Source organism: Ranitomeya imitator, chromosome 2 (genome assembly GCF_032444005.1).
Source record: "Ranitomeya imitator isolate aRanImi1 chromosome 2, aRanImi1.pri, whole genome shotgun sequence".
Taxonomy (NCBI): domain Eukaryota; kingdom Metazoa; phylum Chordata; class Amphibia; order Anura; family Dendrobatidae; genus Ranitomeya; species Ranitomeya imitator.
In genome coordinates this window covers 233,907,163-233,979,251 of record NC_091283.1, presented here as the reverse complement: position 1 = coordinate 233,979,251, position 72,089 = coordinate 233,907,163, and the positions used below count along the sequence as shown (strand labels likewise).

Here is a 72,089-nt window from a genome sequence, read left to right as displayed (position 1 = left end):
TAGCGGCCACCCAGGTCCATACATCCCCTATCCTGGCTGAACACACTGCTGTAGAGTGCTGTTAGTGGCCACCCACGTCCATACATCCCCTATCCTGGCTGCACACACTGCTGTAGAGTGCTGTTAGTGGCCACCCAGGTCCATACATCTTCTATCCTGGCTGCACACACTGCTGTAGAGTGCTGTTAGTGGCCACCCACGTCCATACATCCCCTATCCTGGCTGCACACACTGCTATAGAGTGCTGTTAGTGGTCACCCACATCCATACATCCCCTATCCTGGCTGCACACACTGCTGTAGAGTGCTGTTAGTGGCCACCCACATCCATACATCTCGTATCCTGGCTGCACACACTGCTGTAGAGTTCTGTTAGTGGCCACCCAGGTCCATCCATCCCCTGTCCTGGCTGCACACACTGCTGTAGAGTGCTGTTAGTGGCCACCCAGGTCCATACATCCCCTATCCCGGCTGCACACACTGCGGTAGAGTGCTGTTAGTGGCCACCCACGTCCATACATCCCCTATGCTGGCTGCACACACTGCTGTAGAGTGCTGTTAGTGGCCACCCAGGTCCATACATCCCTTTCCTGGCTGCACACACTGCTGTAGAGTGCTGTTACTGGCCACCCACGTCCATACATCCCCTATCCTGGCTGCACACACTGCTGTAGAGTACTGTTAGTGGCCACCCACGTCCATACATCCCCTATCCTGGCTGCACACACTGCTGTAGAGTGCAGTTAGTGGCCACCCAGGTCCATACATCCCCTATCCTGGCTGCACACACTGCTGTAGAGAGCTGTTAATGTCCACCCACGTCCATACATCCCCTATCCTGGCTGCACACACTGCTGTAGAGTGCTGTTAGCGGCCACCCAGGTCCATACATCCCCTATCCTGGCTGAACACACTGCTGTAGAGTGCTGTTAGTGGCCACCCACGTCCATACATCCCCTATCCTGGCTGCACACACTGCTGTAGAGTGCTGTTAGTGGCCACCCAGGTCCATACATCTTCTATCCTGGCTGCACACACTGCTGTAGAGTGCTGTTAGTGGCCACCCACGTCCATACATCCCCTATCCTGGCTGCACACACTGCTATAGAGTGCTGTTAGTGGTCACCCACATCCATACATCCCCTATCCTGGCTGCACACACTGCTGTAGAGTGCTGTTAGTGGCCACCCACATCCATACATCTCGTATCCTGGCTGCACACACTGCTGTAGAGTTCTGTTAGTGGCCACCCAGGTCCATCCATCCCCTGTCCTGGCTGCACACACTGCTGTAGAGTGCTGTTAGTGGCCACCCAGGTCCATACATCCCCTATCCCGGCTGCACACACTGCGGTAGAGTGCTGTTAGTGGCCACCCACGTCCATACATCCCCTATGCTGGCTGCACACACTGCTGTAGAGTGCTGTTAGTGGCCACCCAGGTCCATACATCCCTTTCCTGGCTGCACACACTGCTGTAGAGTGCTGTTACTGGCCACCCACGTCCATACATCCCCTATCCTGGCTGCACACACTGCTGTAGAGTACTGTTAGTGGCCACCCACGTCCATACATCCCCTATCCTGGCTGCACACACTGCTGTAGAGTGCAGTTAGTGGCCACCCAGGTCCATACATCCCCTATCCTGGCTGCACACACTGCTGTAGAGAGCTGTTAATGTCCACCCACGTCCATACATCCCCTATCCTGGCTGCACACACTGCTGTAGAGTGCTGTTAGCGGCCACCCAGGTCCATACATCCCCTATCCTGGCTGAACACACTGCTGTAGAGTGCTGTTAGTGGCCACCCACGTCCATACATCCCCTATCCTGGCTGCACACACTGCTGTAGAGTGCTGTTAGTGGCCACCCAGGTCCATACATCTTCTATCCTGGCTGCACACACTGCTGTAGAGTGCTGTTAGTGGCCACCCAGGTCCATACATCCCCTATCCTGGCTGAACACACTGATGTAGAGTGCTGTTAGTGGCCAACCAGGTCAATCCATCCCCTATCCTGGCTGCACACACTGCTGTAGAGTGCTGTTAGTGGCCACCCACGTCCATACATCCCATATCCTGGCTGCACACACTGCTGTAGAGTGCTGTTAGTGGCCACCCAGGTCCATACATCCCCTATCCTGGCTGCACACACTGCTGTAGAGTGCTGTTAGTGGCCAACCAGGTCCATCCATCCCCTATCCTGGCTGAACACACTGCGGTAGAGTGCTGTTAGTGGCCACCCAGGTCCAGCCATCCCCTATCCTGGCTGCACACACTGCTGTAGAGTGCTGTTAGTGGCCACCCACGTCCATACATCCCCTATCCTGGCTGCACACACTGCTGTAGAGTGCTGTTAGTGGCCACCCACATCCATACATCCCCTATCCTGGCTGCACACACTGCTGTAGAGTGCTGTTAGTGGCCACCCACTTCCATACATCCCCTATCCTGGCTGCACACACTGCTGTAGAGTGCTGTTATTGGCCACCCACATCCATACATCCCCTATCCTGGCTGCACACACTGCTGTAGAGTGCTGTTAGTGGCCACCCACATCCATACATCCCCTATCCTGGCTGCACACACTGCTGTAGAGTGCTGTTAGTGGCCACCCAGGTCCATACATCCCCTATGCTGGCTGCACACACTGCTGTAGAGTGCTGTTAGTGGCCACCCACGTCCATACATCCCCTATCCTGGCTGCACACATTGCTTTAGAGTGCTGTTAGTGGCCACCCACGTCCATACATCCCATTTCCTGGCTGCACACACTGCTGTAGAGTGCTGTTACTGGCCACCCACGTCCATACATCCCCTATCCTGGCTGCACACACTGCTGTAGAGTACTGTTAGTGGCCACCCATGTCCATACATCCCCTATCCTGGCTGCACACACTGCTGTAGAGTGCAGTTAGTGGCCACATAGGTCCATACATCCCCTATCCTGGCTGCACACACTGCTGTAGAGAGCTGTTAATGGCCACCCACGTCCATACATCCCCTATCCTGGCTGCACACACTGCTGTAGAGTGCTGTTAGTGGCCACCCACGTCCATACATCCCCTATCCTGGCTGCACACACTGCTGTAGAGTGCTGTTAGTGGCCACCCACGTCCATACATCCCCTATCCTGGCTGCACACACTGCTGTAGAGTGCTGTTAGTGGCCACCCAGGTCCATACATCCCCTATCCTGGCTGCACACACTGCTGTAGAGTGCAGTTAGTGGCCACCCAGGTCCATCCATCCCCTATCCTGGCTGCACACACTGCTGTAGAGTGCAGTTAGTGGCCACCCACGTCCATACATCCCCTATCCTGGCTGCACACACTGCTGTAGAGTGCTGTTAGTGGTCACCCACGTCCATACATTCCCAATAGTGGCTGTACACACTGCTGTAGAGAGCAGTTAGTGGCCACCCACGTCCATACATCCCCTATCCTGGCTGCACACACTGCTGTAGAGTGCTGTTAGTGGCCACCCACGTCCATACATTCCCTATACTGGCTGCACACACTGCTGTAGAGTGCTGTTAGTGGCCACCCAGGTCCATACATCCCCTACCCTGGCTGCACACACTGCTGTAGAGTGCTGTTATTGGCCACCCACGTCCATACATCCCCTATCCTGGCTGCACACACTGCTGTAGAGTGGTGTTAGTGGCCACCCACATCCATACATCCCCTATCCTGGCTGCACACACTGCTGTAGAGTGCTGTTAGTGGCCACCCACGTCCATACATCCCCTATCCTGGCTGAATACACTGATGTAGAGTGCTGTTAGTGGCCACCCAGGTCAATCCATCCCCTATCCTGGCTGCACACACTGCTGTAGAGTGCTGTTAGTGGCCACCCACGTCCATACATCCCATATCCTGGCTGCACACACTGCTGTAGAGTGCTGTTAGTGGCCACCCAGGTCCATACATCCCCTATCCTGGCTGCACACACTGCTGTAGAGTGCTGTTAGTGGCCAACCAGGTCCATCCATCCCCTATCCTGGCTGAACACACTGCTGTAGAGTGCTGTTAGTGGCCACCCAGGTCCATCCATCCCCTATCCTGGCTGCACACACTGCTGTAGAGTGCTGTTACTGGCCACCCACGTCCATACATCCCCTATCCTGGCTGCACACACTGCTGTAGAGTGCTGTTAGAGGCCACCCACATCCATACATCCCCTATCCTGGCTGCACACACTGCTGTAGAGTGCTGTTAGTGGCCACCCACGTCCATACATCCCCTATCCTGGCTGCACACACTGCTGTAGAGTGCTGTTATTGGCCACCCACATCCATACATCCCCTATCATGGCTGCACACACTGCTGTAGAGTGCTGTTAGTGGCCACCCACATTCATACATCCCCTATCCTGGCTGCACACACTGCTGTAGAGTGCTGTTAGTGGCCACCTGTCACGATATGGTATGAAATATCATATAAGTTTAGTTGCTCGTCAGCTCATGAGGTGGGCTAAACCCCCCCTTCACTAGCTGACTCTACTTGTTTCTCTCTGGGCTACGGACTGTATGCTAGAAGGGGGTTTTATTGCCCTGGGGTCGTAAATTCCAGGCTCAGAGGAAAGTCCCTCACCCCTCCCACCTTCACTAGTCAGAACTGGTAAAGTGGCTCCAAAATTCATGAAAGATCCTTTGTTTAGTTTTTGTTAGATATTAGGCAAACGATTTAAGCTAGAAATACGAAAATATATATTCGTAGTCTCACTCGGTGTAGCTACACATCTCATGAAACTCGGGTTTCTAACTCCGTCTGGTAAAGAAGTAGGGTTTTCTCTGTAAATATGTATCCCAGATAGGACATATTTGATCTCATTAGAATGCTCACGTTAATCCGAGATGAATGATAGGTTCGGTCTGACTCTGACATGTTTTGTAGTGAAGTTATAGAAATCAGAGAGAATAGTTTAAAGTTTAGGCAGAATGTAGAGAGAGGAGGGTCTGGATAAGCCAGCCCTTCTGTGATGTCAAAGCCTTAAGGTATTAAGTTTGTGGCAGGCTCCCCAGCTGTGTCTTCTGCTGATTTCTCCTCCTGGACTGCTTGTCTTCTGAAGCCAGCAGCACGTCCAAATGAGCTGGGACATATGGAAAACTGCCCTAGCCTGGTTGCCTGTCATGCTTTGAACATGTAAGTGTTGCTTTTTTCTCATTTATTCCCTTTATGTTATAATTACCCTTGTACATATTTGCAATTGTCTCATTTGTAACTTCTTTATAAAATATTTTTGATAAAGCACTGCCTAATTAATTTCAATGGGATATACTATTATATGTTAGTTCAGTTCTCCATGCTCTAAACTTACCCTGTCTTCTGAAGGGAAATACGCTACTGTTACTGTTGTGTTGGGTTAGCTTCGGACCCGTTTAATCGAAGCTGGTGGCAGTGATACCGATAGTGTGCAGACTTTTGGGTGATGCTGAAGCGGCTGCGGGGTTAATAATTATTGTTCCTGCCTGAGTGGGAGTAGTTATCGCGTCGCTGCAGCGTGCCCAATAGCCAGTACATAGCAGGCAGCCTTTCTGGCGACTAATTACCCAGGGTGCAGTACCTAATCTGACCTGAGAGTAAGGGGGCGCCAGAGAACTGCAAGTGTTAAGTGGAACTGTAAGCGGGATATACATAAATCCCTGCAGTTCGTGGTATATTGAAAGCAGTGGGATACCTAGAATAAGCCCCTGCTGTAAGCAAGAGATCAATAGCCTTGTGTGTGGTTTTTCATCACATTGTTAGCAGTGGAGGGATAACTAAGATAAGCCCCCTGCACGTGATAGCCGTCTGTTGGCCTAAAGTCACCTCAATCCGTGACGTAGGGGTGACGGTCACGGTGTGAATCCTGACCCATTGGTGACAGCGGTCAGGGGAATCGTGACAATTGGTGGCAGCGGTGGGATATCTTAGAGCATTAGTGATTGGGTTTGAGTAATCATTCCTCTCACTAAAAACTTGCAGAAAGTTCTTGCGAGGACTCTGCGCAAATAAGTTTGGAGAACGAACTCAGTGCTTTTTAGTTGTGAGACAATTGCGTACTGGTAATTATCCCTTCCCTTTCTCTTCGTTTTTCTATCCTATCTTTTATTTGGCAACCATGGCTGCGAAAGGGGAAGCCTGGTACAACCAGCAGAAGAAGGACTCTCTTGCTGGGATATGCACGTACCATGGCCTGAACCCCCAGGGCAAGACCAAGACTCAAATGGTCGTTGAACTGGTGCAATTTGAAGCAGACCAAGCCAGGTCACCGAGCCCAGAGGCCGCAGAAGCCAGCACAAGCGAACATGGTGCTGCAGCAGAGGTCCAACCACTGAATACGGGCCCTACTGGCAGCCAGGGGGGTGCAGACCTCCTCCTGCAGCTGGCTCTGCAACAATGCTCCGCAGATGACCTAGAGAGACGTCTGCAGCTGATCCAGCAATACCAGGAGCGAGCCGAGCGAGTGGCCCAGGCCCAGCGAGCCGAGAGAGAGGCCCGAGCCGAGCGGGAGGCTGAGAGAGCCGAGCGCCAAGCCCAGCGAGAACATGAACTGGGGATGCTCCGGCAGGGGGGGATGCCCTCCACCGCCCAGAGACGTGAGCCCAGCAGCGCTCAGATATCTAAGCCCCGGCCCGATCACTTTCCTGTTATGGAGAAGGACGGGGACTTGGACACTTTTCTGCGGGCCTTTGAGAAAGCCTGCAGACAGTACCGGCTGCCTACAGATGAATGGGCCCGATACCTGACACCAGGGCTGAGAGGTAAAGCTCTGGAGGCGTTTGCTGCCCTCCCTCCAGAACAAGATGGTGACTATGAGGCCATCAAGCAGGCCCTGATAGCCAAGTACCAGCTGACACCCGAGGTGTACCGTAGAAAGTTCCGGACCCTCCAACGTGGCCCACACGACAGTTACAGTGATGTGGTGCATGGACTGGGGACCCACTTTGACCAGTGGACCCAAGGACTGTCAGTGACCACCTTTGCACAGCTGCGAGACCTGATGATTAAAGACCAGTTCTTTCATCTTTGCCCAGCTGAGGTGCGACAGTTCGTGATGGACAGAGAACCCAAAGACGTGACGAAAGCAGCGCAGATTGCCGATGCCTATGAGGCCAACCGTAGATCGGAAGTGCGGAAGCCAGTCACCACCAGCTGGAGAGGGGGTAAGCCTGCAACCAACGCCCGTACCCCTGCCAGCCAACACACCAGAGGTCCTGGCCCTATGGCCAACAACACCAGACCTACCACCGAACCTCGCACGTGTTACCACTGCAATCAGACTGGTCATATCAGTACCTACTGCCCAGCCAAGCAGAAGAACACCCAAGCCAAGGCCCCAGGGCCTAATGCAGCAGTTCTTTTGGTGGGTGGTGTGGTTGGGAGGGTGTGTGACAACGTACAGCCCGTCACTGTGGGAGGCCATGTTGCTACAGGCCTCAAGGACACCGGGGCTGAACGAACCCTCATCCGACCCGAACTGGCGGCCCCTGAAGAAATCATTCCGGGGAAAACCCTAACTGTCACTGGGATTGGGGGCATCAGCTGTCCCTTACCGATGGCCCGGGTTTTTATTGATTGGGGTGCTGGGAGCGGGGTGAAGGAACTGGGGCTGTCTGATAATTTGCCCACTGATGTTTTGTTGGGGACTGATTTGGGGAGGATGGTTGCATACTACGTCCCTGACACCCCTCCCCAATCTACTAATAAGGGTAAAGTTAACCCTGATGATGATGATGATGGGAAATCGCATGTGTTACCTGACCATGCTTTATCTTGTAATGATGCATCTAATAACCATTTTTCCCTAGGATTGATGGTGAAAATGTTGTACCTGTGCCAGCGGAACCTGATAATGATTTTTCTGTGAAGGTTAATGTGTCCATAGGTACAGGCGTGCCCAGCCACGTCGCTCTGCGGAGTGAGACGGCTGAGGAACCCCTAACAGGGGCAAGTGTCGGTGCTACAGGAAATGGGGAGATGCATGGGAACCGTGAGGAAGGTGACGCCATGAAAGTGACCAGTGCCACCGAGGAAGGTAACTGGCCCATAAGTAGCACTGCCCCTGGAGTGTTGGGGGTGGATGGGGAGGTAGAGCCCATAGCAGCGCCGGCTGATGGGCCTGTAGAAACCCCCGGGGAGACAGCCTACGTAGCTGCTGTCACCCGCAGTCAGAGTGCCCGGAACGCAGATAACTGTCAGCCTTCCGGACCCTCCTCAGTCATCACTGTGACTGAACCAGAGGTGGACCCAGAGCAGGTTCAAGAGGGTTCCCGTGGGGAAGGGACCCTGACGTCGCTTTTGGCTTCCCCTAGCCAGGAGTTTCAGGCCGCTCTGCACACAGATGCGAGCCTAGAGAGTTTGAGACAACTCGCCGGGACGCGCTTCTCCGAGACCGATAAGGAGAAGGTGTTCTGGGAACAAGGTAGGTTGTACCGGGAGACAGTACCCGGAGAATCACAAAAGGAGTGGTTGAGGGAAAGACAGCTGGTCGTCCCACAGCAATTCCGGGGTGAGTTGTTGCGGATTGCCCATGAGATCCCGCTAGCTGGACACTTGGGGATCAGCAAAACTAAGGCCCGGCTGTCTCAACACTTCTATTGGCCTAAGATGGGGACAGATGTGTCAAACTACTGCCGCTCTTGTATCACTTGTCAAAGAGTGGGGAAAGCGGGGCCTGCTCTTAAGGCTCCCCTGATCCCTTTGCCAGTGATAGAGGAGCCTTTCCAGAGGATCGCGGTGGACATTGTGGGCCCGCTGGCCGTCCCCAGCAGCTCTGGAAAGCAATACATCCTTACTGTGGTAGACTATGCTACCCGGTACCCAGAGGCAGTAGCTCTGTCGTCAACTAGGGCAGATAAGGTGGCGGATGCCATGTTGGCCATCTTTTCACGTGTAGGATTTCCCAGGGAAATGCTTACTGATCAAGGGACCCAATTTATGTCTCGCCTAATGGAGGCTCTCTGTAAGAGAATGCAGGTGAAGCACCTGGTATCGAGTGCGTATCACCCACAGACCAATGGCTTGTGTGAACGCTTCAATGGTACCCTCAAACAGATGCTACGCATGCTGGTTGAGACTCAAGGGCGCGACTGGGAGCGGTACCTCCCACACCTGCTGTTCGCTTACCGAGAAGTTCCGCAGGCCTCGACGGGGTTCTCCCCCTTCGAGCTCCTGTACGGCAGGCGAGTCCGGGGACCCCTTGGGTTGGTAAGAGAATCCTGGGAAGAGGAGCCTAACCCTTCTGAAGTGTCCATAGTGGAGTATGTCATGCGCTTCCGTGACAAGATGCAGACCTTGACGCAGTTGGTGCATGACAACATGACGCAGGCTCAGGCTGATCAGAAGCACTGGTACGACCAGAACGCCCGGGAGCGGACCTACCACGTGGGTCAAAAGGTGTGGGTGCTGGTCCCCGTACCAACGGATAAGCTTCAGGCAGCCTGGAAGGGCCCGTACGTCGTCCACCAACAGCTCAACCCGGTCACTTACGTGGTCACGCTTGACCACGCTCGGGGTAGGCGAAAGGCCTTTCACGTCAACATGATGAAGGCTCATCACGAACGTGAACCTTTTGTCCTACCGGTCTGCAGCTTGCCCGAAGACGGTGAGGAAGACACCCTCCTGGACATGCTGGCCCAAGCCAAGGCCAATGGGTCCATTGAGGACGTGGAGGTAAGCGCCTCGTTAACTGAACCCCAGCGGGTGCAGTTGCAAACCACACTGGAACCCTTCCGGGTCGTATTCTCCAACCGACCTGGGAGGACTGAGTTAGCAGTCCACGAGGTGGACACCGGGAATCACGCCCCACTACGGCGAACACCCTATCGAATCTCTGACCAGGTGCAGCAGACTATGCGCCAAGAGATCGATGAGATGTTACAGCTGGGGGTGATTCGACGGTCAAAGAGCGCGTGGGCATCGCCTGTAGTCCTCGTGCCAAAGAAGGACCGGACCACCCGGTTCTGCGTGGACTACAGGGGACTCAATGCCATCACAGCCTCTGACGCGCACCCCATGCCGCGCATCGAGGAGCTGCTTGAGAAGTTAGCTGGCGCAAAATATCTGACAATAATGGATTTGAGTAGAGGATACTGGCAGATTCCCCGGAGCCCCGAGGCGCAGGAGAAGTCCGCCTTTATCACGCCCTTCGGACTGTATGAGTGCACGGTCATGCCCTTCGGCATGAAGAATGCCCCTGCCACTTTCCAGCGGATGGTCAACCTCCTGCTTCAGGGACTGGAGACGTACGCCGTGGCGCACTTGGATGACATTGCCATCTTCAGTCCCTCCTGGAAGGAACACCTGCAGCATCTCGAGGAGGTGCTCAGGCGAATTCACCAAGCAGGACTGACTATCAAGCCGGGAAAGTGCCAGATGGGCATGAGGGGGGATCACTACCTGGGGCACCGGGTAGGCGGGAACACCCTGAAGCCAGAGCCTGACAAAGTGGGAGTGATCGTGAACTGGCCCACTCCCGTGACCAAGAAACAGGTGATGTCCTTCTTGGGCACTGCAGAGTACTATAGGCGCTTCGTAAAGCACTATAGTAGCCTGGCAAAACCTTTGACGGACCTCACCAGGAAGAAGCTACCTCACATTGTCAACTGGACAGATGGCTGTGAGGGGGCCTTCCAGGCGTTGAAAACCGCACTGTGCAACGCCCCTGTGTTGAAAGCAGTCGACAGCAGTCGACCGTTCTTGGTGCAGACCGAAGCCAGCGAGTTTGGCCTTGGTGCTGTGCTCAGCCAGGTTGACTCGGAGGACCAAGAGCACCCCGTGTTATACCTGAGCCGGAAACTTTTCCCGAGGGAAGTGGCCTACTCCACAATTGAGAAGGAGTGCCTGGCCATAGTCTGGGCCCTGCAGCGCTTGCAGCCCTACTTGTATGGTCACACTTTCACTGTGGTGACCGACCACAACCCTCTGCGCTGGCTAAATGCCATGTGTGGAACCAACGGCAGGTTGCTACGCTGGAGCCTTGCCCTTCAGCAGTTTGACTTCACCATTGAACATAAAACGGGCAAAGAGCATGGGAATGCAGATGGACTCTCCCGCCAGGGTGAACCTACTGAGGTGCCCATGGAGGCATACCGTGGGGTACTGCCTCCCTAGCGCACACCAAAAGGGGGAGGTGTCACGATATGGTATGAAATATCATATAAGTTTAGTTGCTCGTCAGCTCATGAGGTGGGCTAAACCCCCCTTCACTAGCTGACTCTACTTGTTTCTCTCTGGGCTACGGACTGTATGCTAGAAGGGGGTTTTATTGCCCTGGGGTCGTAAATTCCAGGCTCAGAGGAAAGTCCCTCACCCCTCCCACCTTCACTAGTCAGAACTGGTAAAGTGGCTCCAAAATTCATGAAAGATCCTTTGTTTAGTTTTTGTTAGATATTAGGCAAACGATTTAAGCTAGAAATACGAAAATATATATTCGTAGTCTCACTCGGTGTAGCTACACATTTCATGAAACTCGGGTTTCTAACTCCGTCTGGTAAAGAAGTAGGGTTTTCTCTGTAAATATGTATCCCAGATAGGACATATTTGATCTCATTAGAATGCTCACGTTAATCCGAGATGAATGATAGGTTCGGTCTGACTCTGACATGTTTTGTAGTGAAGTTATAGAAATCAGAGAGAATAGTTTAAAGTTTAGGCAGAATGTAGAGAGAGGAGGGTCTGGATAAGCCAGCCCTTCTGTGATGTCAAAGCCTTAAGGTATTAAGTTTGTGGCAGGCTCCCCAGCTGTGTCTTCTGCTGATTTCTCCTCCTGGACTGCTTGTCTTCTGAAGCCAGCAGCACGTCCAAATGAGCTGGGACATATGGAAAACTGCCCTAGCCTGGTTGCCTGTCATGCTTTGAACATGTAAGTGTTGCTTTTTTCTCATTTATTCCCTTTATGTTATAATTACCCTTGTACATATTTGCAATTGTCTCATTTGTAACTTCTTTATAAAATATTTTTGATAAAGCACTGCCTAATTAATTTCAATGGGATATACTATTATATGTTAGTTCAGTTCTCCATGCTCTAAACTTACCCTGTCTTCTGAAGGGAAATACGCTACTGTTAGTTTGTAAGCTTGCGAGCAGGGCCCTCACTCCTCCTGGTATCTGTTTTGAACTGTATTTCTGTTATGCTGTAATGTCTATTGTCTGTACAAGTCCCCTCTATAATTTGTAAAGCGCTGCGGAATATGTTGGCGCTATATAAATAAAATTATTATTTATTATTACTGTTACTGTTGTGTTGGGTTAGCTTCGGACCCGTTTAATCGAAGCTGGTGGCAGTGATACCGATAGTGTGCAGACTTTTGGGTGATGCTGAAGCGGCTGCGGGGTTAATAATTATTGTTCCTGCCTGAGTGGGAGTAGTTATCGCGTCGCTGCAGCGTGCCCAATAGCCAGTACATAGCAGGCAGCCTTTCTGGCGACTAATTACCCAGGGTGCAGTACCTAATCTGACCTGAGAGTAAGGGGGCGCCAGAGAACTGCAAGTGTTAAGTGGAACTGTAAGCGGGATATACATAAATCCCTGCAGTTCGTGGTATATTGAAAGCAGTGGGATACCTAGAATAAGCCACTGCTGTAAGCAAGAGATCAATAGCCTTGTGTGTGGTTTTTCATCACATTGTTAGCAGTGGAGGGATAACTAAGATAAGCCCCCTGCACATGTGATAGCCGTCTGTTGGCCTAAAGTCACCTCAATCCGTGACGTAGGGGTGACGGTCACGGTGTGAATCCTGACCCATTGGTGACAGCGGTCAGGGGAATCGTGACACCACCCAGGTCCATACATCCCGTATCCTGGATGCACACACTGCTGTAGAGTGCTGTTATTGGCCACACACGTCCATACATCCCCTATCCTGGCTGCACACAGTGCTGTAAAGTGGTGTTAGTGACCACCCATATCCATACATCCCCTATCCTGGCTGCACACACTGCTGTACAGTGCTGTTAGTGGCCACCCACGTCCATACATCCCCTATCCTGGCTGCACACACTGCTATAGAGTGCTGTTAGTGGCCACCCACATCCATACATCCCCTATCCTGGCTGCACACACTGCTGTAGAGTGCTGTTAGTGGCCACCCACATCCATACATCCCGTATCCTGGCTGCACACACTGCTGTAGTGTGCTGTTAGTGGCCACCCAGGTCCATACATCCCCTATCCCGGCTGCACACACTGCGGTAGAGTGCTGTTAGTGGCCACCCACTTCCATACATCCCCTATGCTGGCTGCACACACTACTGTAGTGTGCTGTTAGTGGCCACCCAGGTCCATACATCCCTTTCCTGGCTGCACACACTGCTGTAGAGTGCTGTTAGTGGCCACCAACGTCCATACATCCCCTATCCTGGCTGCACACACTGCTGTAGAGTACTGTTAGTGGCCACCCACGTCCATACATCCCCTATCCTGGCTGCACACACTGCTGTAGAGTGCAGTTGGTGGCCACCCAGGTCCATACATACCCTATCCTGGCTGTACACACTGCTGTAGAGAGCTGTTAATGGCCACCCACGTCCATACATCCCCTATCCTGGCTGCACACACTGCTGTAGAGTGCTGTTTGTGGCCACCCAGGTCCATATATCCCGTATCCTGGCTGCACACACTGCTGTAGAGTGCTATTATTGGTCACCCACGTCCATACATCCCCTATCCTGGCTGCACACAGTGCTGTAAAGTGGTGTTAGTGACCACCCACATCCATACATCCCCTATCCTGGCTGCACACACTGCTGTAGAGTGCTGTTAGTGGCCACCCACGTCCATACATCCCCTATCCTGGCTGCACACACTGCTGTAGAGTGCTGTTAGTGGCCACCCACATCCATACATCCCCTATCCTGGTTGCACACACTGCTGTAGAGTGCTGTTAGTGGCCACCCACATCCATACATCCCGTATCCTGGCTGCACACACTGCTGTAGAGTGCTGTTAGTGGCCACCCAGGTCCATACATCCCCCATCCCGGCTGCACACACTGCGGTAGAGTGCTGTTAGTGGCCACCCATGTCCATACATCCCCTATGCTGGCTGCACACACTGCTGTAGAGTGCTGTTAGTGGCCACCCAGGTCCATACATCCCTTTCCTGGCTGCACATACTGCTGTAGAGTGCTGTTAGTGGCCACCAACGTCCATACATCCCCTATCCTGGCTGCACACACTGCTGTAGAGTGCTGTTAGTGGCCACCCACGTCCATACATCCCCTATCCTGGCTGCACACACTGCTGTAGAGTGCTGTTAGTGGCCACCCACGTCCATACATCCCCTATCCTGGCTGCACACACTGCTGTAGAGTGCTGTTAGTGGCCACCCACGTCCATACATCCCCTATCCTGGCTGCACACACTGCTGTAGAGTGCTGTTATTGCCCACCCACATCCATACATCCCCTATCCTGGCTGCACACACTGCTGTAGAGTGCTGTTAGTGGCCACCCACATCCATACATCCCTTATCCTGGCTGCACACACTGCTGTAGAGTGCTGTTAGTGGCCACCAGGTCCATATATCCCGTATCCTGGCTGCACACACTGCTGTAGAGTGCTGTTATTGGTCACCCACGTCCATACATCCCCTATCCTGGCTGCACACAGTGCTGTGAAGTGGTGTTAGTGACCACCCACATCCATACATCCCCTATCCTGGCTGCACACACTGCTGTAGAGTGCTGTTAGTGGCCACCCAGGTCCATACATCCCCTATCCCGGCTGCACACACTGCGGTAGAGTGCTGTCAGTGGCCACCCACGTCCATACATCCCCTATGCTGGCTGCACACACTACTGTAGAGTGCTGTTAGTGGCCACCCAGGTCCATACATCCCTTTCCTGGCTGCACACACTGCTGTAGAGTGCTGTTAGTGGCCACCAACGTCCATACATCCCCTATCCTGGCTGCACACACTGCTGTAGAGTACTGTTAGTGGCCACCAACGTCCATACATCCCCTATCCTGGCTGCACACACTGCTGTAGAGTGCAGTTAGTGGCCACCCAGGTCCATACATACTCTATCCTGGCTGTACACACTGCTGTAGAGAGCTGTTAATGGCCACCCACGTCCATACATCCCCTATCCTGGCTGCACACACTGCTGTAGAGTGCTGTTTGTGGCCACCCAGGTCCATACATCCCCTATCCTGGCTGCACACACTGCTGTAGAGTGCTGTTAGTGGCTACCCACGTCCATACATCCCCTATCCTGGCTGCACACACTGCTGTAGAGTGCTGTTAGTGGCCACCCAGGTCCATACATCCCCTATCCTGGCTGCACACACTGCTGTAGAGTGCAGTTAGTGGCCACCCAGGTCCATCCATCCCCTATCCTGGCTGCACACACTGCTGTAGAGTGCAGTTAGTGGCCACCCACGTCGATACATCCCCTATCTTGGCTGCACACACTGCTGTAGAGTGCTGTTAGTGGTCACCCACGTCCATACATTCCCTATACTGGCTGCACACACTGCTATAGAGAGCAGTTAGTGGCCACCCACGTCCATACATCCCCTATCCTGGCTGCACACACTGCTGTAGAGTGCTGTTAGTGGCCACCCACGTCCATACATTCCCTATACTGGCTGCACACACTGCTGTAGAGTGCTGTTAGTGGCCACCCACGTCCATACATCCCCTATGCTGGCTGCACACACTACTGTAGAGTGCTGTTAGTGGCCACCCAGGTCCATACATCCCTTTCCTGGCTGCACACACTGCTGTAGACTGCTGTTAGTGGCCACCAACGTCCATACATCCCCTATCCTGGCTGCACACACTGCTGTAGAGTACTGTTAGTGGCCACCAACGTCCATACATCCCCTATCCTGGCTGCACACACTGCTGTAGAGTGCAGTTAGTGGCCACCCAGGTCCATACATACTCTATCCTGGCTGTACACACTGCTGTAGAGAGCTGTTAATGGCCACCCGCGTCCATACATCCCCTATCCTGGCTGCACACACTGCTGTAGAGTGCTGTTTGTGGCCACCCAGGTCCATACATCCCCTATCCTGGCTGCACACACTGCTGTAGAGTGATGTTAGTGGCCACCCACGTCCATACATCCCCTATCCTGGCTGCACACACTGCTGTAGAGTGCTGTTAGTGGCCAACCAGGTCCATACATCCCCTATCCTGGCTGCACACACTGCTGTAGAGTGCAGTTAGTGGCCACCCAGGTCCATCCATCCCCTATCCTGGCTGCACACACTGCTGTAGAGTGCAGTTAGTGGCCACCCACGTCGATACATCCCCTATCTTGGCTGCACACACTGCTGTAGAGTGCTGTTAGTGGTCACCCACGTCCATACATTCCCTATACTGGCTGCACACACTGCTATAGAGAGCAGTTAGTGGCCACCCACGTCCATACATCCCCTATCCTGGCTGCACACACTGCTGTAGAGTGCTGTTAGTGGCCACCCACGTCCATACATTCCCTATACTGGCTGCACACACTGCTGTAGAGTGCTGTTAGTGGCCACCCAGGTCCATACATCCCCTACCCTGGCTGCACACACTGCTGTAGAGTGCTGTTATTGGCCACCCACGTCCATACATCCCCTATCCTGGCTGCACACACTGCTGTAAAGTGTTGTTAGTGGCCACCCACGTCCATACATTCCCTATACTGGCTGCACACACTGCTGTAGAAAGCAGTAAGTGGCCACCCACGTCCATACATCCCCTATCCTGGCTGCACACACTGCTGTAGAGTGCAGTTAGTGGCCACCCACGTCGATACATCCCCTATCTTGGCTGTACACACTGCTGTAGAGTGCTGTTAGTGGTCACCCACGTCCATACATTCCCTATACTGGCTGCACACACTGCTATAGAGAGCAGTTAGTGGCCACCCACGTCCATACATTCCCTATCCTGGCTGCACACACTGCTGTAGAGTGCTGTTAGTGGCCACCCACGTCCATACATTCCCTATACTGGCTGCACACACTGCTGTAGAGTGCTGTTAGTGGCCACCCAGGTCCATACATCCCCTACCCTGGCTGCACACACTGCTGTAGAGTGCTGTTATTGGCCACCCACGTCCATACATCCCCTATCCTGGCTGCACACACTGCTGTAAAGTGGTGTTAGTGGCCACCCACGTCCATACATTCCCTATACTGGCTGCACACACTGCTGTAGAAAGCAGTAAGTGGCCACCCACGTCCATACATCCCCTATCCTGGCTGCACACACTGCTGTAGAGTGCTGTTAGTGGCCACCCACGTCCATACATTCCCTATACTGGCTGCACACACTGCTGTAGAGTGCTGTTAGTGGCCACCCACGTCCATACATCCCCTATCCTGGCTGCACACACTGCTGTAGAGTGCCGTTAGTGGCCACCCACATCCATACATCCCGTATCCTGGCTGCACACACTGCTGTAGAGTGCTGTTAGTGGCCACCCAGGTCCATCCATCCCCTGTCGTGGCTGCACACACTGCTGTAGAGTGCTGTTAGTGGCCACCCAGGTCCATACATCCCTTATCCCGGCTGCACACACTGCGGTAGAGTGCTGTTAGTGGCTCCCACGTCCATACATCCCCTATGCTGGCTGCACACACTGCTGTAGAGTACTGTTAGTGGCCACCCACGTCCATACATCCCCTATCCTGGCTGCACACACTGCTGTAGAGTGCTGTTAGTGGCCACCCAGGTCCATCCATCCCCTGTCGTGGCTGCACACACTGCTGTAGAGTGCTGTTAGTGGCCACCCAGGTCCATACATCCTTTTCCTGGCTGCACACACTGCTGTAGAGTGCTGTTAGTGGCCACCCACGTCCATACATCCCCTATCCTGGCTGCACACACTGCTGTAGAGTACTGTTAGTGGCCACCCACGTCCATACATCCCCTATCCTGGCTGCACACACTGCTGTAGAGTGCAGTTAGTGGCCACCCAGGTCCATACATCCCCTATCCTGGCTGCACACACTGCTGTAGAGAGCTGTTAATGGCCACCCACGTCCATACTTCCCCTATCCTGGCTGCACACACTGCTGTAGAGTGCTGTTAGTGGCCACCCAGGTCCATACATCCCCTATCCTGGCTGCACACACTGCTGTAGAGTGCTGTTAGTGGCCACCCACGTCCATATATCCCCTATCCTGGCTGCACACACTGTTGTAGAGTGCTCTTAGTGGCCACCCAGCTCCATACATCCCCTATCCTGGCTGCACACACTGCTGTAGAGTGCAGTTAGTGGCCACCCAGGTCCATCCATCCCCTATCCTGGCTGCACACACTGCTGTAGAGTGCAGTTAGTGGCCACCCACGTCCATACATCCCCTATCCTGGCTGCACACACTGCTGTAGAGTGCTGTTAGTGGTCACCCACGTCCATACATTCCCTATCCTGGCTGCACACACTGCTGTAGAGTGCTGTTAGTGGCCACCCACATCCATACATCCCCTATCCTGGCTGCACACACTGCTGTAGAGTGCTGTTAGTGGCCACCCAGGTCCATACATCCACTATCCTGGCTGCACACACTGCTGTAGAGTGCTGTTAGTGGCCACCCACGTCCATACATCCCCTATCCTGGCTGCACACACTGCTGTAGAGTGCTGTTAGTGGCCACCCAGTTCCATACATCCAGTATCCTGGCTGCACACACTGCTGTAGAGTGCTGTTAGTGGCCACCCACGTCCATACATTCCCTATACTGGCTGCACACACTGCTGTAGAGTGCTGTTAGTGGCCACCCACGTCCATACATCCCCTATCCTGGCTGCACACACTGCTGTAGAGTGCTGTTAGTGGCCACCCACATCCATACATCCCCTATCCTGGCTGCACACACTGCTGTAGAGTGCTGTTAGTGGCCACCCAGGTCCATACATCCCCTATCCTGGCTGCACACACTACTGTAGAGTGCTGTTAGTGGTCACCCACGTCCATACATCCCCTATCCTGGCTGCACACACTGCTGTAGAGTGCTGTTAGTGGCCACCCACATCCATACATCTCCTATCCTTGCTGCACACACTGCTGTAGAGTGCTGTTAGTGGCCACCCACGTCCATACATCCCCTATCCTGGCTGCACACACTGCTGTAGAGTGCTGTTAGTGGCCACCCAGGTCCATACATCCCCTATTCTGGCTGCACACACTGCTGTAGAGTGCCGTTAGTGGCCACCCACGTCCATACATTCCCTATACTGGCTGCACACACTGTTGTAGAGAGCAGTTAGTGGCCACCCACGTCCATACATCCCCTATCCTGGCTGCACACACTGCTGTAGAGTGCTGTTAGTGGCCACCCACGTCCATACATTCCCTATACTGGCTGCACACACTGCTGTAGAGTGCTGTTAGTGGCCACCCAGGTCCATACATCCCCTATACAGGCTGCACACACTGCTGTAGAGTGCTGTTAGTGGCCACCCACATCCATACATCCCCTATCCTGGCTGCACACACTGCTGTAGAGTGCTGTTAGTGGCCACCCAGGTCCATACATCCCCTATCCTGGCTGCACACACTGCTGTAGAGTGCTGTTAGTGGCCACCCACGTCCATACATCACCTATCCTGGCTGCACACACTGCTGTATAGTGCTGTTAGTGGCCACCCACATCCATACATCTCCTATCCTGGCTGCACACACTGCTGTAGAGAGCTGTTAATGGCCACCCAGGTCCATACATCCAGTATCCTGGCTGCACACACTGCTGTAGAGTGCTGTTAGTGGCCACCCACGTCCATACATTCCCTATACTGGCTGCACACACTGCTGTAGAAAGCAGTTAGTGGCCACCCACGTCCATACATCCCCTATCCTGGCTGCACACACTGCTGTAGAGTACTGTTAGTGGCCACCCAGGTCCATACATCCCTTTCCTGGCTGCACACACTGATGTAGAGTGCTGTTAGTGGCCACCCACGTCCATACATCCCCTATCCTGGCTGCACACACTGCTGTAGAGTACTGTTAGTGGCCACCCACGTCCATACATCCCCTATCCTGGCTGCACACACTGCTGTAGAGTGCAGTTAGTGGCCACCCAGGTCCATACATCCCCTATCCTGGCTGCACACACAGCTGTAGAGAGCTGTTAATGGCCACCCACGTCCATACATCCCCTATCCTGGCTGCACACACTGCTGTAGAGTGCTGTTAGTGGCCACCCACGTCCATACATCCCCTATCCTGGCTGCACACACTGCTGTAGAGTGCTGTTAGTGGCCACCCACGTCAATACATCCCCTATCCTGGCTGCACACACTGCTGTAGAGTGCTGTTAGTGGCCACCCAGGTCCATACATCCCCTATCCTGGCTGCACACACTGCTGTAGAGTGCAGTTAGTGGCCACCCAGGTCCATCCATCCCCTATCCTGGCTGCACACACTGCTGTAGAGTGCTGTTAGTGGCCACCCACATCCATACATTCCCTATACTGGCTGTACACACTGCTGTAGAGTGCTGTTAGTGGCCACCCAGGCCCATACATCCCCTACCCTGGCTGCATACACTGCTGTAGAGTGCTGTTAGTGGCCACCCACGTCCATACATCCCATATCCTGGCTGCACACACTGCTGTAAAGTGCTGTTAGTGGCCACCCACGTCCATACATCCCCTATCCTGGCTGCACACACTGCTGTAGAGTGCTGTTAGTGGCCACCCACGTCAATACATCCCCTATCCTGGCTGCACACACTGCTGTAGAGTGCTGTTAGTGGCCACCCAGGTCCATACATCCCCTATCCTGGCTGCACACACTGCTGTAGAGTGCAGTTAGTGGCCACCCAGGTCCATCCATCCCCTATCCTGGCTGCACACACTGCTGTAGAGTGCTGTTAGTGGCCACCCACATCCATACATTCCCTATACTGGCTGTACACACTGCTGTAGAGTGCTGTTAGTGGCCACCCAGGCCCATACATCCCCTACCCTGGCTGCATACACTGCTGTAGAGTACTGTTAGTGGCCACCCACGTCCATACATCCCCTATCCTGGCTGCACACACTGCTGTAGAGTGCAGTTAGTGGCCACCCAGGTCCATACATCCCCTATCCTGGCTGCACACACAGCTGTAGAGAGCTGTTAATGGCCACCCACGTCCATACATCCCCTATCCTGGCTGCACACACTGCTGTAGAGTGCTGTTAGTGGCCACCCACGTCCATACATCCCCTATCCTGGCTGCACACACTGCTGTAGAGTGCTGTTAGTGGCCACCCACGTCAATACATCCCCTATCCTGGCTGCACACACTGCTGTAGAGTGCTGTTAGTGGCCACCCAGGTCCATACATCCCCTATCCTGGCTGCACACACTGCTGTAGAGTGCAGTTAGTGGCCACCCAGGTCCATCCATCCCCTATCCTGGCTGCACACACTGCTGTAGAGTGCAGTTAGTGGCCACCCAGGTCCATACATCCCCTATCCTGGCTGCACACACAGCTGTAGAGAGCTGTTAATGGCCACCCACGTCCATACATCCCCTATCCTGGCTGCACACACTGCTGTAGAGTGCTGTTAGTGGCCACCCACGTCCATACATCCCCTATCCTGGCTGCACACACTGCTGTAGAGTGCTGTTAGTGGCCACCCACGTCAATACATCCCCTATCCTGGCTGCACACACTGCTGTAGAGTGCTGTTAGTGGCCACCCAGGTCCATACATCCCCTATCCTGGCTGCACACACTGCTGTAGAGTGCAGTTAGTGGCCACCCAGGTCCATCCATCCCCTATCCTGGCTGCACACACTGCTGTAGAGTGCTGTTAGTGGCCACCCACATCCATACATTCCCTATACTGGCTGTACACACTGCTGTAGAGTGCTGTTAGTGGCCACCCAGGCCCATACATCCCCTACCCTGGCTGCATACACTGCTGTAGAGTGCTGTTAGTGGCCACCCACGTCCATACATCCCATATCCTGGCTGCACACACTGCTGTAGAGTGCTGTTAGTGGCCACCCACGTCCATACATTCCCTATACTGGCTGCACACACTGCTGTAGAGTGCTGTTAGTGGCCACCCAGGTCCATACATCCCCTATACAGGCTGCACACACTGCTGTAGAGTGCTGTTAGTGGCCACCCACATCCATACATCCCCTATCCTGGCTGCACACACTGCTGTAGAGTGCTGTTAGTGGCCACCCAGGTCCATACATCCCCTATCCTGGCTGCACACACTGCTGTAGAGTGCTGTTAGTGGCCACCCACGTCCATACATCACCTATCCTGGCTGCACACACTGCTGTATAGTGCTGTTAGTGGCCACCCACATCCATACATCTCCTATCCTGGCTGCACACACTGCTGTAGAGAGCTGTTAATGGCCACCCAGGTCCATACATCCAGTATCCTGGCTGCACACACTGCTGTAGAGTGCTGTTAGTGGCCACCCACGTCCATACATTCCCTATACTGGCTGCACACACTGCTGTAGAAAGCAGTTAGTGGCCACCCACGTCCATACATCCCCTATCCTGGCTGCACACACTGCTGTAGAGTACTGTTAGTGGCCACCCAGGTCCATACATCCCTTTCCTGGCTGCACACACTGATGTAGAGTGCTGTTAGTGGCCACCCACGTCCATACATCCCCTATCCTGGCTGCACACACTGCTGTAGAGTACTGTTAGTGGCCACCCACGTCCATACATCCCCTATCCTGGCTGCACACACTGCTGTAGAGTGCAGTTAGTGGCCACCCAGGTCCATACATCCCCTATCCTGGCTGCACACACAGCTGTAGAGAGCTGTTAATGGCCACCCACGTCCATACATCCCCTATCCTGGCTGCACACACTGCTGTAGAGTGCTGTTAGTGGCCACCCACGTCCATACATCCCCTATCCTGGCTGCACACACTGCTGTAGAGTGCTGTTAGTGGCCACCCACGTCAATACATCCCCTATCCTGGCTGCACACACTGCTGTAGAGTGCTGTTAGTGGCCACCCAGGTCCATACATCCCCTATCCTGGCTGCACACACTGCTGTAGAGTGCAGTTAGTGGCCACCCAGGTCCATCCATCCCCTATCCTGGCTGCACACACTGCTGTAGAGTGCTGTTAGTGGCCACCCACATCCATACATTCCCTATACTGGCTGTACACACTGCTGTAGAGTGCTGTTAGTGGCCACCCAGGCCCATACATCCCCTACCCTGGCTGCATACACTGCTGTAGAGTGCTGTTAGTGGCCACCCACGTCCATACATCCCATATCCTGGCTGCACACACTGCTGTAAAGTGCTGTTAGTGGCCACCCACGTCCATACATCCCCTATCCTGGCTGCACACACTGCTGTAGAGTGCTGTTAGTGGCCACCCACGTCAATACATCCCCTATCCTGGCTGCACACACTGCTGTAGAGTGCTGTTAGTGGCCACCCAGGTCCATACATCCCCTATCCTGGCTGCACACACTGCTGTAGAGTGCAGTTAGTGGCCACCCAGGTCCATCCATCCCCTATCCTGGCTGCACACACTGCTGTAGAGTGCTGTTAGTGGCCACCCACATCCATACATTCCCTATACTGGCTGTACACACTGCTGTAGAGTGCTGTTAGTGGCCACCCAGGCCCATACATCCCCTACCCTGGCTGCATACACTGCTGTAGAGTACTGTTAGTGGCCACCCACGTCCATACATCCCCTATCCTGGCTGCACACACTGCTGTAGAGTGCAGTTAGTGGCCACCCAGGTCCATACATCCCCTATCCTGGCTGCACACACAGCTGTAGAGAGCTGTTAATGGCCACCCACGTCCATACATCCCCTATCCTGGCTGCACACACTGCTGTAGAGTGCTGTTAGTGGCCACCCACGTCCATACATCCCCTATCCTGGCTGCACACACTGCTGTAGAGTGCTGTTAGTGGCCACCCACGTCAATACATCCCCTATCCTGGCTGCACACACTGCTGTAGAGTGCTGTTAGTGGCCACCCAGGTCCATACATCCCCTATCCTGGCTGCACACACTGCTGTAGAGTGCAGTTAGTGGCCACCCAGGTCCATCCATCCCCTATCCTGGCTGCACACACTGCTGTAGAGTGCTGTTAGTGGCCACCCACATCCATACATTCCCTATACTGGCTGTACACACTGCTGTAGAGTGCTGTTAGTGGCCACCCAGGCCCATACATCCCCTACCCTGGCTGCATACACTGCTGTAGAGTGCTGTTAGTGGCCACCCACGTCCATACATCCCATATCCTGGCTGCACACACTGCTGTAAAGTGCTGTTAGTGGCCACCCAGGTCCATACATCCCCTATCCTGGCTGCACACACTGCTGTAGAGTGCTGTTAGTGGCCAACCAGGTCCATCCATCCCCTATCCTGGCTGAACACACTGCTGTAGAGTGCTGTTAGTGGCCACCCAGGTCCATCCATCCCCTATCCTGGCTGCACACACTGCTGTAGAGTGCTGTTACTGGCCACCCACGTCCATACATCCCCTATCCTGGCTGCACACACTGCTGTAGAGTGGTGTTAGTGGCCACCCACATCCATACATCCCCTATCCTGGCTGCACACACTGCTGAAGAGTGCTGTTATTGGCACCCACGTCCATACATCCCCTATCCTGGCTGAACACACTGATGTAGAGTGCTGTTAGTGGCCACCCAGGTTAATCCATCCCCTATCCTGGCTGCACACACTGCTGTAGAGTGCTGTTAGTGGCCACCCACGTCCATACATCCCTTATCCTGGCTGCACACACTGCTGTAGAGTGCTGTTAGTGGCCACCCAGGTCCATACATCCCCTATCCTGGCTGCACACACTGCTGTAGAGTGCTGTTAGTGGCCAACCAGGTCCATCCATCCCCTATCCTGGCTGAACACACTGCTGTAGAGTGCTGTTAGTGGCCACCCAGGTCCATCCATCCCCTATCCTGGCTGCACACACTGCTGTAGAGTGCTGTTACTGGCCACCCACGTCCATACATCCCCTATCCTGGCTGCACACACTGCTGTAGAGTGCTGTTAGTGGCCACCCACGTCCATACATCCCCTATCCTGGCTGCACACACTGCTGTAGAGTGCTGTTATTGGCCACCCACATCCATACATCCCCTATCCTGGCTGCACACACTGCTGTAGAGTGCTGTTAGTGGCCACCCACATCCATACATCCCCTATCCTGGCTGCACACACTGCTGTAGAGTGCTGTTAGTGGCCACCCACGTCCATACATCCCCTATCCTGGCTGCACACACTGCTGTAGAGTGCTGTTACTGGCCACCCACGTCCATACATCCCCTATCCTGGCTGCACACACTGCTGTAGAGTGCTGTTAGTGGCCACCCACGTCCATACATCCCCTATCCTGGCTGCACACACTGCTGTAGAGTGCTGTTACTGGCCACTCACGTCCATACATCCCCTATCCTGGCTGCACACACTGCTGTAGAGTGCTGTTATTGGCCACCCACATCCATACATCCCCTATCCTGGCTGCACACACTGCTGTAGAGTGCTGTTAGTGGCCACCCACATCCATACATCCCCTATCCTGGCTGCACACACTGCTGTAGAGTGCTGTTAGTGGCCACCCACGTCCATACATCCCCTATCCTGGCTGCACACACTGCTGTACAGTGCTGTTAGTGGCCACCCACATCCATACATCCCCTATCCTGGCTGCACACACTGCTGTAGAGTGCTGTTAGTGGCCACCCACATCCATACATCCCCTATCCTGGCTGCACACACTGCTGTAGAGTGCTGTTAGTGGCCACCCAGGTCCATACATACTCTATCCTGGCTGTACACACTGCTGTAGAGAGCTGTTAATGGCCACCCACGTTCATACATCCCCTATCCTGGCTGCACACACTGCTGTAGAGAGCTGTTAATGGCCACCCACGTCCATACATCCCCTATCCTGGCTGCACACACTGCTGTACAGTGCTGTTTGTGGCCACCCAGGTCCATACATCCCCTATCCTGGCTGCACACACTGCTGTAGAGTGCTGTTAGTGGCCACCCACGTCCATACATCCCCTATCCTGGCTGCACACACTGCTGTAAAGTGCTGTTAGTGGCCACCCAGGTCCATACATCCCCTATCCTGGCTGCACACACTGCTGTAGAGTGCTGTTAGTGGCCACCCAGGTCCATCCATCCCCTATCCTGGCTGCACACACTGCTGTAGAGTGCAGTTAGTGGCCACCCACGTCCATACATCCCCTATCTTGGCTGCACACACTGCTGTAGAGTGCTGTTAGTGGTCACCCACGTCCATACATTCCCTATCCTGGCTGCACACACTGCTGTAGAGTGCTGTTAGTGGCCACCCACGTCCATACATCCCCTATCCTGGCTGCACACACTGCTGTAGAGTGCTGTTAGTGGCCACCCACGTCCATACATCCCCTATCCTGGCTGCACACACTGCTGTAGAGTGCTGTTAGTGGCCACCCACGTCCATACATCCCTGTTATGTAGGCAATCCAGTGACACAGTGTGCCAGCAATCAGAGCACATACAGTGATCCGACAATAACCCAAAAACAATAGAACGAGCTCTGAGACGTGGAATCTCTGTAGATCGCAATACCTGAACCTATCCTAAACACAACTAAAGGCAGCTGTGGATTGCGCCTGACACTAACTATGCAACTCGGCACAGCCTGAGGAGCTGACTAGCCTGAAGATAGAAAAACAAGCCTGACTTGCCTCAGAGAAATACCCCAAAGGAAAAGGCAGCCCCCCACATATAATGACTGTTAGCAAGATGAAAAGACAAACGTAGGGATGAAATAGATTCAGCAAAGTGAGGCCCGATATTCTAGATAGAGCGAGGATAGCAAAGAGAACTTTGCAGTCTACAAAAAACCCTAAAGCAAAAAACCATGCAAAGGGGGCAAAAAGACCCACCCTGCCGAACTAACGGCACGGCGGTACACCCTTTGCGTCTCAGAGCTTCCAGCAAAAACGAATAGACAAGCTGGACAGAAAAAGTAGCAAAAAAAACAAAGAAGCACTTATCTAAGCAGAGCAGCAGGCCACAGAAAAGATCCAGAAGCTCAGATCCAACACTGGAACATTGACAAGGAGCAAGGAAGACAGAATCAGGTGGAGTTAAATAATAAAGCAACCAACGAGCTCACCAGAACACCTGAGGGAGGAAGCTCAGAAGCTGCAGTACCACTTGTGACCAAAGGAGTGAATTCAGCCACAGAATTCACAACACATCCCCTATCCTGGCTGCACACACTGCTGTAGAGTGCTGTTAGTGGCCACCCACGTCCATACATCCCCTATCCTGGCTGCACACACTGCTGTAGAGTGCTGTTAGTGGCCACCCACATCCATACAACCCCTATCCTGGCTGCCCACACTGCTGTACAGTGGTGTTAGTGACCACCCACATCCATACATCCCCTATCCTGGCTGCACACACTGCTGTAGAGTGCTGTTAGTGGCCACCCACGTCCATACATCCCCTATCCTGGCTGCACACACTGCTGTAGAGTGCTGTTAGTGGCCACCCACATCCATTCATCCCCTATCCTGGCTGCACACACTGCTGTAGAGTGCTGCTAGTGGCCACCCACATCCATACATCCCGTATCCTGGCTGCACACACTGCTGTAGAGTGCTGTTAGTGGCCACCCAGGTCCATACATCCCCTATCCCGGCTGCACACACTGCGGTAGAGTGCTGTTAGTGGCCACCCACGTCCATACATCCCCTATGCTGGCTGCACACACTACTGTAGAGTGCTGTTAGTGGCCACCCAGGTCCATACATCCCTTTCCTGGCTGCACACACTGCTGTAGAGTGCTGTTAGTGGCCACCAACGTCCATACATCCCCTATCCTGGCTGCACACACTGCTGTAGAGTACTGTTAGTGGCCACCAACGTCCATACATCCCCTATCCTGGCTGCACACACTGCTGTAGAGTGCAGTTAGTGGCCACCCAGGTCCATACATACTCTATTCTGGCTGTACACACTGCTGTAGAGAGCTGTTAATGGCCACCCACGTCCATACATCCCCTATCCTGGCTGCACACACTGCTGTAGAGTGCTGTTTGTGGCCACCCAGGTCCATACATCCCCTATCCTGGCTGCACACACTGCTGTAGAGTGCTGTTAGTGGCCACCCACGTCCATACATCCCCTATCCTGGCTGCACACACTGCTGTAGAGTGCTGTTAGTGGCCACCCAGGTCCATACATCCCCTATCCTGGCTGCACACACTGCTGTAGAGTGCAGTTAGTGGCCACCCAGGTCCATCCATCCCCTATCCTGGCTGCACACACTGCTGTAGAGTGCAGTTAGTGGCCACCCACATCCATACATCCCCTATCTTGGCTGCACACACTGCTGTAGAGTGCTGTTAGTGGTCACCCACGTCCATACATTCTCTATACTGGCTGCACACACTGCTGTAGAGAGCAGTTAGTGGCCACCCACGTCCATACATCCCCTATCTTGGCTGCACACACTGCTGTAGAGTGCTGTTAGTGGTCACCCACGTCCATACATTCCCTATCCTGGCTGCACACACTGCTGTAGAGTGCTGTTAGTGGCCACCCACGTCCATACATCCCCTATCCTGGCTGCACACACTGCTGTAGAGTGCTGTTAGTGGCCACCCACGTCCATACATCCCCTATCCTGGCTGCACACACTGCTGTAGAGTGCTGTTAGTGGCCACCCACGTCCATACATCCCTGTTATGTAGGCAATCCAGTGACACAGTGTGCCAGCAATCAGAGCACATACAGTGATCCGACAATAACCCAAAAACAATAGAACGAGCTCTGAGACGTGGAATCTCTGTAGATCGCAATACCTGAACCTATCCTAAACACAACTAAAGGCAGCTGTGGATTGCGCCTGACACTAACTATGCAACTCGGCACAGCCTGAGGAGCTGACTAGCCTGAAGATAGAAAAACAAGCCTGACTTGCCTCAGAGAAATACCCCAAAGGAAAAGGCAGCCCCCCACATATAATGACTGTTAGCAAGATGAAAAGACAAACGTAGGGATGAAATAGATTCAGCAAAGTGAGGCCCGATATTCTAGATAGAGCGAGGATAGCAAAGAGAACTTTGCAGTCTACAAAAAACCCTAAAGCAAAAAACCATGCAAAGGGGGCAAAAAGACCCACCCTGCCGAACTAACGGCACGGCGGTACACCCTTTGCGTCTCAGAGCTTCCAGCAAAAACGAATAGACAAGCTGGACAGAAAAAGTAGCAAAAAAAACAAAGAAGCACTTATCTAAGCAGAGCAGCAGGCCACAGGAAAGATCCAGAAGCTCAGATCCAACACTGGAACATTGACAAGGAGCAAGGAAGACAGAATCAGGTGGAGTTAAATAATAAAGCAACCAACGAGCTCACCAGAACACCTGAGGGAGGAAGCTCAGAAGCTGCAGTACCACTTGTGACCAAAGGAGTGAATTCAGCCACAGAATTCACAACACATCCCCTATCCTGGCTGCACACACTGCTGTAGAGTGCTGTTAGTGGCCACCCACGTCCATACATCCCCTATCCTGGCTGCACACACTGCTGTAGAGTGCTGTTAGTGGCCACCCACATCCATACAACCCCTATCCTGGCTGCCCACACTGCTGTACAGTGGTGTTAGTGACCACCCACATCCATACATCCCCTATCCTGGCTGCACACACTGCTGTAGAGTGCTGTTAGTGGCCACCCACGTCCATACATCCCCTATCCTGGCTGCACACACTGCTGTAGAGTGCTGTTAGTGGCCACCCACATCCATTCATTCCCTATCCTGGCTGCACACACTGCTGTAGAGTGCTGCTAGTGGCCACCCACATCCATACATCCCGTATCCTGGCTGCACACACTGCTGTAGAGTGCTGTTAGTGGCCACCCAGGTCCATACATCCCCTATCCCGGCTGCACACACTGCGGTAGAGTGCTGTTAGTGGCCACCCACGTCCATACATCCCCTATGCTGGCTGCACACACTACTGTAGAGTGCTGTTAGTGGCCACCCAGGTCCATACATCCCTTTCCTGGCTGCACACACTGCTGTAGAGTGCTGTTAGTGGCCACCAACGTCCATACATCCCCTATCCTGGCTGCACACACTGCTGTAGAGTACTGTTAGTGGCCACCAACGTCCATACATCCCCTATCCTGGCTGCACACACTGCTGTAGAGTGCAGTTAGTGGCCACCCAGGTCCATACATACTCTATTCTGGCTGTACACACTGCTGTAGAGAGCTGTTAATGGCCACCCACGTCCATACATCCCCTATCCTGGCTGCACACACTGCTGTAGAGTGCTGTTTGTGGCCACCCAGGTCCATACATCCCCTATCCTGGCTGCACACACTGCTGTAGAGTGCTGTTAGTGGCCACCCACGTCCATACATCCCCTATCCTGGCTGCACACACTGCTGTAGAGTGCTGTTAGTGGCCACCCAGGTCCATACATCCCCTATCCTGGCTGCACACACTGCTGTAGAGTGCAGTTAGTGGCCACCCAGGTCCATCCATCCCCTATCCTGGCTGCACACACTGCTGTAGAGTGCAGTTAGTGGCCACCCACATCCATACATCCCCTATCTTGGCTGCACACACTGCTGTAGAGTGCTGTTAGTGGTCACCCACGTCCATACATTCTCTATACTGGCTGCACACACTGCTGTAGAGTGCTGTTAGTGGCCACCCAGGTCCATACATCCCCTACCCTGGCTGCACACACTGCTGTAGAGTGCTGTTATTGGCCACCCACGTCCATACATCCCCTATCCTGGCTGCACACACTGCTGTAGAGTGGTGTTAGTGGCCACCCACATCCATACATCCCCTATCCTGGCTGCACACACTGCTGTAGAGTGCTGTTAGTGGCCACCCACGTCCATACATCCCCTATCCTGGCTGCACACACTGCTGTAGAGTGCCGTTAGTGGCCACCCACATCCATACATCCCGTATCCTGGCTGCACACACTGCTGTAGAGTGCTGTTAGTGGCCACCCAGGTCCATCCATCCCCTGTCGTGGCTGCACACACTGCTGTAGAGTGCTGTTAGTGGCCACCCAGGTCCATACATCCCCTATCCCGGCTGCACACACTGCGGTATAGCGCTGTTAGTGGCTCCCACGTCCATACATCCCCTATCCTGGCTGCACACACTGCTGTAGAGTGCTGTTAGTGGCCACCCAGGTCCATACATCCCCTATCCTGGCTGCACACACTGCTGTAGAGTGCCGTTTGTGGCCACCCACGTCCATACATTTCCTATACTGGCTGCACACACTGCTGTAGAGAGCAGTTAGTGGCCACCCACGTCCATACATCCCCTATCCTGGCTGCACACACTGCTGTAGAGTGCTGTTAGTGGCCACCCACGTCCATACATTCCCTATACTGGCTGCACACACTGCTGTAGAGTGCTGTTAGTGGCCACCCAGGTCCATACATCCCCTATCCAGGCTGCACACACTGCTGTAGAGTGCTGTTAGTGGCCACCCACATCCATACATCCCCTATCCTGGCTGCACACACTGCTGTAGAGTGCTGTTAGTGGCCATCCAGGTCCATACATCCCCTATCCTGGCTGCACACACTGCTGTAGAGTGCTGTTAGTGGCCACCCACGTCCATACATCCCCCATCCTGGCTGCACACACCGCTGTAGAGTGCTGTTAGTGGCCACCCACATCCATACATCTCCTATCCTGGCTGCACACACTGCTGTAGAGTGCTGTTAGTGGCCACCCACGTCCATACATCCCCTATCCTGGCTGCACACACTGCTGTAGAGTGTTGTTAGTGGCCACCCAGGTCCATACATCCCCTATCCTGGCTGCACACACTGCTGTAGAGTGCAGTTAGTGGCCACCCAGGTTCATCCATCCCCTATCCTGGCTGCACACACTGCTGTAGAGTGCAGTTAGTGGCCACCCACGTCCATACACCCACTATCCTGGCTGCACACACTGCTGTAGAGTGCTGTTAGTGGCCACCCACGTCCATACATCCCCTATCCTGGCTGCACACACTGCTGTAGAGTGCTGTTAGTGGCCACCCACGTCCATACATTCCTTATACTGGCTGCACACACTGCTGTAGAGAGCAGTTAGTGGCCACCCACGTCCATACATCCCCTATCCTGGCTGCACACACTGCTGTAGAGTGCTGTTAGTGGCCATCCACGTCCATACATTCCCTATACTGGCTGCACACACTGCTGTAGAGTGCTGTTAGTGGCCACCCAGGTCCATACATCCCCTATCCTGGCTGCACACACTGCTGTAGAGTGCTGTTAGTGGCCACCCACATCCATACATCCCCTATCCTGGCTGCACACACTGCTGTAGAGTGCTGTTAGTGGCCACCCAGGTCCATACATCCCCTATCCTGGCTGCACACACTGATGTAGAGTGCTGTTAGTGGCCACCCACGTCCATACATCCCCTATCCTGGCTGCACACACTGCTGTAGAGTGCTGTTAGTGGCCACCCACATCCATACATCTCCTATCCTGGCTGCACACACTGCTGTAGAGTGCTGTTAGTGGCCACCCACGTCCATACATCCCCTATCCTGGCTGCACACACTGCAGTAGAGTGCTGTTAGTGGCCATCTGCTCCTGTGACAATGAATACATCATAGTTTCTCATCCAGAGAAAGATCCAATATGTGATGTCCTCATGGAGTGTAATGAAATACCGGAGTGCCACTGCCGTGTGTTAGGCTATGTGCACATTTGGCGTATTTGCTGCGGATTGGACGCTGCGTACAGATAGATATCATATATTCACTTATATTTGTTTTGTGTGCGCACGGTATGTGATATTATGGTCTTCAATGAAGTATGTAAAAGAAAAGGTTGGAGAAGGAACGGACATCACAATTATGTAATTTTTTGTTAAATAATATATCTTTAGCTTACAAAAACACATAGAAATCTGCAGAGAAAGCCGCATGAAAATACGCATCACATCCACGCGGATTCTTACATGTGTTTTCGGGCAAGAGAAGAAGAATTCACGTGTGTGAATCCACAACGTGTGCACATAGCCTCATAGTGCCACTGTCTGGACTCTGCAGCCTCCAGCCCTGATCAGGAGTCAGATATGTAAGTACACCCCATGTGGACAGAACATAGCCTCATAGTGCCGCTGTCTGGACTCTGCAGCCTCCCGCCCCGATCAGGAGTCAGATATGTAAGTACACCCCATGTGGACAGCACATCATAGCCTCATAGTGCCGCTGTCTGGACCCTGCAGCCTCCCGCCCCGATCAGGAGTCAGATATGTAAGTACACTCCAAGTGGACAGCACATAGCCTCATAGTGCCGCTGTCTGGACCCTGCAGCCTCCCGCCCCGATCAGAAGTCAGATATGTAAGTACACCCCATGTGGACAGCACATAGCCTCATAGTGCCGCTGTCTGGACTCTGCAGCCTCCCGCCCCGATCAGGAGTCAGATATGTAAGTACACCCCATGTGGACAGCACATAGCCTCATAGTGCCGCTGTCTGGACCCTGCAGCCTCCAGCCCCGATCAGGAGTCAGATATGTAAGTACACCCCATGTGGACAGCACATAGCCTCATAGTGCCGCTGTCTGGACTCTGCAGCCTCCCGCCCCGATCAGGAGTCAGATATGTAAGTACACCCCATGTGGACAGCACATAGCCTCATAGTACCGCTGTCTGGACCCTGCAGCCTCCAGCCCCGATCAGGAGTCAGATATGTAAGTACACCCCATGTGGACAGCACATAGCCTCATAGTGCCGCTCTCTGGACTCTGCAGCCTCCCACCCTGATCAGGAGTCAGATATGTAAGTACACCCCATGTGGACAGCACATAGCCTCATAGTACCGCTGTCTGGACCCTGCAGCCTCCCGCCCCGATCAGGAGTCAGATATGTAAGTACACCCCATGTGGACAGCACATAGCCTCATAGTGCCGCTGTCTGGACTCTGCAGCCTCCCGCCCTGATCAGGAGTCAGATATGTAAGTACACCCCATGTGGACAGCACATAGCCTCATAGTGCCGCTATCTGGACTCTGCAGCCTCCAGCCCCGATCAGGAGTCAGATATGTAAGTACACCCCATGTGGACAGAACATAGCCTCATAGTGCCGCTGTCTGGACCCTGCAGCCTCCCGCCCCGATCAGGAGTCAGATATGTAAGTACACCCCATGTGGACAGCACATAGCCTCATAGTGCCGCTGTCTGGACCCTGCAGCCTCCCGCCCCGATCAGAAGTCAGATATGTAAGTACACCCCATGTGGACAGCACATAGCCTCATAGTGCCGCTGTCTGGACTCTGCAGCCTCCCGCCCCGATCAGGAGTCAGATATGTAAGTACACCCCATGTGGACAGCACATAGCCTCATAGTGCCGCTGTCTGGACCCTGCAGCCTCCAGCCCCGATCAGGAGTCAGATATGTAAGTACACCCCATGTGGACAGCACATAGCCTCATAGTGCCGCTGTGTGGACTCTGCAGCCTCCCGCCCCGATCAGGAGTCAGATATGTAAGTACACCCCATGTGGACAGCACATAGCCTCATAGTGCCGCTGTCTGGACCCTGCAGCCTCCAGCCCCGATCAGGAGTCAGATATGTAAGTACACCCCATGTGGACAGCACATAGCCTCATAGTGCCGCTCTATGGACTCTGCAGCCTCCCACCCTGATCAGGAGTCAGATATGTAAGTACACCCCATGTGGACAGCACATAGCCTCATAGTACCGCTGTCTGGACCCTGCAGCCTCCCGCCCCGATCAGGAGTCAGCAATGTAAGTACACCCCATGTGGACAGCACATAGCCTCATAGTGCCGCTGTCTGGACTCTGCAGCCTCCCGCCCTGATCAGGAGTCAGATATGTAAGTACACCCCATGTGGACAGCACATAGCCTCATAGTGCCGCTGTCTGGACTCTGCAGCCTCCAGCCCCGATCAGGAGTCAGATATGTAAGTACACCACATGTGGACAGCACATAGCCTCATAGTGCCGCTGTCTGGATTCTGCAGCCTCCCGCCCCGATCAGAAGTCAGATATGTAAGTACACCCCATGTGGACAGCACATAGCCTCATAGTGCCGCTGTGTGGACTCTGCAGCCTCCAACCCCGATCAGGAGTCAGATATGTAAGTACACCCCATGTGGACAGCACATAGCCTCATAGTGCCGCTGTCTGGACTCTGCAGCCTCCCGCCCCGATCAGGAGTCAGATATGTAAGTACACCACATGTGGACAGCACATAGCCTCATAGTGCCGCTGTCTGGACTCTGCAGCCTCCAGCCCCGATCAGGAGTCAAATATGTAAGTACACCCCATGCGGACAGCACATAGCCTCATAGTGCCGCTGTCTGGACTCTGCAGCCTCCCGTCCCGATCAGGAGTCAGATATGCAAGTACACCCCATGTGGACAGCACATAGCCTCATAGTGCCGCTGTCTGGACTCTGCAGCCTCCAGCCCCGATCAGGAGTCAGATATGTAAGTACACCACATGTGGACAGCACATAGCCTCATAGTGCCGCTGTCTGGATTCTGCAGCCTCCCGCCCCGATCAGAAGTCAGATATGTAAGTACACCCCATGTGGACAGCACATAGCCTCATAGTGCCGCTGTCACGATATGGTATGAAATATCATAACTAGTTCTCTTGCTAGCCTGCGTGGGCTAAGCCCCCCTTCTTGGAGTAACAGTTTGTAGCTGCAAATTCCTGGCTTTCCTTCTCTGAGAGTATGGGGGAAGAGAGGTTTTATTGCCGAATGGAATTTACGACTGGCATTTCCTGTGTAAGCTCTTGTTCAGCTATAAGGAAAAGTGGCTCCAAAAATTCATGAAAGATTCTTTGTTTAGTTTTTGTTAGATATTAGGCAAACGATTTAAGCTAGAAATACGAAAATATATATTCTTAGTCTCACTCGGTGTATCTACACATCCCATGAAACTCGGGCTTCTAACTCCGTCTGGTAAAGAAGTAGGGATTTCTCTGTAAATATGTATCCCAGTTAGGACATATTTGATCTCATTAGAATGCTCACGTTAATCCGAGATGAATGATAGGTTGAGTCTGACTCTGTCATGTTTTGTAGCAAAGTTATAGCAAGTAGATAAATTTAAGATTGAAGTACTCAGAATGTAGAGAGAGGAGGGTCTGGATAAGCCAGCCCTTCTGTGATGTCACAGCCTTGAAAGTATAACTGGCTGCACACATCCCCAGCTGACTCTCTGCTAGATTTCTTCCTGACTTCTTGTCTTCTCCTGAAGCCAGCAGCATCCCATGGACTGGGATGTATGGAAACTGCCCTAGCCTGATTGCCTGCAATGCTTTTAACATGTGAGTGTTATCTTTTCTCTTTTATTCCCTTTATGTTATAATTACCCATGTACATATTTGCAATTGTCTCATTTGTAACTTCTTTATAAAATATTTTTGATAAAGCACTGCCTAATTAATTTCAATGGAATATACTATTATACATTAGTTCGTTCATCCATGCTCTAAACTTACCCTGTCTTCTGAAGGGAAATACGCTACTGTTACTGTTGTGTTGGGTTAGCTTCGGACCCGTTTAATCGAAGCTGGTGGCAGCGATATGTGTGCCAACTGTTGAGGGATGCTGTAGTGACTGCGGCGTTAATAATTATTGTTCCTGCCTGAGTGGGAGTAGTTATCGCGTCGCTGCAGCGTGCCCAATAGCCAGTACATAGCAGGCAGTCTGTCTGGCGACTAATTACCCTAGGTGCAGTACCTAATCTGACCTGAGAGTAAGGGGGGCGCCAGAGAGCTGCAAGTGTTAAGTGGAACTGTAAGCGGGATATACATAAATCCCTGCAGATTGTGGTATATAGAAAAGCAGTGGGATACCTAGAATAAGCCCCTGCTGTAAACTAAGAGGTCAATAGCCTTGTGTGTGGTTTTTTCATCACATCGTGGAGTGGAGGGATAACTAAGATAAGCCCCCCTGCACATGTGATAGCCGTCTGTTGGCCTAAAGTCACCTCAATCCGTGACGTAGGGGTGACGGTCACGGTGTGAATCCTGACCCATTGGTGACAGCGGTCAGGGGAATCGTGACAATTGGTGGCAAGGCGGTGGCATATCTTAGAGCATTAGTGATTTGGTTTGAGTAATCATTCCTCTCACTAAAAACTTGCAGAAAGTTCTTGCGAGGACTCTGCGCAAATAAGTTTGGAGAACGAACTCAGTGTTTTATTAGTCTTGAGACAATTGTGTACGGGTAATTATTCCCTTCCCTTTCTCTTCGTTTTTCTGTTCTATCTTTTATTTGGCAACCATGGTTGTGCTGGGAGAAACCTTCTATGAGCAGCAGACCAGAGACACCCTTGTCGCCTTATGTAAGTCACAGCACATTGACTTTGCGGGCAAAAACAAAGCCCAACTGGTCGCAGTTCTGGTGCAATGGGAAGCCGCTCGAGACCAATCTCAGAGCTCAGAGGCCGCAGAAGCCAGCACAAGCGAACATGGTGCTGCAGCAGAGGTCCAACCACTGAATGCTGGCCCTGTTAGCAATCCGGGTGAATTGGACCCCCACCTGCAGGCGGCCTTGAAAGAATTCCCCACTGACGACCATGAGGGACGTCGGCAGCTGATTCAGCAATACCGGCAGGAGGCCCAGGCCCAGCAAGCCGAGAGAGAGGCCCGAGCTGAGAGAGAGGCCCGAGCCGAACGAGAGGCCCAGTGAGAGGCTGAAAGAGCCGAGCTGGAGGCTGAGAGAGCCGAGCGCCAAGCCCAGCGAGAACATGAACTGGAGATGCTCCGGCAGGGGGGGATGCCCTCCACCGCCCAGGGACGTGAGCCCAGCAGCGCTCAGATACCTAAGCCCCGGCCCGATAACTTTCCTGTTATGGAGAAGGATGGGGACTTGGACACTTTTCTGTGGGCCTTTGAGAAAGCCTGCAGACAGTACCGGCTGCCTACAGATGAATGGGCACGATACCTGACACTAGGGCTGAGAGGTAAAGCTCTGGAGGCGTTTGCTGCCCTCCCTCAAGAACAAGATGGAGACTATGAGGCCATCAAGCAGGCCCTGATAGCCAAGTACCAGCTTACACCCGAGGTGTACCGTAGAAAGTTCCGGACCCTCCAACGTCGCACACACGACAGTTACAGTGATGTGGTGCATGGACTGGGGACCCACTTTGACCAGTGGACCCAAGGACTGTCAGTGACCACCTTTGCACAGCTGCGAGACCTGATGATCAAAGACCAGTTCTTTCATCTTTGCCCAGCTGAGGTGCGACAGTTCGTGATGGACAGAGAACCCAAAGACGTGACGAAAGCAGCACAGATTGCCGATGCCTATGAGGCCAACCGTAGATCGGAAGTGCGGAAGCCAGTCACCACCAGCTGGAGAGGGGGTAAGCCTGCAACCAACGCCGGTACCCCTGCCAGCCAGCACACCAGAGGTCCTGTCCCCGTGGCCAACAGCGCCAGACCTACCACCGAACCTCGCAAGTGTTACCACTGCAATCAGACTGGTCATATCAGTACCTACTGCCCAGCCAAGCCGAAGAACACCCCAGCCAAGGCCCCAGGGCCTAATGCAGCAGTTCTTTTGGTGGGTGGTGTGGTTGGGAGGGTGTGTGACAATGTACAGCACGTCACTGTGGGAGGCCATGTTGCGACAAGCCTCAAGGACACCGGGGCTGAACGAACCCTCATCCGACCCGAACTGGCGGCCCCTGAAGAAATCATTCCGGGGAAAACCCTAACTGTCACTGGGATTGGGGGCATCAGCTGTCCCTTACCGATGGCCCGGGTTTTTATTGATTGGGGTGCCAGGAGCGGGGTGAAGGAAGTGGGGCTGTCTGATAATTTGCCCACTGATGTTTTGTTGGGGACTGATTTGGGGAGGATGGTTGCATACTACGTCCCTGACCCCCCTCCCCAATCTACTAATGAGGGTAAAGTTAACCTTGAGGATGATGATGATTGGCGATCGCATGTGTTACCTGACCATGCTTTATCTTGTAATGATGCATCTATTAACCATTTTTTTCCTAGGATTGATGGTGAAAATGTTGTACCTGTACCAGCTGAACCTGATAATGATTTTTCTGTGAAGGTTAATGTGTCCATAGGTACAGGCGTGCCCAGCCACGTCGCTCTGCGGAGTGAGACGGCTGAGGAACCCCTAACAGGGGCAAGTGTCGGTGCTACAGGAAATGGGGAGATGCATGGGAACCGTGAGAAAGGTGATGCCATGAAAGTGACCAGTGCCACCGAGGAAGGTAACTGGCCCACAAGTAGCACTGCCCCTGGAGTGTTGGGGGTGGATGGGGAGGTAGAGCCCATAGCAGCGCCGGCTGATGGGACTGTAGAAATCCCCGGGGAGACAGCCTACGTAGCTGCTGTCACCCGCAGTCAGAGTGCCCGGAACGCAGATAACTGTCAGCCTTCCGGACCCTCCTCAGTCACCACTGTGACTGAACCAGAGGTGGACCCAGAGCAGGTCCAAGAGGGTTCCCGTGGGGAAGGGACCCTGACATCGCTTTTGGCTTCCCCTAGCCAGGAGTTTCAGGCCGCTCTGCACACAGATGCAAGCCTAGAGAGTTTGAGACAACTTACCGGGACGCCTTTCTCCGAGGCTGATAAGGAGAAGGTGTTCTGGGAACGAGGAAGGTTGTACCGGGAGACAGTACCCGGAGAATCACAAAAGGAGTGGTTGAGGGAAAGACAGCTGGTCGTCCCACAGCAATTCCGGGGTGAGTTGTTGCGGATTGCCCATGAGATCCCGCTAGCTGGACACTTGGGGATCAGCAAAACTAAGGCCCGGCTGTCTCAACACTTCTATTGGCCTAAGATGGGGACAGATGTGTCAAACTACTGCCGCTCCTGTATCACTTGTCAAAGAGTGGGGAAGGCGGGGCCTGCTATTAAGGCTCCCCTGATCCCTTTGCCAGTGATAGAGGAGCCTTTCCAGAGGATCGCGGTGGACATTGTGGGCCCTCTGGCCGTCCCCAGCAGCTCTGGAAAGCAATACATCCTTACTGTGGTAGACTATGCTACCCGGTACCCAGAGGCAGTAGCTCTGTCGTCAACTAGGGCAGATAAGGTGGCGGATGCCCTGTTGGCCATCTTTTCACGTGTAGGGTTTCCCAGGGAAATGCTTACTGATCAAAAGACCCAATTTATGTCTCGCTTAATGGAGGCGCTCTGTAAGAGAATGCAGGTGAAGCACCTGGTATCGAGTGCGTATCACCCACAGACCAATGGCCTGTGTGAACGCTTCAATGGTACCCTCAAACAGATGCTGCGCATGCTGGTTGAGACTCAAGGGCGCGACTGGGAGCGGTACCTCCCACACCTGCTGTTCGCTTACCGAGAGGTTCCGCAGGCCTCGACGGGGTTCTCCCCCTTCGAGCTCCTGTACGGCAGGCGAGTTCGGGGACCCCTTGGGTTGGTAAGAGAATCCTGGGAAGAGGAGCCGAACCCTTCTGAAGTGTCCATAGTGGAGTATGTCATGCGCTTCCGTGACAAGATGCAGACCTTGACGCAGTTAGTGCATGACAACATGACGCAGGCTCAGGCTGATCAGAAGCACTGGTACGACCAGAACGCCCGGGAGCGGACCTACCACGTGGGTCAAAAGGTGTGGGAGCTGGTCCCCGTACCAACGGATAAGCTTCAGGCAGCCTGGGAGGGCCCGTACGTCGTCCACCAACAGCTCAACCCGGTCACTTACGTGGTCACGCTTGACCACGCTCGGGGTAGGCGAAAGGCCTTTCACGTGAACATGATGAAGGCTCATCACGAACGTGAACCTTTCGTCCTACCGGTCTGCAGCTTGCCCGAAGACAGTGAGGAAGACACCCTCCTGGACTTGCTGGCCCAAGCCAAGGCCAATGGGTCCATCGAGGATGTGGAGGTAAGCGCCTCGTTAACTGAACCCCAGCGGGTGCAGTTGCAAACCACACTGGAACCCTTCCGGGTCGTGTTCTCCAACCGACCTGGGAGGACTGAGTTAGCCGTCCACGAGGTGGACACCGGGAATCACGCCCCACTACGGCGAACACCCTATCGAATCTCTGACCAGGTGCAGCAGATTATGCGCCAAGAGATCGATGAGATGTTACAGCTGGGGGTGATTCGACGGTCAAAGAGTGCGTGGGCCTCACCTGTAGTTCTCGTGCCAAAGAAGGACCGGACCACCCGGTTCTGCGTGGACTACAGGGGGCTCAACGCCATTACAGCCTCTGACGCGCACCCCATGCCGCGCATCATAGTAACATAGTAACATAGTAACATAGTTAGTAAGGCCGAAAAAAGACATTTGTCCATCCAGTTCAGCCTATATTCCATTATAATAAATACCCAGATCTACGTCCTTCTACAGAACCTAATAATTGTATGATACAATATTGTTCTGCTCCAGGAAGACATCCAGGCCTCTCTTGAACCCCTCGACTGAGTTCGCCATCACCACCTCCTCAGGCAAGCAATTCCAGATTCTCACTGCCCTAACAGTAAAGAATCCTCTTCTATGTTGGTGGAAAAACCTTCTCTCCTCCAGACGCAAAGAATGCCCCCTTGTGCCCGTCACCTTCCTTGGTATAAACAGATCCTCAGCGAGATATTTGTATTGTCCCCTTATATACTTATACATGGTTATTAGATCGCCCCTCAGTCGTCTTTTTTCTAGACTAAATAATCCTAATTTCGCTAATCTATCTGGGTATTGTAGTTCTCCCATCCCCTTTATTAATTTTGTTGCCCTCCTTTGTACTCTCTCTAGTTCCATTATATCCTTCCTGAGCACCGGTGCCCAAAACTGGACACAGTACTCCATGTGCGGTCTAACTAGGGATTTGTACAGAGGCAGTATAATGCTCTCATCATGTGTATCCAGACCTCTTTTAATGCACCCCATGATCCTGTTTGCCTTGGCAGCTGCTGCCTGGCACTGGCTGCTCCAGGTAAGTTTATCATTAACTAGGATCCCCAAGTCCTTCTCCCTGTCAGATTTACCCAGTGGTTTCCCGTTCAGTGTGTAATGGTGATATTGATTCCCTCTTCCCATGTGTATAACCTTACATTTATCATTGTTAAACCTCATCTGCCACCTTTCAGCCCAAGTTTCCAACTTATCCAGATCCATCTGTAGCAGAATACTATCTTCTCTTGTATTAACTGCTTTACATAGTTTTGTATCATCTGCAAATATCAATATTTTACTGTGTAAACCTTCTACCAGATCATTAATGAATATGTTGAAGAGAACAGGTCCCAATACCGACCCCTGCGGTACCCCACTGGTCACAGCGACCCAGTTAGAGACTATACCATTTATAACCACCCTCTGCTTTCTATCACTAAGCCAGTTACTAACCCATTTACACACATTTTCCCCCAGACCAAGCATTCTCATTTTGTGTACCAACCTCTTGTGCGGCACGGTATCAAACGCTTTGGAAAAATCGAGATATACCACGTCCAATGACTCACCGTGGTCCAGCCTATAGCTTACCTCTTCATAAAAACTGATTAGATTGGTTTGACAGGAGCGATTTCTCATAAACCCATGCTGATATGGAGTTAAACAGTTATTCTCATTGAGATAATCCAGAATAACATCCCTCAGAAACCCTTCAAATATTTTACCAACAATAGAGGTTAGACTTACTGGCCTATAATTTCCAGGTTCACTTTTAGAGCCCTTTTTGAATATTGGCACCACATTTGCTATGCGCCAGTCCTGCGGAACAGACCCTGTCGCTATAGAGTCCCTAAAAATCGAGGAGCTGCTTGAGAAGTTAGCGGGCGAAAATTACATAACAATAATGGATCTGAGTCGAGGATACTGGCAGATTCCCCTGAGCCCTGAGGCACAGGAGAAGTCCGCCTTTATCACACCCTTTGGACTGTACGAGTCCACGGCCATGCCCTTCGGCATGAAGAATGCCCCTGCCACTTTCCAGCGGATGGTCAACCTCCTGCTTCAGGGACTGGAGAAGTACGCTGTGGCGTACTTGGATGACATTGCCATCTTCAGTTCCTCCTGGGAGGAACACCTGCAGCATCTCGAGGAGGTGCTCAGGCGAATTCACCAAGCAGGCCTATCAAGCCGGGAAGGTGCCAGATGGGCATGAGTGAGGTTCACTACCTGGGAAACCGGGTAGGCGAAGGCACCATGGAGCCAGAGCATGGCAATGGTGATGGGTTGGCCCACCAGGGTGAACCTGCTGAGGTGCGCATGGAGGAGAACCATCAGGTCCTGCCTCCCTAGCGCACACCAAAAGGGGGAGGTGTCACGATATGGTATGAAATATCATAACTAGTTCTCTTGCTATCCTGCGTGGGCTAAGCCCCCCTTCTTGGAGTAACAGTTTGTAGCTGCAAATTTCTGGCTTTCCTTCTCTGAGAGTATGGGGGAAGAGAGGTTTTATTGCCGAATGGAATTTACGACTGGCATTTCCTGTGTAAGCTCTTGTTCAGCTATAAGGAAAAGTGGCTCCAAAAATTCATGAAAGATTCTTTGTTTAGTTTTTGTTAGATATTAGGCAAACGATTTAAGCTAGAAATACGAAAATATATATTCTTAGTCTCACTCGGTGTATCTACACATCCCATGAAACTCGGGCTTCTAACTCCGTCTGGTAAAGAAGTAGGGATTTCTCTGTAAATATGTATCCCAGTTAGGACATATTTGATCTCATTAGAATGCTCACGTTAATCCGAGATGAATGATAGGTTGAGTCTGACTCTGTCATGTTTTGTAGCAAAGTTATAGCAAGTAGATAAATTTAAGATTGAAGTACTCAGAATGTAGAGAGAGGAGGGTCTGGATAAGCCAGCCCTTCTGTGATGTCACAGCCTTGAAAGTATAACTGGCTGCACACATCCCCAGCTGACTCTCTGCTAGATTTCTTCCTGACTTCTTGTCTTCTCCTGAAGCCAGCAGCATCCCATGGACTGGGATGTATGGAAACTGCCCTAGCCTGATTGCCTGCAATGCTTTTAACATGTGAGTGTTATCTTTTCTCTTTTATTCCCTTTATGTTATAATTACCCATGTACATATTTGCAATTGTCTCATTTGTAACTTCTTTATAAAATATTTTTGATAAAGCACTGCCTAATTTGTTAATGGGATATACTATTATATATTAGTCCGTTCTCCTGTTCTAAACCGTACCCTGTCTGCTGAAGAGAATTACGCTACTGTGTTGGGTTAGCTTCGGACCCGTTTAATCGAAGCTGGTGGCAGCGATATGTGTGCCGACTGTTGAGGGATGCTGTAGTGACTGCGGCGTTAATAATTATTGTTCCTGCCTGAGTGGGAGTAGTTATCGCGTCGCTGCAGCGTGCCCAATAGCCAGTACATAGCAGGCAGTCTGTCTGGCGACTAATTACCCTAGGTGCAGTACCTAATCTGACCTGAGAGTAAGGGGGCGCCAGAGAGCTGCAAGTGTTAAGTGGAACTGTAAGCAGGATATACATAAATCCCTGCAGTTTGTGGTATATAGAAAAGCAGTGGGATACCTAGAATAAGCCCCTGCTGTAAACTAAGAGGTCAATAGCCTTGTGTGTGGTTTTTTCATCACATCGTGGAGTGGAGGGATAACTAAGATAAGCACCCCTGCACATGTGATAGCCGTCTGTTGGCCTAAAGTCACCTCAATCCGTGACGTAGGGGTGACGGTCACGGTGTGAATCCTGACCCATTGGTGACAGCGGTCAGGGGAATCGTGACAGCCGCTGTTTGGACCCTGCAGCCTCCCGTCCCGATCAGGAGTCAGATATGTAAGTACACACCATGTGGACAGCACATAGTCTCATAGTGCCGCTGTCTGGACTCTGCAGCCTCCCGCCCCGATCAGGAGTCAGATATGTAAGTACACCCCATGCGGACAGCACATAGCCTCATAGTACCGCTGTCTGGACCCTGCAGCCTCCCGCCCCGATCAGGAGTCAGATATGTAAGTACACCCCATGTGGACAGCACATAGCCTCATAGTGCCGCTGTCTGGACTCTGCAGCCTCCCGCCCCGATCAGGAGTCAGATATGTAAGTACACCCCATGCGGACAGCACATAGCCTCATAGTACCGCTGTCTGGACCCTGCAGCCTCCCGCCCCGATCAGGAGTCAGATATGTAAGTACACCCCATGTGGACAGCACATAGCCTCATAGTGCCGCTGTCTGGACTCTGCAGTCTCCAGCCCCGATCAGGAGTCAGATATGTAAGTACACCCCATGTGGACAGCACATAGCCTCATAGTACCGTTGTCTGGACCCTGCACCTCCAGCCCCGATCAGGAGTCAGAAATGTAAGTACACCCCATGTGGACAGCACATAGCCTCGTAGTGCCGCTGTCTGGACTCTGCAGCCTCCCGCCCCGATCAGGAGTCAGATATGTAAGTACACCCCATGTGGACAGCACGTAGCTTCATAGTGCCGCTGTCTGGACTCTGCAGCCTCCAGCCCCGATCAGGAGTCAGATATGTAAGTACACCCCATGTGGACAGCACATAGCTTCATAGTGCCGCTGTCTGGACTCTGCAGCCTCCAGCCCCGATCAGGAGTCAGATATGTAAGTACACCCCATGTGGACAGCACATAGCCTCATAGTGCCGCTGTCTGGACTCTGCAGCCTCCCGCCCCGATCAGGAGTCAGATATGTAAGTACACCCCATGTGGACAGCACATAGCCTCACAGTGCCGCTGTCTGGACTCTGCAGCCTCCCGCCCCGATCAGGAGTCAGATATGTAAGTACACCCCATGTGGACCGCACATAGCCTCATAGTGCCGCTGTGTGGACTCTGCAGCCTCCCGCCCCGATCAGGAGTCAGATATGTAAGTACACCCCATGCGGACAACACATAGCCTCATAGTGCCGCTGTCTGGACTCTGCAGCCTCCCGCCCCGATCAGGAGTCAGATATGTAAGTACACCCCATGTGGACAGCACATAGCCTCATAGTGCCGCTGTCTGGACTCTGCAGCCTCCCGCCCCGATCAGGAATCAGATATGTAAGTACACCCCATGTGGACAGCACATAGCCTCATAGTACCGCTGTCTGGACTCTGCAGCCTCCCGCCCCGATCAGGATTCAAATATGTAAGTACACCCCATGTGGACAGCACATAGCCTCATAGTGCCGCTGTCTGGACTCTGCAGTCTCCAGCCCCGATCAGGAGTCAGATATGTAAGTACACCCCATGTGGACAGCACATAGCCTCATAGTACCGTTGTCTGGACCCTGCACCTCCAGCCCCGATCAGGAGTCAGATATGTAAGTACACCCCATGTGGACAGCACATAGCCTCGTAGTGCCGCTGTCTGGACTCTGCAGCCTCCCGCCCCGATCAGGAGTCAGATATGTAAGTACACCCCATGTGGACAGCACGTAGCTTCATAGTGCCGCTGTCTGGACTCTGCAGCCTCCAGCCCCGATCAGGAGTCAGATATGTAAGTACACCCCACGTGGACAGCACATAGCTTCATAGTGCCGCTGTCTGGACTCTGCAGCCTCCAGCCCCGATCAGGAGTCAGATATGTAAGTACACCCCATGTGGACAGCACATAGCCTCATAGTGCCGCTGTCTGGACTCTGCAGCCTCCCGCCCCGATCAGGAGTCAGATATGTAAGTACACCCCATGTGGACAGCACATAGCCTCACAGTGCCGCTGTCTGGACTCTGCAGCCTCCCGCCCCGATCAGGAGTCAGATATGTAAGTACACCCCATGTGGACCGCACATAGCCTCATAGTGCCGCTGTGTGGACTCTGCAGCCTCCCGCCCCGATCAGGAGTCAGATATGTAAGTACACCCCATGCGGACAACACATAGCCTCATAGTGCCGCTGTCTGGACTCTGCAGCCTCCCGCCCCGATCAGGAGTCAGATATGTAAGTACACCCCATGCGGACAGCACATAGCCTCATAGTGCCGCTGTCTGGACTCTGCAGCCTCCCGCCCCGATCAGGAATCAGATATGTAAGTACACCCCATGTGGACAGCACATAGCCTCATAGTACCGCTGTCTGGACTCTGCAGCCTCCCGCCCCGATCAGGATTCAAATATGTAAGTACACCCCATGTGGACAGCACATAGCCTCATAGTGCCGCTGTCTGGACTCTGCAGCCTCCCGCCCCGATCAGGAGTCAGATATGTAAGTACACCCCATGTGAACAGCACATAGCCTCATAGTGCCGCTGTCTGGACCCTGCAGCCTCCCGCCCAGATCAGAAGTCAGATATGTAAGTACACCCCATGTGGACAGCACATAGCCTCATAGTGCCGCTGTCTGGACCCTGCAGCCTCCCGCCCTGATCAGGAGTCAGATATATAAGTACACCCCATGTGGATAGCACATAGCCTCTTAGTGCCGCTGTCTGGACTCTGCAGCCTCCCGCCCCGATCAGGAGTCAGATACGTAAGTACACCCCATGTGGACAGCACATAGCCTCATAGTGCCGCTGTCTGGACTCTGCAGCCTCCCGCCCCGATCAGGAGTCAGATATGTAAGTACACCCCATGTGGACAGCACATAGCCTTATAGTGCAGCTGTCTGGACTCTGCAGCCTCCCGCCCCGATCAGGAGTCAGATATGTAAGTACACCCCATGTGGACAGCACATAGCCTCATAGTGCCGCTGTCTGGACTCTGCAGCCTCCAGCCCCGATCAGGAGTCAGATATGTAAGTACACCCCATGTGGACAGCACATAGCCTCATAGTGCCGCTGTCTGGACTCTGCAGCCTCCAGCCCCAATCAGGAGTCAGATATGTAAGTACACCCCATGTGGACAGCACATAGCCTCATAGTGCCGCTGTCTGGACTCTGCAGCCTCCAGCCCCGATCAGGAGTCAGATATGTAAGTACACCCCATGTGGACAGCACATAGCCTCATAGTGCCGCTGTCTGGACCCTGCAGCCTCCCGCCCCGATCAGGAGTCAGATATGTAAGTACACCCCATGTGGACAGCACATAGCCTCATAGTGCCACTGTTTGGACATTGCAGCCTCCCGCCCCGATCAGGAGTCAGATATGTAAGTACACCCCATGCGGACAGCACATAGCCTCATAGTGCTGCTGTCTGGATTCTGCAGACTCCCGCCCCGATCAGGAGTCAGATATGTAAGTGTTAAGGTGAAAATATATGTCTTTATACACTTTTGTACTTTTATATATACTTATGCTGTGAAACAATAAGTTTTTCCCCTTCGCTTGCTAATGCATATGTAATTGTATTTAAGATGGCTGCCAGTATTCACCTTTGCCCCACTTTCACACGGCTGAAGGAACAAGTTACACATTCCAGAAGCCAAGTATCATTTCTCTGGAAATCGAAACTTAACAAGATGTGGACAAAGGAAGATTCATCAGATGACGTCAGAGCCAACCAGAAGGACTGAATACTAGATAGTAGATACATTGCTTAACCCCCGCCTATCACCGCCCTCTGCACACCTTCCCCCAATAGATCATGTAATGTTGTGTATCAGGAAATAAAGTTCAGTTGTTGCTGTGACGTTACACACGAGCATGCAATGAGTTTGAACCAGCATTGTGTCGGACTCATTCTTATCCGGTACCAACATGCTCTTAATCTGATTTGGAATGACTGGTGGATGAAGGGTATTGTCGAGACGACCCCGAAAATTTGGCGCAACCAACGTGGGGCGTGGCCCGCGATCCGAGACCCCCTGGACCCATGCCTGGACGTCCGTGGACAACACCCATAGTGGCTGACCTCGAGGACTGATCACCCTCCAAACACGGTAAGTGGAGAACACATACTATGTATGTGTCACACTTGCTAGTGTTTCAGCCGTTATTGGTTAGTCTGTGGTCTCCTTGGGTCTGAGGAGTGACCGGTCGAGTGGTGAGACCGAGCACGATCCAGTGCCACGCTTCGAACCAGCAACTGAGAGACGTCGCACTCTGCGCGTCCTCGTGTACACCACACCTCCTCCACCGGTCATTGTACTCCATTCAACCACCCTACCCGTGACTGTTGCCTAGTAGTGATAGAGTGAAAGATTGAGGAAGTTTGTGGATTGGGGGCGGCTTTGATAAGGGATAGGAGACGCAGCCTCTGTGATATTGTACCAACTAGGTAATTAAGACGTCCCGAGAGGGGACCACCTGTTTTTCTGTGGAGGGCTCTCACTAGGAGACCGCCTCCCGACTGGTTAGAATATCGTGACAGGGTAGACTGTTAATCACTGGTGTTCAGAGGTTAGGGACAGCACGTCGAACGAGAGGCTCCGTGTTTGTTTTGTTGGGAAACCAGTGTTGTTACCGCTGTCAGCGGCCTACTGCAGAAGGGCGTAGTATTCTGTGAGTCATGTTGCGTCTCTTATGGCAGAAGAAGTCCGTGCCCCACGAGTTAAGTGAGGATGCTGTGGAAGTCAAGACAATAGTAGAGTCACGGGAGGGCAAGAAGGCAGTCAAGAATGTTGAGAGAAAGGATTGTTAGAACAAGTGCAAGCTCATCTGCGAGTTGCGCGAGGTTTAAAGAAAGAGGTTGATGGAGAGGGAGGATGAGAGGATGCAGAGCCCGTGTTTGGCTATAAAATATCTCAATCATTAGTTTTTCTAAGGTGTTTTGGTATATGAGTTGTGTGACGGTTTTGTAGAAATGAATTAAGTCTGAGAATTGCTGTATTCCGCTACTCTGTGTGGTTTTCCGAGACACCCGATGGGAGGGGGGAGTCAAATAGCTGCGTTGTTGTTTTTCTTCTTTTGTGTTGAGGAATGCTGTAAATTCTTATCTCTGTGTTTATAGCCGATGGGAGGGGTGAACCCCTGCGCGAATTGTTTTTTGATTTCTCCTCTTTGTGCTGCGGGCCAGAGAAAGGGGGGCCAGCTGCGCTGAAGAATATTGAGTTGTGTATATTCTGTCCTTGGTTCAGTACGCGCTGAGTCCAGAAGAACTTAACCCATTCTGTATCAGCAGCTGCAGCGATCTTTACTCGCTCTCTAGTCCCCCTCCCCCCGCCACAGCTGCAAGGACACAGCTCGCAGCTCCATTCCTTATCAGTGGCCCGGGCTTCAGCTCCAGCCCCCCTCCCTTACACAAATACAGTCTTACGTTCCAATATCCATTTTAACCCTGTGTCTGGAAATCTCCCTCGCTATGTTAATTCTCAGACCAAGACAAGACAGATGGACTTGTAAACATTGCGGTCAGACAAACCCAGACTGGAGAAATACTTGTATAATCTGTGCTGCAACCCAACCTAAGTGAATTACGCTGAATCCTGTCCAGATAAGATCACATGTAGTGATATAAGAAGCTGACACAGGATTGTGGGTAGTGGGGACATTAACTTTTGGGAGTAAGCTGACAGTAATCCTTTTGGGAAGGAGCTGTAGACCAGCATGTCATGTCACCCCCAACCGGTCATCTAGTCACCCCCACCACCAGAGAACCAACCACATCAGGTAGTGTAAGACAGATACAGGAGTATTATCCCTGGAAGCCCTCTGACTAGCTAGCTACGCTAAAATAATTGGCTGACCCTGAGAACAAACCTTTCCCATTATACAGACAAAGACAATATGATGGACGTATAAGTGCACCTGAGCAGACCTAGAGAGTTGGTGAGCCAAGATGATGGTCAGATGGTCCTTACGTTATATAACCCCCATGCAGATGAATATAATGAGATGTGTATCTTACATGCCCTTTCCCAATCAGTTAGTAAAAAAAAAAAAAAGGGGGGCGGGTAGTGTCTTTAACCCTGGCAGTTAGAATATCCCTATGTCACGCTGCTTCAGTATGTGGGTAAATTTTTTTGTTTTTTGTTGTGTGCACAGACAGAGCAGGAAGCCATTGTTGCCACTGTTAGTTTTCGCAAGTATCTGGCAGATCTGAACTGTCGGGTTTCGGCCTCGAAACTTCGGTTCTGCCTTGGTCAAGTGATATTTTTGGGTCACTGTCTCCTTCAGGGTGCCAGACACCTCACAGAAGAAAGAAAAATAGCCGTCAGCTACAAAGGATGTGACTGAACTCCAACGTTTCCTTGGACTATGTACTTATTGTTGTCAGTGGATACCGGACACATCCCGCATAATGCTACCTCTCTACAAGGCCCTGAAAGACTGTTCAAGATATGCTGATGATTTTGGAAGATTCCACACTGGATACGCTGTTACTACAGAAGACACTGTATTGCACGCAGCTGCACTCCCTCCCTCCCTCCCTGTCAGCACAAGAAGCAGAACGTCAGGCTCTGTCTACTACATGTACTTTGGCCAAAGACAGACGGGCTAATATATACACGGACTCACAGTATGTATTTGGTATTGCTCATGATTTCGGAGCCCTATGGGCCAATCGAGGGTTTGTTACTACCGCCGGGACTCAGTGAAGAATGTTGAAGCTGTTAAAACCCTCATGGACTCAATCGAATTACCTACTCAGGTGGCCATTATCAAAGTTAAGGAGAATGGTACTATGGAACAGTCCACAGACTGGTGGTAACGCCTTTGCGGATATGCAAGCAAAAGCCGCTGCTCTTCTGCCCATTGAACAGACCATACCAGCTATGGTGACCACACGCTCTCAGCGTAAACAGTTACAAGAAACACTGACTCTACAGGAACCTGATGATCTACGACAGACTGAGGTTTTCTGCCGGACCCCGCAAGACCGCTTAATGACGATGCAGAGAATATCTCCAAAGGAAGAAGTGAAGCAGTGGAAGCTGATGGAGCACGTATGGACAATGGTCGCTGGAAAAAGGACCAACTTGTGTGTCTCCCTAAGCAGATGTACCCTGCTATTGCCACGTGGGCGCATGGGCCCACACATCGAGGTATCTGTCAGACCTGCAATCCCGGTCAACTTCAACGTGTAACCCCAAAGTATCTTGCTAAGCCCGACTATCCTTTCCAAAAGCTCCAGGTGGACCACATCACATTGCCTAAGTCTGGAAGATATGAATATTGTCTGGTGGTTGTCGACATGTTCTCCAGTTGGCCAGAAGCATTCCCCGTTACCAACGTGACTGCAAAGACCACAGCAAAGAAACTGGTGATGGAAGTTATATGCAGATATGGTGTTCCAGAAGTTGCTGAAAGTGACCAAAGCCCGGCCTTTTCTTCTCATGTGTATCAGGAGGTTCTGACAATGCTTGGATCCACTGTAGCCCTCCATACTCTCTACAATCCAGTGAGAAATTTAAGAGGCTGAACGGCACGCTGAGGGGACAATTGACCGAAATGATGCAGGAGACTACGGCTCCATGGCCAGGGCTCTTACACATTCGTACTTCCCTTATTGCAAAACATAGCCTGTCCCCATGTGAGATATTGTTTGGTGCTAGGTTCTCAGTTGTAAATTTTCAGTCTCAGTAGTTGTCAGAAGAAACTGACCGTGCTGTTCAATATGTTATTCAGTTTAGTAAAAAAAAAAAAATGTTTTAGTTTCTTTCTCCCTTCCAGATTCAGCAGAAACCGATATTGGTCACAATTTGAAGCCTGGTGGTTTTATGGTCGTGAAAAGCTATGTCAGTAAAACTTGAAGGAAAGAGCACCTGGATCTACGCGTCACACTGCAAAAGAGACCGAACCAGCGCTTACTCACAGTGATGATCGAAGGAAAATGTTGCTGTTGTTTTTGGTCCTGAGGCTGGGGGCCATCTTCGCCCCTACCTTTCCGGCCCCTATTGTAAATAAGAATTCCGGTGCCACTGTTCTCTGGGTAAATCTAACGGCCCCGGTAAATATCTGGTGATTTGATTTCTGCAATGTAGTCAAGTGCCCCGAGACTCAGCGGGTGGTAGAGGGAATTATCCAGTTTTATATATGTGTTACCAGAGATAACAATTGTACTGGGAAGATATTTTCATGTGTTTAATGGTGGATACTATGGGAATTTAAGCTATATAAAGCTCCAGGATATTAGCTTCAGACCAACCAAGGCCCCCATTACCAGTACAGCTAAAACAGGCCCAGGTGAACGTTTGCAAAATATAGTTAATGAAGTAATCCCCATTCCAGGTCTTAGTTGGCAAGAAGTCTTCTCCATAGAAACACAAACAGTCCCAAGGAAAAATTTATGGTTAGAATGGGTAAGATACAAAGTAAGAGTCCAGAATATTTCTGTAGGATGTATTGCTTGTGCTGCAGCGAATACACATCTATACACACATGCATTGTTTTTTTTTTCCTGATGACAATACCACTGCCTGTGTTATGAATCTGTTGAAGGGTCTAAAGCCCACTGATTGCTCAGATTATGTTCCACTAATTCATGAAGAACCCAAACTAAAGGTCCCAGGAGGCATAACTGTGTTAGCTGACAATTATACCTGCTATAATTCCCACGACACTACAGGTATATCAGTAGGGGTCTTCGAGACAGGTTTCTGCAAAGAGAACAGTTCCCTAGATACTGACTTGCTAGCTAATCATACACAGTATATGTACGATATTTATTGGTTATGTGGAGATGGTAAGCTCCATCCTAGGTTGCCTAATGCCTGGACAGGTCAATGCACCCTTGTTAAACTAGCCAAGAAGTTCAAGATTTTACCTTGGGATCCAGAGACACCTGATGAATATACCAGAAAGAGGAGAAGTCTCGATCAGCTCCACATGAGTTATGAAGAAGATCCATTAGTATATGTCGATGGCATTGGAGTGCCAAGGGGGGTGCCTGACCAATTTAAAGCCCAGAACCAGATCTATGCTAGCTTTGTTTCATTAATCCACAAGTGCAGATTAATAAAAATGTTGATTGGATCAATTATATATATTACAGTGAACAAAGGTTTGTCAATTTTATCTGTGATGCTTTCCAGGGTATAGTTGAGGAGTTAGGCCCTAACACTAGAATGACCCTCAAAAACCGACTAGCCTTTGATATGATCTTAGCTGAGAAAGGAGGAGTCTGTGGGATGGTGGGAGAGGAGTGATGTACCTATATCCCTCAGAACTCTGGGGTAAATGGAAAGACCATGATAGCCCTTAAGAAGATAAATGGGTTAGCAGCAGAATTAAAATCTAATGCTGGAGTAGACACATCTTTCTTTTCCGGTTCATTGGGTGGGCTCAAAGGATTTCTTCAACAAGCTTGTCTAGTACTGATTGCTCTCCTTGTAGTTGGATCAATAATTCTCTGTTGTGTTATTCCCCTGTATAAAAAGGTTATCACTAAGGCAACTCCGACTGGCACCTTCCTCAACCAAGAAGTAGACCCACTAGAGTGCAATGGCACTGATCCAGGGGAGATCCCCAAGTACGTCCCCCTCAAGATGTTAGACAAAACCCTTTACTCTCAGATGATGCTAAGAGATTTAGTTTAGGGACAGCGGGAGAACTCCATGTGAACCTAGTGAAGGGTTCAGCTGCCTGGTGGCCTCTCGCAAGGGGAGAGCTTCTGAGGTGTCTGGATGAAGAAATCCACCTCTCCTTTCCCCATCACATGGACAGTCTCGAAGGATCTTTCTTTTTAGGGAAAAACTTAGTGTTTAGGGGGGATTGTCAAGGTGAAAATATATGTCTTTATACACTTTTGTACTTTTATATATACTTATGCTGTGAAACAATAAGTTTTTCCCCTTCGCTTGCTAATGCATATGTAATTGTATTTAAGATGGCTGCCAGTATTCACCTTTGCTCCACTTTCACTCGGCTGAAGGAACAAGTTACACATTCCAGAAGCCAAGTATCATTTCTCTGGAAATCGAAACTTAACAAGATGTGGACAAAGGAAGATTCATCAGATGACGTCAGAGCCAACCAGAAGGACTGAATACTAGATACATTGCTTAACCCCCGCCTATCCCCGCCCTCTGCACACCTTCCCCCAATAGATCATGTAATGTTGTGTATCAGGAAATAAAGTTCAGTTGTTGCTGTGACGTTACACACGAGCATGCAATGAGTTTGAACCAGCATTGTGTCTGACTCATTCTTATCCGGTACCAACATGCTCTTAATCTGATTTGGAATGACTGGTGGATGAAGGGTATTGTCGTGACGACCCCGACATAAGTACACCCCATGCGGACAGCACATAGCCTCATAGTGCCGCTGTCTGGACCCTGCAGCCTCCCGCCCCGATCAGGAGTCAGATATGTAAGTACACCCCATGCGGACAGCACATAGCCTCATAGTGCCGCTGTCTGGACTCTGCAGCCTCCCGCCCCGATCAGGAGTCAGATATGTAAGTACACCCCATGCGGACAGCACATAGCCTCATAGTGCCGCTGTCTGGACTCTGCAGCCTCCCGCCCCGATCAGGAGTCAGAGATGTAAGTACACCCCATGTGGACAGCACATAGCCTCATAGTGCCGCTGTCTGGACTCTGCAGCCTCCAGCCCCGATCAGGAGTCAGATATGTAAGTACACCCCATGCGGACAGCACATAGCCTCATAGTGCTGCTGTCTGGACCCTGCAGCCTCCCGCCCCGATCAGGAGTCAGATATGTAAGTACACCCCATGTGGACAGCACATAGCCTCATAGTGCCGCTGTCTGGACCCTGCAGCCTCCCGCCCCGATCAGGAGTCAGATATGTAAGTACACCCCATGTGGACAGCACATAGCCTCATTGTGCCGCTGTCTGGACTCTGCAGCCTCCAGCCCCGATCAGGAGTCAGAGATGTAAGTACACCCCATGTGGACAGCACATAGCCTCATAGTGCCGCTGTCTGGACTCTGCAGCCTCCAGCCCCGATCAGGAGTCAAATATGTAAGTACACCCCATGCGGACAGCACATAGCCTCATAGTGCTGCTGTATGGACCCTGCAGCCTCCCGCCCCGATCAGGAGTCAGATATGTAAGTACACCCCATGTGGACAGCACATAGCCTCATTGTGCCGCTGTCTGGACTCTGCAGCCTCCAGCCCCGATTAGGAGTCAGATATGTAAGTACACCCCATGTGGACAGCACATAGCCTCATAGTGCCGCTGTCTGGACCCTGCAGCCTCCCACCCTGATCAGGAGTCAGATATGTAAGTACACCCCATGTGGACAGCACATAGCCTCATAGTGCCGCTGTCTGGACCCTGCAGCCTCCCACCCTGATCAGGAGTCAGATATGTAAGTACACCCCATGTGGACAGCACATAGCCTCATAGTGCCGCTGTCTGGACCCTGCAGCCTCTCACCCTGATCAGGAGTCAGATATGTAAGTACACCCCATGTGGACAGCACATAGCCTCATAGTACCGCTGTCTGGACCATGCAGCCTCCCACCCTGATCAGGAGTCAGATATGTAAGTACACCCCATGTGGACAGCACATAGCTTCATAGTGCCGCTGTCTGGACTCTGCAGCCTCCAGCCCCGATCAGGAGTCAGATATGTAAGTACACCCCATGCGGACAGCACATAGCCTCATAGTGCCGCTGTCTGGACTCTGCAGCCTCCAGCCCCGATCAGGAGTCAGATATGTAAGTACACTCCATGTGGACAGCACATAGCCTCATAGTGCCGCTGTCTGGACCCTGCAGCCTCCCGCCCCGATCAGGAGTCAGATATGTAAGTACACCCCATGCGGACAGCACATAGCCTCATAGTGCCGCTGTCTGGACTCTGCAGCCTCCAGCCCCGATCAGGAGTCAGATATGTAAGTACACCCCATGTGGACAGCACATAGCCTCATAGTGCCGCTGTCTGGACCCTGCAGCCTCCCACCCTGATCAGGAGTCAGATATGTAAGTACACCCCATGTGGACAGCACATAGCCTCATAGTACCGCTGTCTGGACCATGCAGCCTCCCACCCTGATCAGGAGTCAGATATGTAAGTACACCCCATGTGGACAGCACATAGCTTCATAGTGCCGCTGTCTGGACTCTGCAGCCTCCAGCCCCGATCAGGAGTCAGATATGTAAGTACACCCCATGCGGACAGCACATAGCCTCATAGTGCCGCTGTCTGGACTCTGCAGCCTCCAGCCCCGATCAGGAGTCAGATATGTAAGTACACCCCATGCGGACAGCACATAGCCTCATAGTGCCGTTGTATGGACTCTGCAGCCTCCCGCCCCGATCAGGAGTCAGATATGTAAGTACACCCCATGCGGACAGCACATAGCCTCATAGTGCGCTGTCTGGACTCTGCAGCCTCCAGCCCCGATCAGGAGTCTGATATGTAAGTACACCCCATGTGGACAGCACATAGCCTCATAGTACCGTTGTCTGGACCCTGCAGCCTCCCGCCCCGATCAGGAGTCAGATATGTAAGTACACCCCATGCGGACAGCACATAGCCTCATAGTGCCGCTGTCTGGACTCTGCAGCCTCCAGCCCCGATCAGGAGTCTGATATGTAAGTACACCCCATGTGGACAGCACATAGCCTCATAGTGCCGCTGTCTGGACTCTGCAGCCTCCCGCCCCGATCAAGAGTCAGATATGAAAACCTATACAATGGGCGAAAAACATATATGCTCCGCCATACCAAAATACTAAACAACCAAAAAAATAATGGACACTAGAGCTACGAAAATATAACAAGTTTATTGAGAACCAAGTATATAAAATATAACACGTAAGTATAAAAAAGCAAGTAAAAGATGCAATAATGAAGAGGAGGGTAAACCTAGAAACCACACACGGTTAACAGCAGGTGAAAGAATGGAGCAGATCAATAATATCAAATCAATAGACCAAGCATATACATATATCCATGGATAATCCTCCGGTTATACAAATTACAGAATAGAGGCCTGAGGAGGGCCTAACACAAACTATTTACACAAAATTGTGATAATATAGTATAGGCCGTTGTACCATGGGGAGAGAGGAAAAAGCTCCAAATCACATAAGTAAATAGAGGGACGTATAAGCAGGCGAAAAAGTGGTACAAGAGAGGAATAGAGCGAGTAAATCAAGATGCTCAAATCCGGATGGTATAAGGTGCGATCTCACCATATCCTTGCATACTAACAGATATATTCAAAAGATAAATAATACTAAATGCTCCCCTATCTATACGGCAAGGAGGGACAATGCCACAGTCTATGCCAGCAAAATAGCTAAAAGGGAAACAAGGATCTGGTGTATAATAGAGCATGTACCAACCTGCGCTGCTGCTGCTACTGTGTGTGGACAGAAGGCCCCGACGCGCGTTTCGCAGTGTGGCTTCTTCGGGGGGCGCGCCCCCCCGAAGAAGCCACACTGCGAAACGCGCGTCGGGGCCTTCTGTCCACACACAGTAGCAGCAGCAGCGCAGGTTGGTACATGCTCTATTATACACCAGATCCTTGTTTCCCTTTTAGCTATTTTGCTGGCATAGACTGTGGCATTGTCCCTCCTTGCCGTATAGATAGGGGAGCATTTAGTATTATTTATCTTTTGAATATATCTGTTAGTATGCAAGGATATGGTGAGATCGCACCTTATACCATCCGGATTTGAGCATCTTGATTTACTCGCTCTATTCCTCTCTTGTACCACTTTTTCGCCTGCTTATACGTCCCTCTATTTACTTATGTGATTTGGAGCTTTTTCCTCTCTCCCCATGGTACAACGGCCTATACTATATTATCACAATTTTGTGTAAATAGTTTGTGTTAGGCCCTCCTCAGGCCTCTATTCTGTAATTTGTATAACCGGAGGATTATCCATGGATATATGTATATGCTTGGTCTATTGATTTGATATTATTGATCTGCTCCATTCTTTCACCTGCTGTTAACCGTGTGTGGTTTCTAGGTTTACCCTCCTCTTCATTATTGCATCTTTTACTTGCTTTTTTATACTTACGTGTTATATTTTATATACTTGGTTCTCAATAAACTTGTTATATTTTCGTAGCTCTAGTGTCCATTATTTTTTTGGTTGGCAAGAGTCAGATATGTAAGTACACCCCATGCGGACAGCACATAGCCTCATAGTGCCGCTGTCTGGACTCTGCAGCCTCCAGCCCCGATCAGGAGTCTGATATGTAAGTACACCCCATGTGGACAGCACATAGTGGATCCTTCTTCCCATGTATTCTGCTTAGATTTCTTTATCACTTTGACTGCTAATAATAGAGGCACACAGATACGTCTGGGTTGTATTACGCCATTTTTTGAATAGCAACTGCATTAGATGGTATTAACAGGAATATATGCAGCAATAGTGTTTGTGCCAGTCTATCAGTGCGTTTGCTCGGTAGAACACTTAAAATCGTGATATTTATTGATTTAAAGGGAATCTGTCACCCCAAAATCGATGTTGAGCTGCGCCCACCATTATCAGGGGCTTATCTCCAGCACTCTGTAATGCATTCTGTAATGCTGGAGATAAGCCCCCGATTTATCCGGAGCAGGAAGCAAAGAAGAGGACGTGATCGTATGAAGATGGGAGGTCCCGCACCGCGACACCCATCACACCGAACCGCCTCGGGGTGAGGAGAATCTAACCTGTTATCTTATCTTTCAGGTCACATTGGGGGGCTACTACAGGAGACCCAAGCCTTAAGATGGGCCACGGCCCGTGTCACAGTGGGCCACTGCAATGTGCTTGCCCCCCAGCCTAAAATCTGCCAGCCAGCCCCTGGTAATGGGGAATCTCCACCTAGCACCTACCTCCACCTGCCGAGCTGCACTCCACATATATGGATGCTCTGTGCACACAGGACCTGTGATGATGTCACAGGGGGGGAGGAGTCAGGGGTCACGTGATCAGGGGGCCTCAGTGTATGTTTGTGTCTAGATCGGAGTTGTTTCCTTGAGCTCCTCACACAGACTCCATTCTACTCGATTCTTCCTGCTTTTTAATGCGTTTCTTATGGAATTTCTCAAGGAGTCAATGGGGCAGACGTCACCGGTCAGACGGGAAAGGGTTAATGGCGCAGACGTCACCGGTCACACAGGAAGGGGTTAATGACGCAGACGTCACTGGTCAGACGGGAAAGGGTTAATGGCGCAGACGCCACCGGTCACACAGGAAGGGGTTAATGGGGCAGACGTCATCGGTCAGACGGGAAGGGATTAATGACGCAGACGTCACCGGTCAGACGGGAAAGGGTTAATGGCGCAGACGTCACCGGTCAGACGGGAAAGGGTTAATGGCGCAGATGTCACCGGTCAGATGGGAAGGGGTTAATGACGCAGACGTCACCAGTCAGACGGGAAGGGGTTAATGACGCAGACGTCACCGGTCAGACGGGAAGGGGTTAATGGCACAGATGTCACCGGTCAGACGGGAAGGGGTTAATGGCACAGACGTCAGACGGGAAGGGGTTAATGACGCAGACGTCACCGGTCAGACGGGAATGGGTTATTGGCGCAGACGTCACTGGTCAGACGGGAAGGGGTTAATGGCGCAGACGTCACCAGCCAGACGGGAAGGGGTTAATGGCGCAGACGTCACTGGTCAGACGGGAAGGGGTTAATGGGGCAGACGTCACCAGTCAGACGGGAAACGGTTAATGGCACAGACGTCACCGGTCAGACGGGAAGGGGTTAATGGCGCAGACGTCAGACGGGAAGGGGTTAATGACGCAGACAGCACCGGTCAGACCGGAAGGGGTTAATGACGCAGACGGCACCGGTCAGACGGGAAGGGGTTAATGACGCAGACGTCACCGGTCAGACGGGAAAGGGTTAATGGCGCAGATGGCACCAGTCAGGAAGGTTCTTTATTCTCTTCTATATTTTATGGATTTGGGTAAAGTTTTTTTTTTCCTGATTTATAAATCTCACATTATTATTATTATTACATTTTTCTTGTCACTTTCTGTAATATAATTATTTCCACTCAGCGCTGATCGTTCGGTGTCTCCAGAATGTGACCGCAGCCGCAACACTGAGGAGTGGGCGGAGCTTCACATGGAAAGGCGGAAAAGAGCGCAACCGACAGTCACCATAACAGAGCGCAACCGACAGTCACCATAACAGAAAGCAACCGACAGTCACCATAACAGAGCACAACTGACAGTCACCATAACAGAGCGCAACTGACAGTCACCATAACAGAGCGCAACCGACAGTCACCATAACAGAAAGCAACCGACAGTCACCATAACAGAGCACAACTGACAGTCACCATAACAGAGCGCAACTGACAGTCACCATAACAGAAAGCAACCGACAGTCACCATAACAGAGCACAACTGACAGTCACCATAACAGAGAGCAACTGACAGTCACCATAACAGAGAGCAACCGACAGTCACCATAACAGAGCGCAACTGACAGTCACCATAACAGAGCGCAACTGACAGTCACCATAACAGAAAGCAACCGACAGTCACCATAACAGAGCGCAACCGACAGTCACCATAACAGAGAGCAACCGACAGTCACCATAACAGAGAGCAACCGACAGTCACCATAACAGAGCGCAACCGACAGTCACCATAACAGAGAGAAACCGACAGTCACCATAACAGAGCGCATTTGACAGTCATCATAACAGAGCTCAAGAGACAGTTACCATAACAGAGAGAAACCGACAGTCACCATAACAGAGCGCATTTGACAGTCATCATAACAGAGCTCAAGAGACAGTCACCATAACAGAGCGCAACCGACAGTCATCATAACAGAGTCCAACCGATAGTTACCATAGCAGAGCGCAACCGACAGTCACCATAACAGAGCGCAACCGACAGTCACCATAACAGAGCACAACCGACAGTCATCATAACAGAGCGCAACCGAATGTCATCATAACAGAGCGCCATCGACAGTCCTCATAATAGAGCGCAACCAACAGTCAACGTACCAGAGCGCCATCGACAGTCATCATAATAGAGTTCAACTGACAGTCCTCATGGTAGAGCGCAACCAACAGTCACCATAATAGAGCTCAACCAACTGTCTTCATAAAAAGGCACAACTGACAGTCATCATTACAGAGCGCCACTGACAGTCATTGTAATAGAGCCTGACTGACAGTCACCATAATAGCGCCACCAATAGTCATCATACAAGAGCGCCACCGACAGTCATCATAAAAAAGCGCAATCAACAGTCATCGTAAAAGCGCAACCGACAGTCATAAAAGAGCGCAAACAGGGTCGGACTGGCCCACCGGGACACTGGTGAAATACCCGGTGGACCGCAGAGAGAAGGAGAAAGAAGGAATAAAAAGGGGACCCAGGTGCTTTGAAAACGTTGGAGGCAGAGCTGCATGTATGCAGTCCCGACCCACCGCAACGCCCAGGGCTGGCAGCACCACCTGGCAAACCCAGGTAAGCGCAGGGGGCCATTGGCAAACGGGGGATGGGACACATGCTATGGGGTACGTGAGTCGGGGGGAGCACTGGCCCCCTTTAATACTTACCTCTCCTGGTTCCCGGCAGCTGTACTGTCTTCAGTGCCCTCTGACTCTGCAACGTCTCAGGGCAGAGGGAGCTATGACATCACCACTGCGTGCTCAGCCTCTCTGTCCTGAGCATTGCAAAGCCAGGAGAGACACTGAGTGTTTCGGACCTGCGGCAGGAACGTCTAAGGTGAGTATTTGGTTTTTTTTTTGTTTTTTTTAATGTATGCAGCATTACATGGGGCCCATAATACTGTATGAATGAGCATTATTGTTGCGGAACTGCAACACAGAACTAGGATAGAAGAGGGAAAACTGACCCTGCACTGAGACTAGGCTGATACCCTACGATGGAGTGGGCGACCCATTCCTTGCGAATAGACCCACTGACGATCCTAGGTTAATCTCAGCGAAGACCTATTGATAGGGGGAAGGAGGTCGCTGAAAGATCTAAGGACTGGGTATAAAAACAGGTCACCTCCTAATAGAAAACAATAAGATGGCTGCAGAAACCAGCTGAAAACAGAAACTAAGGATAGCAGAACCAGAGATCCCAGAGCTGCACAATATCAAGAAAGCTAACTAAGCACCTAGCCAGAACTCTAGCGGATTAACACTGTTGTCCAGCAAGGAATGGGAGGCAGGTGCTGGGTAATAAAGGGTGATACAATCACCTGATCTAAGGCAACCCAGCACCAGGGGAAAAAGACCAGCAGCCAGAAAACCACAAGATGGCGGATGGTCAAAAACAACACAGATTCTAACAGTACCTCCCCTTTTACGAGGATCCTACGGATCCTCTTGGCCGAGCCTTATTCGGAAATCTGTGAAAAGCCTTAATCAGCCTTGAGGCCTAGACGTCCTCAGCTTTCACCCAGGAATTATCCTCGGGACCGAAACCCATCCAGGACACGAGATACTGCAACCTTCCTCTATGCCACCTGGAATCTAAAATGCGTGAAATCTCAAACTCGCCGTCCTTATCAACTTGGGGAACAGTCGGCATCGCCTCCTTATCTGGTGTGTCAACTTTCTTCAGTAAAGATACATTAAAAACTGAATTCTCCTGGACGAGGGCATGTCTAATCTCACCGCTGCCGAGTTGACAACCTGAACCAGTTTGAAGGGTCCTACAAACTTAGGCTCCAGTTTTTTAGAAGGGATCTTCAAACGCAGATTCCTAGAGGACAACCAGACTATGTCCCCAACTGCAAACAAAGCCTCCCTTCTTTTCTTGTCAAAATATTTATTTGACCTCCTATTTGCCTCCTTCAGATTATGGCGTACATTGGTCCAAACCCTGTCCAAATTTCCAGAAAAACTCTCCTCCTCAGGCACCGCTGCCCCAATCTTTGGAAATGGACCGAAAGATGGAAGCCTCCCTGTACAGCAAAAAAAAGGAGAACACCCAGCCAAGGAAGACGTATGATTATTAAGATCAAACTCAGCTAGTGGTAGATATTCCGACCACATCTCCCGATTGTCTGCTACAAAACATCTCAAAAACTGCTCAGCATCCTGGTTCTTCCTTTCGGTCTGTCCATTGGACTCCGGATGATAACCTGACGAAAATGACAAATTAACCTTTAATCTGTCGCAAAAAGCACGCCAAAAGCGAGCCACAAACTGTGGTGCTCCATTGGAAACAATGTCCGTGGGAACCCCAAGAAGCCTGACAATCTCTTTCACAAATGCCTTAGCTAGAGTCTTAGCGCAGGGTAATTTATTGAACGGGACCAGATGACACATCTTACTAAACCGGTCCACAACAACCCAGATGACAGAAAAACTCCCAGAGACCGGCAGATCGGTGACAAAATCCATAGCAAGATGTGACCATAGAGATCACAGAAAAGTTCTTTATGAATTTTCTGCAATAATTAGCAAACCCTAACAATCTCTGAACCGACTTCAAACATTCAGGCCTAGGCCACTCCAATACCGCCTGAACCTTCACCGGGTCCATCTCAAACCCATCACTGGAGACAAGGTACCCCAAGAAACTAATTTTCTGTACCGCAAACTTGCACTTCTCCAATTTAGCAAAGAGTGAGTTTTTACTCAAAATCTGTAGAACTTCGCAGACTCTCTGCCAATGCGACTCCAGATCGGACGAGTAGATCAAAATATCATCCAAATAAACAATAACACTCCTACCGATCAATGACCTCAGAATGTCATTAATGAAATTTTGAAAAAACGCATGCGCATTAGTAAGGCCAAAAGGCATCACCAGACACTCAAAATGACCTTCCGCGGTATTAAAGGCTGTCTTCCATTCATCGCCCTCCTTCACCCGCAGCAAATTATATGCCCCACGAAGGTAAATCTTAGAGAACCACTTCGCTCCGGTTAGTTGGTTAAACAAATCCGGAATTAGCGGCAACGGGTAAGGATTGCGCACAGTGATCTTATTAATCTTCCGAAAATCCAAACACGGCCTAAGGCCCCCATCCTTCTTTTTGACAAAAAAGAATCCTACAGTCACAGGGGACTTAGAGGGTCTTATATGACCTGCTAGCTGCAACTAGTCTGTAGGTATTTCTTTAAGGCCTCCCTCTCAGGAATCGTCAGATTAAATAAACGACTCTTAGGAAGTGTGGCACCTGGTACGAACTCAATAGCGCAGTCCTAATCTCTATGGGGTGGTAGAGCTGCGAATCAACCTCCGAAAATACCCTCCAGAAATCCTGAATGGCTTCAGGTAGCTCCTTCTTCACAACAGCAGCAATGTGACCATTACAGCAATTACCATAACACCCCTGACCCCAGGACCTTATAGTACTAGACGACCAGTCCAGCAAACAATTGTGCATCTTTAACCAGGGTAAACCCAGGACGATTGGGCAAGGTAATTTAGCAAGGACAAACAAGTCTCTACACTCCTGATGTTCTATATTCACAGTAAGTGGGAACCCGGTAACCTTTCGAGAAATGCTCCCATGTTCCAGAGGAGTGTTATCAATAGTCACAAGAGGAATAGGAGATAACAATGGTTCAGAATCAAACTTATATTTGTCTAGGAATTGTTGATCAATCAAATTAAGTGCAGAACCACAATCCACCATTACCTGAAAGTCAATGGAATTACCATGATATGTGGTATTACCAGAAAAAAAAAGTCATGCGGACCGTAAAAATGCAATACAAATGGGAGTGTTACTCCTACTGACCTTTTTTTTTCTTTCCTTATGCGAACCTCACATTGCTTAACAAAATGGTCAGCCTTACCACAATACAAGGATAGCCCTTCAGAAAACCTCTTCTCCCTCTCCTGGGAACGAGAGGACATCGCCCCAAGTTGCCTCAGTTCCCCGCATTATAAGAGCCTTCTCTTCATTCCATCTGTCTCTCAATCTTCTATCCGCACAGATAGCTAACTGCATAGCAGTTTCCAAAGTATAGGATATGCAATGAGCAAATCTAACTCTTTCAAACATGCTAAAAACTGACTTGAGCGCTGGGTCATTTCACCTGACCTCTGCAGAGCATTGTCTGAACAGGGTGCAATACCTCTCAGCATCAACAGAGCCCTGGTTAAGCCGTCTGAGCTCTGCCTCAGCTGATGTGACCCGATCAGGATCATTATATAACAACCCCATAGCAGAAAAAAAATGCTTCTACTGATGTCAAACAAGGATCATCAGGATGAAATGAAAATGCCCAGATTTGGGGTTCACTTCGCAATAAAGACATAATAATCCCCTCACGTTTTAATTCACTCCCTGAGGTCTAAGCCAAAATATAGTAAACATGCATTTTTAAACGTAAAAAAAGTAAAAAATTCCTGGAAAAATACCAGAAAAAAACTCAGGTAATCCTACCTTTGGTTCTTCAGAGCGTGCTCCAGAGTAATTACTCACGTGCTGTTGCAAGTCAGCTACTTCCAAAGTTAACCCTTGCAAGCGTTGAGCAAGTTCTTGGACACTGCACATATTGAAGGAATCCAGGAAAGAATTTTTTTGTTTGTTTGTATGGCTGGACAAACTGTTACGGAACTGCAGAACAGAACTAGGATAGAAGGGCAAAAACTGACCCTGCACTGAGACTATGCTGATACCCTACGATGGAGTGGGCGACCCATTCCTTGCGAATAGACCCACCGACGATCCTAGGTTAATCTCGGCGAAGACCTATGGATAGGGGGGAGGAAGTCCCTGAAAGATCTAAGGACTGGGTATAAAAACAGGTCACCTCCTAATAGAAAACACAGAGAAGGCTGCAGACACCAACTGAAAACAGAAACTAAGGATAGCAGAACCGGGGGTCCCAGAACAGCACAATATCAAATGCAGAAATCTATCAAAGCACCTAGCCAGAACTCTAGCGGATTAACACTGTTGTCCAGCAAGGAATGGGAGGCAGGTGCTGGGTAATAAAGGGTGATACAATCACCTGACCTAAGACAACCCAGCACCAGGGGAAAAGACCAGCAGATAGAAAACCACAACTAGATGGCGGATGATCAAAAACAACACAGATTCTAACAATTATATTGGGCCCATAATACTGTATGGCGGACTATGTGGTTGTCCATAATAGTGTTTGGAGGACTATCTGGTTGCACATAATACTGTATGGAGGCTATCTGGTTGCCCATAATACTGTATGGCGGACAATTAGGCCCCCATAATACTGTATGTAGGGGCATTATATGGTGCCCATGATGTACTGTACGGAGGAGCATTATATGGGTCCTATAACACTGTATGGCGGACAATGTGGTTGCCCATAATACTGTATGGAGGATTATCTGGTTGCCCATAATACTGTATGGCGGACAATTCGGTCCACATAATACTGTATGGAGGGGCATTATATGGGTCCTATAACACTGTATGGAGGAGCATTATATGGGTCCTATAACACTGTATGGAGGAGCATTATATGGGTCCTATAACACTGTATGGCGGACAATGTGGTTGCCCATAATTGTTGTGAATTCTGTTGTCGAGCTCCCTCCTGTGGTCGTGAATGGTACTTCGGTGAGTTCTGTCCGTGGGCTCCCTCTGGTGGCTGTGAGTGGAGCTGCTGCTTCTGAGGTTCCTTACACAGGTGACGGGGTTTATCCTTTGGTTTGCTGCTCTATTTAACTCCACTTAGGTCGTTACTCCATGCCAGCTGTCAATGTTTCTGCATTGCTTCAGTTCGCTCTTGGATCTTTCTGAGACCTGTCTCTTCCTGCAAGAAGCTAAGTCCCCGTTTGTTATTTTCTGTTCATGGTTTTCTAGTCCAGCTTGCTTTCATTATTTTGTCTTGCTAGCTGGAAGCTCTGGGATGCAGGGTGGCGCCTCCGCACCGTGAGTCGGTGCGGGGGTCTTTTTGCACACTCTGCATGGTCTTTTGTAGTTTTTGTGCTGACTGCAAAGATACCTTTCCTATCCTCTGTCTATTTAGTTAGTCTGGCCTCCCTGTGCTAAAACCTGTTTCATTTCTCTGTTTGTGACTTTCATCTTAACTCACAGTTAATATATGTGGGGGGCTGCCTTTTCCTTTGGGGAATTTCTCTGAGGCAAGGTAGGCTTTACTTTCTTTCTATAGGGCTAGCTAGTTCTTAGGCTGTGACGAGGCGCCTAGGGAGCGTCAGGAGCGCTCCACGGCTATTTCTAGTGTGTGTGATAGGATTAGGGATTGCGGTCAGCAGAGCTCCCACATCCCAGAGCTTGTCCTGTTTGAGGTTTAACTATCAGGTCATTCCTGGTGCTCCTAACCACCAGGTCATAACACATAATACTGTATGGAGGATTATCTGGTTGCCCATAATACTGTATGGCGGACAATGAGGTCCCCATAATACTGTATGGAGGGGCATTACATGGGGCCCATGATGTACTGTATGGAGGGGCATTATATGGGGCTTACTAAACTAACAAATAAACTAAGGGAAAATAACAATGTTTAACAGCTAGAAAAAAAACCCCATAAAAAGATATATACTTTATTAGATAACAAAAAATAGAAAAAGTAAGCATAAAAAACCTACAAATAATCCCTATCTAATGCGTACAGTCCTAAGAAGGGAGAGGAATATAATCCCCTACAAAAAACCTTTATACATACTGGTAGAATGCCCTATACGAATAAATACAGATAACCTAATTGATATGTGAAACAACAATTCGTGATATCAAGTAGCAACTGTAAGGGTGAATTGATGTAAGTGAAAATATCCCTACAGGCTACAAAAAATATATATACCTACAAGCTGATCCTACCTAGATGCGGAGGTTGGCACCCTAAGAAGTGTCGAGAATGGCGCCCCCGCTCGTACGACGACTATCCCTGGTCTCCTACCCACTCCCTATAAGAGATAGGTACAGAAACAGAAGGCCAGATGGCTGTAAATAACTTGTGGAGATATGTGATCCCAATAATACAGCAACATAGGCCCTCCCCTCAAATGTGATGTAAGACCAAGGGATAGAACTATACATATATCAAAAAAAGTGCTATAGGACAAACACAATAAATATACCAGTGCTATAATTCAAGATACATAGCAAATGCTATAATTCAAGATACATAGCAAATGCAAAGGCAGCCCTATCTTTTCAATCTATCACTGCCATGTTGCTATCTGGTCTCTCCTGATGAACCCAGTTATGTTTGGGGGAAACGCGTCGTGAGGTTTTTTTTTTTTTTGGAGGTGTTGTTTGCGCGGTTATCGCTATTTTAGCCACTACATCTGGATTGATCTTCAGCCGTGGACGATTTAATACAGTAGATGAGTATATCATTATTGTCTTCACTGTATTGTACATTGGCTGCATTGTCTACACTGCTGAATGTATCTAGGTGTTATGTATCTAGATGTTTGTGGTGGCGCGGCTCTATTTATCTATATGGTATATGTGTATTATTTCTAATCAGTCCTGAGCATTTGCTATGTATCTTGAATTATAGCATTTGTTATGTATCTTGAATTATAGCACTGGTATATTTATTGTGTTTGTCCTATAGTACTTTTTTTGATATATGTATAGTTCTATCCCTTGGTCTTACATCACATTTGAGGGGAGGGCCTGTGTTGCTGTATTATTGGGATCACATATCTCCACAAGTTATTTACAGCCATCTGGCCTTCTGTTTCTGTACCTATCTCTTATAGGGAGTGGGTAGGAGACCAGGGATAGTCGTCGTACGAGCGGGGGCGCCATTCTCGACACTTCTTAGGGTGCCAACCTCCGCAGCTAGGTAGGATCAGCTTGTAGGTATATATATTTTTTGTAGCCTGTAGGGATATTTTCACTTACATCAATTCACCCTTACAGTTGCTACTTGATATCACGAATTGTTGTTTCACATATCAATTAGGTTATCTGTATTTATTCGTATGGGGCATTCTACCAGTATGTATAAAGGTTTTTTGTAGGGGATTATATTCCTCTCCCTTCTTAAGACTGTACGCATTAGATAGGGGTTATTTGTAGGTTTTTTATGCTTACTTTTTCTATTTTTTGTTATCTAATAAAGTATATATCTTTTTATGGGGGCATTATATGGGGCCCATAATACTGTATGGAGGAGCATTACATGGGGCCCACAATACTGCATGGAGAACTATGTGGTTGCCCATAATACTGTATGGTGGACTATTTGGTTGCCCATTGTAACGCCGATGGGTTTATACCTTGCTTCTTCGACGTTACTTTTGCAGGTCTCTGCTTTAACCCTTGTTCCTCTCCCCCTAACTTGCAGGGATACTGTAGTCTGTTACCTGTATGGATGCGACTCAGTTCCCTGTGCTGCTGCGTAGCTGTACATGTGCTGTGATGTCTTTGCTCTGCTGCATGACCTGGCTTCTGCTGTGGAAGCCATCTGCGGCTCGCATGGTCCTCTGCAGCTGGTCTACAACTTTCCACATGTGTTCAGGCTAGCAGTCACAGCCAGGTACTCTAAAGGTACCATCACATTTAGCGACGCTGCAGCGATCTAAACAACGATCCCGATCGTTGCAGCATCGCTGTGTGGTCGCTGGAGAGCTGTCACACAGGTTACCAGCGTAAACGTAAAAAGAAAACAAACAGTACATACTTACATTCCGGTGTCTGTCCCCCGGCGCTGTGCTTCTCTGCACTGACAGTGAGCGCCAGCCGGAAAGCACAGCGGTGACGTCACCGCTGTGCTTTCCGGCCGGCGCTTACACAGTGCAGAGAAGCACAGCGCCGGGGGACAGACACCGGAATGTAAGTATGTACTGTTTGTTTTCTTTTTACGTTTACGCTGGTAACCAGGGTAAACATCGGGTTACTAAGCGCAGTCCAGCTCAGGTCCAGTCCGGCGGTGCTTGCACAATCACGCTTGAGTTCCTTCCTAGGTCTGATGCCCGGAGCCCGACGGCCATAGCTAGGAACCTGATGACCACCGCTATCTGGTCCTGTGCCATCTGAGTCCCAGCCGATGACCTGGGCTGCCTCGCCAGTGTCCCAGATGTCTATCCGGTATTCCTGATGCCCTGGGCTGCCACGCCAGTGTCACAGCCGATGACCTGGGCTGTCACGCCAGTGTCCTAGATGTCTATCCGGTATTCCTGATGCCCTGGGCTGCCACGCCAGTGTCACAGCCGATGACCTGGGCTGTCACGCCAGTGTCCTAGATGTCTATCCGGTATTCCTGATGCCCTGCCTATGTCCTGATGTTCTTTCTATGTCCGATGTCCTGATGCCCTGGGTTGCCATGCCAGTGTCCCAGCCGATGACCTGGGCTGCCACGCCAGTGTCCCAGATGTCTATCCTGTGTCCGATGACCTGATGTCCTGCTTGTGTCCCGATGTCCTGATGCCCAGCCTGGGTCCTGTGTTATGATCTGGTGGCCTTGGAGCAGCATGAGACGTACTCTGGAGAAGGTGGCACCTGTACTGACCGCAAATCCTGAACCTAGCAGCGCAAGTAGAAGTAGCCGTGGGGGGTACCTAACACTCCCTAGACCCCTCAACACAGCCTAAGAAACTAACTACCCCTAAAGACAGAAACAGGAAACCTATCTTGCCGCAGAGAAAATCCCCAAAGGACAGACAGCTGTTGTGAGTTCCGTTCTGGAGCTCCCTCCTGTGGTTGCTAATGGTATTTTTGCGAGTTCTGCCCTTGGGCTCCCTCTGGTGGTTTCGAGTGGTACTGCTGCTCCGTTAGGTGGCTGTAGCAGCTGCCTTCACTAATCGCCTTGCCTGGAGTTGTTATTTAAACCTGCTCTGGGCTTCAGTCCATGCCTGCTGTCAATGTTCTTGGTTGGATTTGATTCTTCCCTTGGATTTCTCATATGGCCAGTCCTTGTCTGCAAAAGATAAGTTTTGCTAGTTTTGTTTGTCCATTTGTTTGGACTCTATTGCTTTGCATTTTTGTCTCTTTTGTCCAGCTTGTCACTATGTCTTATTCAGGCTAGCTGGAAGCTCTGGGAAAGCAGATTTGCCCCTCCACACCGTGAATCGGTGTGGAGTTCATTTTTGTAAACTCCGCGTGGATTTTGTAGTTTTTAATACTGACCGCACAGTATCCTTTGCTCTCTGTCTATCTAGTTTAGTTTTGGCCTCCCTTTGCTGAATTCTAATTTCATTTCTGAGTTCGTCATTTCCCTCTCCTTTCACAGTCAATATTTGTGGGGGGCTATCTTTCCTTTTGGGGGTTTCTCTGAGGCAAGATAGCTTTCTATTTCCTTCTTTAGGGGTAGCTATATCTGAGGCTGTGACGAGGTGTCTAGGGAGTGTCAGGAACATCCCACGGCTATTTCTAGTTGTGTTGTTAGGATTAGGGACTGCGGTCAGTAGAGATACCACCTTCTCAGAGCTCGTTCCATGTTGCGTTTTAGCCACCAGGTCATATCAGTGTGGCCTCTTAACCACCAGGTCATAACAGTACAGCAGGCCAAGAATGAATTGAATGCATCTCAAAAGAAGGGAAAAAAAAGAGTTTTGAACCATATTTTTTTCTCTGCTCTGTTCTGTCTT

At 51.0% G+C, this 72,089-nt stretch overlaps 1 long non-coding RNA gene across 1 annotated transcript; it reads left to right on the top strand.

Annotated features, from left to right (window-relative positions):
- The first annotated feature begins 43,887 nt into the window (after positions 1-43,887).
- On the top strand, positions 43,888-48,489 carry LOC138667327 (uncharacterized). Its single transcript, XR_011318716.1, has 2 exons — positions 43,888-43,941; positions 48,182-48,489. It is a non-coding gene; the product is annotated as an uncharacterized lncRNA (long non-coding RNA).
- Positions 48,490-72,089: the final 23,600 nt, after the last annotated feature.